The following is a 72089-nucleotide window of genomic DNA, read 5'->3' as shown; positions in this document are numbered from 1 at the left end:
CCTGACCTTGGCACACATCCACAGAAGCAATCAGGCATTCATCTAAATCTTCGTCATATACATCAGATTTGGTTTCTGCTGACATTGGAGCACGTGATAGAAAATCTGCCCTTACATTTTTTCCTCCAGGTATGTATTCAATCTTGAGATCGTACTGTAATAATTTCGCACTCAATCTCGATATTCTTGGTGTATGATCTCTTATAACTGTGCCCGTTAAAATATTGACCAAAGGTTTATGGTCCGTTTGCAAAACAAACCTCCTCCCCCAAATGAAACACTTGAACCTTTCCACGGCCCAACAACATGCTAAAAGTTATTTTTCGATCACAGAATATATTTTTTCATTGTCTCTCAATGATCCTGATGCAAACCCTAATGTGACTTCTTTTCCATGCCTGTTTATCTGAGATAAAGTCGCACCCAAACCTTCATTACTTGCATCTACAGTAATGATACATTGTCTTGAAGAGTCAAACGGTGCTAAAATACTTAGAGAACTGATCTCTCTCTTTAGATTGTCGAAATCCTTTTGGCACTCAGAAGACCACGTGAAAATTTTCTTTTTTTTAAGCAGTTCCCTCAAGTTCGCAGTCTTGGTCGAAAAATTCTCTACAAATTTAGCATAAAACTCACAAACTCCTAAAAATGAAGAAACATGTTCTTTTGTTGTTGGACACGGTGCTTTGACTATTGCGTCGACAAGACCAGGTCTTGGTGAAATTCCTCTCTCCGAAATGACATGACCAAGATACTCTATACCTTCCTTAGTGAACTCACATTTTTTACTATTAGCAACGATCCCCGCTTTCTTGAGTCTTGTTAGAACTTGTTCCATCAACTCATCATGATCTTTTATATCTTTTCCTGCCACCAGAATATCTTCCTGAAACGTCACAACCCCTTTTAGACCTTTCAGAACATTTTCCAACACACGCTGGAAAACAGAAGCGGCAGAAGCTAGCCCAAAAGGCATTCTTTTGAATTGAAAAGTCCCGATGGGAGAGACAAAAGCCGTGAAATGTTAAGATGAATCGTCAAGAACAATTTGATGGTAAGCGGAGGATAGATCTATTTTGCTAAATACCTTTGCTCCGGAGAAAGTAGAAACAATGTCATCAATACGTGGTAGAGGGTGTGAGTCTACCCAAATTACCTTATTTGAACTTCTAAGGTCTAAACAGACCCTAAGTTGGTCATTTTTCTTCCTTGCGATAACCAAAGGAGATAACCAAATAGACGATTCAATTGGTTCTATAACACCATCATCACACATTTTCTTGAGAATTTGTGACAACTCGTCACGTACGCTGAACGGAACATACCTCAGTTTGTGTTTAACTGGAACTGCCCCACTTTGCACTTTGATCATGTGTTTAAAACCAGAAATCCTTCCCAATTTCTCACTGAAAACCTCCTCGTATTTATTTATCCACTCCACATCGCCGGGTGCCTGTACAGAAAGATTAGCACATGGATGTTCCGGAACCAAAGAAACTTGAATCTTCTTTCCTGGCCTTAGAGTCATGCCAAATAACCCTTGGTGGTACCACCCTAGAATGTTCAGCCCTTTCTTTGCCACATATATTTTCCCAAAAATCACTTTTTCCTTAAACTTCAAGTGACCTTCAAAATAGCCTGTAAGTTCTATCTTCCTCCCATCAAATGTGAATGGATTTCTATCAGGAGGCAGTAAGGACTTATTATTCCACGTTTTCTTAAATAATTCTTCAGTGATGATGGTCATTCTAGCACCAGAATCAATTAACAAAGTCAGACTTCTACCATCAACCATAATGTTCTCATACGGATCCACACAATCCATTTCATCACTTTGAACCACGACAACCATTTCTCTCTGAAATTGAACATTCATATCTTCATAGGTGATGTCACTGTCAATCACAGTATTAACCATAATGTTCTCTTTGGGTGTTTGACATACCTTTGCGAAATGACCAGTTTTATTACATAACTTACATTTTACATTCAATGCAGGACAAGGACGCCCGTTAAAACCATGTCTTGTATTCCCACACCTGAAACAAATGTTTTTTTGATTGAAAAAACTTTCCTTTCCCTCTTTTTTTTTTTACAAAACATTTTCCTGTACCTTTCTGTGTTGTCCCCGTGCTTTCCTTATTAATCTCTTTGACAACTGATACACCAGACTCTTCATTTTTTTTTTTAAGCGCCCTTGACGATTTTTGTGATATTTCTATACTCTTCACTATATCTATCGTTTCAGTGAGTGAAGGATTTTTTAATGTCAATAATTTTTCCTGAACCTTCTTGTCCCAACATCTGACCACTATCTGATCCCTAATCAGTTGCGATGTGAAATTTTCAAATTCACATTCTGCCGCTAATGTACGCAAAGCAGCTACATAAGTGGTAATAGTTTCATCCTGTTGCTGCTCCCTTGTAAAAAACTTGTGTCTGTTGACAATCAGACTGGGTGGAATATCGTATTGTTTTTCTAACTTCTTTACCGCTAACTGATATTCATGAATATCGTCTTCATCTTCACCCACCTCATACGGTGGAAGATGTTCGTATACAGACTGACCCTCAAATCCTAAACTGTGTTCCAATAAGAATTTTTTCCTTTCTGGACAGTATCTAGTACCTCCAATAGCACCCAGATATTTTGTGAATGCCCTGTATCAAGATCGCCATGGAATAGGTGGATCCCTAGGAACCTGAAGGAAAGGTGGAGGTGCGTTGATACTTTGCATAGTGATGACACACTAACCAAAAAAAACTGACAATTTAAAAATATCAAATCTTAAATTAATCAAATAATTTTTTTAAACAAAATATTGTGAACGTATGTCTTACAATCTACACTACCCTAAATAAGCCTTTAAGTGTACATTGCACTTCTTAAGGTTACTTTAAATAACATTTTTTCATTGAAACTTGCGTTCTTTTGTCCTAAAACTGATAAACAAACGTAAAACACCCTGTACATGGATAATTTATACTACAATTTCACTTAAACACATTAATGCGCTTCATTTTCAGATCATGTGCGCTTTTATTTCATGTGTGCGCGTCACAGTATAAACGTGCTTTATATCATGTGAGCGTGTCACAGTGGAGACACGCTTTATTTCATGTGAGCATGTCACAGTGTAATCACGCTTTAATCCCACTCTTTAAAATTTCCTTCTCACATGCGTTCCCTTGACACGCTTATTTTACATGCTTTAATTCCATGTGAGCGTGTCACAGTGTGATTTCCCTCGATATGATTTTCCTCTTCTTTTTTTATATGTCTGTACACTTGCCACGCATTTGGTTACACTTGACACGCTTGTGAATGATGTGCGCGTGTCACAGTGCGTTTTGGCTCAATAAATATTTCTCACATCGTAGCCCTGAAAGGGCTCCAATCACTTTTTCTCATTTACGTAAATCATCCTCAGCGTTTAAACAATTTTGTGTTCCCTTAAATGTTATCCAGTTACCAAGGGATACGACCCAAAATGTCTTCCTGAAATGTGCTCACGTACAAATCAACACGTCACTGCAGATTAGTCAGAAGACAGGTTGCTGATATATGCGTGTGACGTTTTTTTCCTATGCCAGCCAATGGACGCGTGGTTGCTAGGTGGAACAACTTGCCTAGTTACCAACGCGCACGAAGCCCCGTTTTCTTTTTTTTATTTAAATCTGTATCATTGTTTTTTCCTCTCAGACACGCTGCGTGACATGCGGGAAGCTGATCTTTAATCTGCTGGTCGTTTGGTGTAAACGAGGGAGAATCCGGAAAAGTAAGTAACGTTTACTTACAGTTATTTCCTTTCCCTCTTCATATGTCCCGTGTTGAACCTCACTTCTTATCCGGCACGCGTAGGTCCTTCTAGGGTTGACTTTTCCCTTAAAATCGTCGCCAAATTGTGGAGGTATATATGACACCAAAGTAGTTGTAGAGGGAGAGAGACGTTTATTCGTCAACCCTTAAACAGCTTCCCCACGGCAGCAGTAACCGTTCAGACACGAACACCCAGAACAGCACATTCGGACGTTCTGGAACACTACTCTCAGAATTCCACCATGAAGGAAGAACAAGACATCACAACAGTAAGCTTATTATTGGATGGCAAGATCTAGCAAAATTAGGCCTTATTCCTGGTTCAAGAGTTCCAGTGGTAGTTACTCCTGAATATGTTGCTACTGTGTGCAAGTCATTAGAAGAGACTGAAGAGATGAAAAGTATTACAAGTGTTTATCCAGATGTGTTTGAGTCTAAAACTGGAATAATTTCTGATTTTGAGCACAAAATCAAATTGAAGGCACATACGGTGCCTGTTTCTCATAAACCCAGGCCTGTACCATTATCAGTAAGGGCGGAGTTACAAGAGTTGTTAAACAAATTAGTTGCAGAAGCGATAATCACCCTTACTGACTCCTCTGAATGAGTCAGTCCCATCATGAAACACGAAAAAAGGATGACAATATCCGTCTATGTGTGGATTTGCGCACACTTAACAGTAACATACTAGTTGATTTCCCCCCCATCCATAGAATTCAGGATTTAGTGGCCAATCTTTCTGAGACAAAGTATTTTTCACTTCTGGACTTACGTTCGGCTTATCACCAGGTACCACTCGCTGTAGATTCGCAATACTTAACCACCTTTGTGACCCCATTTGGAACTTACAAATTCCTTAGGCTTCCATTTGGGTTAGCATCTGCAGTGAGTGTTTTCCCAAAACTCATGTATACAATTTTGGAGGGCATTTTAGGTAATCAAGCATACCAAGACGATGAGTTGATTTTTGGGAAATCTATCAAGGAGCACAATGATACCTTATTTAAGGTTTTGGATGTTTTTAAAAATACGGTATCACTTTGAAGCATGACAAATGTCACTTTCTTGTACAAGAACTTGATTATTTCGGTCATCATGTTTCTGCAGATGGCATCAAACCAAAATTTTCTCTAGTGAAGGCTATTTCAAATGTACCATCCCCCAAGGACAACGAAGAATTAAAATAATTTCTTGGTATGAACGAATACTACTCACGCTTTATCCAACGGTATGCCTTCGTAGTTCATCCTCTCTGTATGCTTTTAAAGAAGGGTGAGAAATGTGTATGGTGCAATTCAGAAATCAAGCTTTTGAGTCCAACAAATGACTGATCATTCAAGCTTTTGCCCTCCTCTCATACAAATCTGGATGCGAGTGTACTTTAATGGTTGATGCTAGTCAAATAGGCCTAAGCGCTGTTCTCTCTCAAATGGTGCAAGATAGTGAACGCACCATTGCATTGGCTTCTCGCCTATTCTTACAATCTGAGAGGGCATACAGTACTATTTAGAGAGAGGCATTGGCTTGTTCATGGGCAATTGAAAAATTCAAGAGTTTTCTCTGGGGTACACATTGATCCACATGTTGATTGGCAATGGCTTGGGTCAAGCTACTTTAAGGCTGGTTTTTTTTATAAACTCTTTTTTATTAGAAATACTTCGACAACAAGGCATAGTTTCACAGTATCACAACAGAGGTAGTGGCGAAAACAAGGATTCATCAGTACACAATATGCTTATGCAGTTGGAATTACGGGGAAGGGGAGACATCTACATCATTCAATTGGGGGGGGTACATATTCCACCTCAGTATAGATTCCAGGGGGTCCATATCTTGGACCATTTACGGGGGCAACCCCTTGCAGTGTATACAGTTTTCTCTCGTTGCATGCACCAATCAAGGTCCTTTTTCCAGTCCACGATTGTGGGTGCGTGTGAGGCCCCCCAATGCTGTGCAATATTCCTTTTGGCTATCATGCAACCGAGTGTGACCCATTGTATGGCGTAGGTGTTGAGATCTGTGGGTTCCCAGATATTAAGGAGGCATCTGGGAGCTTCTGGCCGGATTTCAGCCTCTAGGGTTTCACTCATGATGGAATGTATCTTATGCCAGTTCTCCTGGATTAGTCTACAATGCCATATGATGTGTATGAAAATACCTGGCTGGGAGCATCCCCGTCTGCAAGACCCATCCGTATGACCCCCCATGTGCACCAGTTGAGGCCCTGTTATATATACTCTGTGCAAGATTTTGAGTTGCACCAGGCGGAGCCGCCCTGATATTGCGACTGTTTTAGAGGATGAAATTGCCGTCTGCCACCCTTCGTCGTCCAACTCAATACCGTCCTTCGTCCATTTCTCCCGCAGTAGGGTCAGGGGATCACTCATGTTGTTAATACGTTTTCTGTACGTCAGGGATATAGCCCGCTCTGGCAAGTGCCCGTCAAGAAGTCTATCCTCAAGGGGGGAGCTATCCGGTAAGGAGGCGTCCCCTGGCAGTGCGGTCTGTAGGGCGTGTCAGACCTGAAGATATCTGAATAACTCAGAGTCAGCCAGTGAGTACTGAGTCTTAAGTGCGCTAAACGGGTTTACTCCCTCTGCATCCCAAAGTTCTCCAATAGTGGAAATACCAATCAGGTCCCACCTATCAAACACCTTTGAGTTTCCCAGGTATCCTAGCTTTTGTGAGTCCCATAGCGGGGTGGCAAGTGTTAGCCTGTTGGCCCAGCCTAATGATTGTGTCACAGCGTGCCATATCTTGATCGTGTGCTTGGTGGGCCCTGTTAGTGGGAATTTGCCCGGTTTGGAGTATAGTGCTCGACTGTACGCCCCGTTAGGGAGGATCCAGCGGTCCATACGGAACCCTGGGGCGTCGGGGGGGCCATAGGTGCCGTGATTTATAGCTATGAGATGAGCAGCCCAATAGTATTTTCTGATGTCTGGCAGTCCAATTCCGCCATCGTACCAACTAAGCGTGAGTTTTGGTAAGGCTATGCGTGGCCTCCCACACCAAAGGAGGTCTCTTTGGAGGACTTCTATTTCCCTAAAATAGGAGTTAGGGCTTGCATTTTGCAGTGCATAGAGGAAACGTGGCAAGGACATCATTTTAAATAATGCTGCCTTGCCCAACAGTGAAATAAGGAGCTATTTCCCGTGTATAATGTCGCTTTTAAGGCGTTGCAGGGGTGGGGCCAAGTTACGGGTATATCGGAGTGCTTGATCCAGAGAGATAAATATACCTAGATATTTGAAGCCTTCAGTAGCGATTGATATTGGGCAATTTCGGGGCAATTGCGGGGAGTTACCACTGAGGACATATATGAGTGACTTCTGCCAGTTGACTCGGAATCCAGAGTATCTCCCAAATATGTCTAGGATGTCAAATAGGACAATAAGGGATCCCTTGGGGGAGGCGAGGTAGAGGAGAACATCGTCTGCGTACAGGGAGATACGGTCCTCCCAGCCCGGTGCCCATTGCAGCCCACGAATGGCCACATCGTTGCGGATCCACGCTGCGAGGGGTTCGAGGGCCAGAGCGAACAGCAAGGGAGAGAGGGGGCAGCCCTGGCGGGTGCCACGACTAAGCGCAAAGGGGTTGGATTTTTTATTATTCACGACCACTTGCGCCAGGGGTGCGGCGTATAGAAGTTTCACCCAGCTGATAAAGATCGGGCCAAATCGTAGTTTTATGAGCACTGCGAACAGATAGGGCCATTCAAGGGTGTCGAATGCCATGGTGGCATCTAGGGACGCTATGATTGCGTCCTCACGTATGTTTGGGGCCCTACCCAACACCCCGTGCACTCTGCGCAGGTTCAGGGCAGTATTCCGCCGAGGCATAAAACCTGATTGGTCGGGATGCACTAGGTCCCCTATAACCTTAACCAGTCTGTTAGCAAGTATTTTAGCTAGGATTTTAGGCTCAGCGTTGAGTAGGGAGATGGGCCGATAGGAGGAACAGTCAGTTTTGGGTTTACCTTCTTTATATATGGTAACGATGGTGGCCAGGCGCTGGTCCAGAGGCAGCATCCCCGTCCCCAGGCTGCAAGTGTACATGGATTTTAAATAGTGGCCTAATTTGTCAGGGCGAAGCTTGTACAGCTCGATTGGTGGCTATTCTTGATGATGCCCTCGATCCTCTTCAGGTACCCTTTCAAAGCATCAGTGGATGGAGGCTCAGGCCAAAGATGAAGTACTTTCGGTGGTTAAAGACTTTGTGATCAAGGGTTGGCACAAAGAAAGGTCTTTGCCAGCACCTTTGAAACCTTTTGTACAAGTTCAAGGTGAACTTTCAATAGTGGATGAGGTTCATGTAAGGAATGATTTGTGTGTTTCCCCAACTTCTGTAAGGGAAAGATTTATTGCAGTAGCACACTCTGATCATTTTGGGGTGGGAAGTCCATGAAAAAATATCAAGCAGTTGTTTTGGTGGCCATTTTTAGACATGCAGGTAGCGCATTGGGTTTCAAAATGTACTTCTTGCCTATTGTCTGATATTGGACAACCTGTATGACATCGCTCCATTCAGTAATGCTCCCAGATGACGTTTGGTCTAAAAGAGCTATGGACTTTGCGAGCCATTTATTAGTCTACCTTTGTCCCCAAAATATCTTATCGTTTTGGTGGACCATTTTTCTAAGAGGGTCTATTTTTACTTCTTTACAGCTCCCTCTACAGCTAATGTCATCAACATTTTTATTTTTGCTATAGAAGGGCCACCCAGAGAGATAGTCACAGACAATGCAACCCATTTTTCTTCCAGACAAATGAAATAATTCCTATCATCATGTTAAACACCTTCAAGTTTCACTCTGTTCACCTACATCCAATGGTTTGGTTGAGAGAGTGAATCAGTTTTTCAAGAAAGGTGTTCAAAAGGCAATAGCAAGCAAAATACCTGTGGAAGATTTCTAGAGGGAAAAATTGGGGCATATTCAATTACAGCACACAGCACTGCTGGCTTGGCACCCTTCTGCCTTTAAGGAGAAGGTCACCTAAGAGTAATACTTGTCCTGATTGGGTTGGAGACATGCTACTGAAATAGAAGACAACCTTTTGGGGTGAGAACAATGATATAGTCACGTCAAACGTTTCACAGGCACAAAATAGTCAAAGGAAGTACTATGATGGTAAGCATGGTGTTAAATGTGTTGATTTTTGTATGGGTGATTTTGTGATGATCACAACCCCTCATAAAGTGAAGAAGGGAGAAACAAACGTTTCTGTTCCTCTCATTATAATAAAAGTTGCTAAAGGTTCTCTTCAAATTGATGGAAGAGGGTGGGGGAGCAAAAGAGCAGTAGTGAAACTTACTCAGGAACAAGCCAATACTAAAAGCAAATGTCAGGCGAAGCATGGCTCTAGCCAGAGTATTGATGACGTTTGGTTTTCCAATGTGTCTGAGTATTCATCTGGTTGTCATTCTATTCTAGAGAGTCTGTCACAGAAGAATGATACTAGTCATGTGTCTACTGACAGGGTGACAGAAAATGTTCATGGTGGGTCTTTTTAAAGGGGGTTGACTGATACAATCAATTGTACAGGGGTGTCACATGATTCTGGTTTCCCTGTTACCAACAAATGTGATGTGTCAACTCATGAGTCTAAAGCCACACACAAGGTTTCTTTACCTATTAGATTCCAAGATTATTGTGTGACTTGATGTTAACTCCTCCTTGTAATTTTCTGTTTTGTAAAGAAGGGAGATGATGTAGGGAGAGCATATGTATGTTCCTTTAATTCTGCAGCATGCGTGCTGGCTGTTAACCAGCAAAGCATGCGTGCACTGTGTATATTTGTAGTGTGCCCCAGGTTCTGCGCTCCTTCTCCATGGTTGCCAGCTCTGACTCTCACAGTTGGAGTTGGGAACCTGTGGAGTGAGGGACGGCAGGACCTGGGCTCTTCCATAAGAATAAAGAAGACTTGATGCTTTTGTACTTCTCTGTCTGCATTTATTTGTCGGACAGAGCACATATCAGACACTAAAAACCATAGGTGAAAATTCCAGTAAGAATTTGCTGGCGACATATATGAAAGATACTGCCCTCACAACAGTATTATGAGTTCCTATGCATTAATATTGTAAGCAATGATGCTAACTTTGTACGGCCAATATGCTGTTTTTACACAGCACTTAATAGTCTGATTATAAACTTAACAATATAGAAGTTACGTGCCCGCTCCTAAAAAGAACAAGCGCACAGCTGAGGCAAGCAGGCATCCCTGAATGAGACTGCACGACCCAGTGTGTAGTACTTGTATAGCTATTCAATACCTGGTGGCGCAGCACTCAGCATGGCTAAACACTCATAAGGTCCCAAAGGCAAGAGCTATTGGCATGGCCAATGCTTGTTGGTTTACTATTTCTGGTCTGAGGCTCTCAGATCTGTTAACCAATCATAAGAGCCCGCCTTGCCTATCCTGGATGACCTCCACAGGGGAGGCCGGGGCACCATCAGCAGGATGCAGATTTTATCTGGCCTTGTAACTTTGTTCTCACTTTATTATAGTATTTTAACCGACATTGCCAATATCGAAAACGAGAATATTACGGTTTTTGCAAACTAGATGCTGGAGCAGATGTTTTACTGCATACTGTGTTGTCTTCTCTCCCACCGTGTGCCAGAGGGACTTCAGTGCCAGCACTGACAGCCAAGAATAAAAACAGAACATTTCTTTAGAATTATGTGCCAGACACTATTCATAAATGACATCAACCAATGACTCCAGATGCCCAAATAAAGTGAAAGTGGCCCTTGCTTGCGCCTTCGGAGCTGGCAGAGCAGCGCACACACGGCCCTTCCTGCTGGCACCTCTGCTTGCTGGGATCTTTGCATGACAAGTGCCTGGAGTCTCCTGTGTGCCCGTTTCCCTGATGCGGCCTAGATGTAAGATTTTGGGGTACAGGCAGCAGCGAGGGTCTCATGGATTCACAAGGACTAATAGTTGTGTCTCACAAGTATTGCAACTTCATGATTGGAAAATCTGAAATGTCACCCTATCCACTGTGTAGCTTGCCTTCTGCATAGCATCAGACTGTTCTTTTAAATTGCATAACATGATGCCATGAATAACATGAATAAGCTTTGTGTTGCTTTAGGGGTGTCATTTTAAGGCAGAGCCTGGGGTGTTTCTAGAAATCATTTTTAGGAATACAAATAAAAGAGAAGGTCCCCGCCCGTAAGTGACTACTTACTTCCCCTTGCCGCGAGGAAAGTGCCCTGGCTAGCAAGTGCTATTAGAAGGCGTGAGTCATGCAGCCACTTAAGTAACCGTGACATAAATGAGCTGGATTACATGGTATATATTTATCCCATGAGCTGTCCTACTCGGATTGCATCCTGTGACTCGCATTATAAAGCATACCTCCGCAAGTTAACTCACCGAACTACTTTACTGAGATTTAGCTGTGATTTTCAGATTACAATCAGATCTATCCACCTGGAAAAGGACAACATCCTTCCCATTAGCTGCCGTACGTTTCGTGGGTATCTGTGTGCCCCCCACTTTCGCCCTCCTCCTCTCTGAGGAAAGGAGAATCGACTGGGAGAGGCTGGGCGTTAAGGGTCACAACTCACAAGCCAAAGGCAGGCGCAGGCAGCCATCTTTGAGATACAAACAGAAACAATCAGCAGAGCTCGTATGTGCTTTGTGCTGCGTGGGTTTGCACACACATTCACATTACGTTTTCACCCGTGTCACAGAGGAAGCAAGCACGACACGCGGTCTGCTTTACGCAGTGGTCGGAGTGCATTAAAAAAAAAGTATGCGAACTGTGATTTTTGTTTGTCTGATCTATTTATTGTTTTTTGCATTAACAGATAAACACGCTTAGTTACAGCATACATGCCAGAAAAGAAAATTATATCCTGGGTCGATATATAAGCATAAGAGCATATAGACATGTGTACCAAGGTACAAATAACACCCCCCCACCCCCCTTCTATAACAGGCTGACATTACATCAGGCTGCGTAAAGTGCTGATAGCATTTGAGATTCATTAGATCGCAACATGCTCAGACATTTAAACCAACGAACTTCAGGGCAGCATCCACTACCCCAACCGCCCTTCCCAAACCATATGATGATTATGTCAGACCAACTAGATAACAAGCAGTTCTTGATCTTACATTCTCTCATTCTGAAGCCTGTGCTATATTATATCACTGTGTTAGCTTCTTGATAAAAAAAGAGTTCAGGGTTCAGTGCCAGCCCCCCACGTTATGAATCATCTACTGGTGAGTCGTGTAGAGACATTTGGAGAGCCACGAGATTCGCATTCCCCTTATCTAAAATCAGGGCCGGACTGGTCGTAGCGGGCACCGGGCATTACCCCGGTGGGCCACCAGGGTGGGGGCCGGTTGTGGGTCCCTGGGGGCCTGTTTGTGTTACAGGGCCGTTTTTGCAGCATAGCCGCAAAATAGGACCCAGTCACAAAATCGTCCAAAACCGGCCCTGGCAAAATAGCTCGGCTGTACTCCCAACCCCCTGGGGGGACAGCTGAGCACTTTGCCATGTGGTTCTGGATCCCAGCCCTGTCTAAAATGGGAAATTTACGTAGCCCTATGGTGTCTTCCCTGCGAAGTGACACCCCCTCTGCTTTGGCCCAGTTGAGTACTGAGCAAAGCCAAGCCTTTAAGGGTGGTGGATCATTTGATTTCCAGTGCCTCGTTATTCGTTTGTCTACCATAAGCCCCAGATCTAGAAAGCGACTCGTGGCTCTGTGTTTTTTGTCCCTCTTGAACAGACCCAATATGCAATCCTCCCAAGTGTTCGATGGTTGGCTATTTGTGCAGCAACAGTGTGCGAGCTGTGATGCTGCGCGCAAATGGAAGTTGGGTGAGTGAGAGTGGGGCAGGGTTAAAGCCAAGGCAAGGCATGGCAAAAAAAACTAAGTATTCTGTAACTTTTTTCGGTCTTTCACCTTCAGGTAACTATGCATATATTAGCGTACAGCTTAAATGAAAAATAATTGCAAGTTAAGTTAATCAGTGGGAAATGCACATCAAACATTATGAAACTAGTGCACTGTAGAGATCTGTGTCTGTAACCAGAAAGTCACAGAATTGAACGCTGGTTGGTGCAGTGGAGAACAGTGACTAATGTATGTTTAGTGCTACGAGGTCCACGTCTATAACATATTTTAAACTTGTATTACACACAGGAGAAGCTGGGCTGTTCTAAACTGTGCAAAAAGCTTTAAGATAAAAGAGGGCTTCCAAAATATAGATTTTAAAAATACCCAGACTGTGCATAGTGCAATTATTTTTATAACTGTTCTTTAAAAGCACACACTTCACAGCTCAGCTAGTAACTCCCTTGCAATTCGGCTCAAAAAGAATGCATCTGTGTTACCACGAAACTTCAAGTCATTCCATTAATTAAAGCCAGGGCCACTGGAATTATGCAATTGTGCAGCTGCGGTGAGTTTCGCATAATTGTAGATTTTCTGCATTTGCCCCAAAACCTGTCATCTACTACATAATCTGCAGAATGTAACACATTTTTTTTTCTTGCTCAAATGGTTCAAAAGTTAGTCAAAACGCAGTGAAACCTGTTGCTGCGCAGTGGAAGAACCTTTGCAATGTATGAGTGGCCACCTTTCTGTAAATCATTGCTATATTTTTGTGTTAAACTGGTACTAATGAGGTACAACTAATGGCCAGACAGTGTTAACAAGTTTAAAAATGACTACATAATGAGGCAATACTATCACAAAATGTGCCACATAATTTAGCTTTTCTTGACACATAATTTTCTCAAACCTGCTGCATAATTTGACTCTCTCTTGCCGCATAATTCCAGTGGCCCTGATTAAAGCCAATACTGGCTTCCAAGCACCCTTTCAAATAGCAGATTAAAGTGTTGCGCACATTTACATTTCGTTCAGGCAAGCAGACACCCTGGCAAGATGGTTTGCTTAGTTGTCTGCCCCTCATTCAGTTTGACAGCACAGGAGACTGCGTGCCTTACATTTCAACTGAAGCATTTCAACTCTCACAATTTGCTTTCCCGGGACAGTTGCCTTTTCATAACAAGCATATAGGTCTTGCCTATGTGAGATTTATTGGCTTTGCTAATGTTTTTTGGCAATGTTGCAAATGGTGCGCGTTATAGCGCTTTTTATTTTCAGCTAATCTGCACTGAAGGTAGCGCTGCTGTGTAATATGGCAAAATAAATTGACAAAGTCAATAGATCTTGCACAGGTGAGACCTATTGGCTTTGCCAATGCTTGGTATGGAATGCTGTATGGTAAGTTATAAGTATTTATATAGTATTTACGGAAGCTAAAGTGCTAATGTTATAGAATGGAGAATGCCCTTGCCAAGGTGTTAGTTTGTCCAGATTCCGAAGCATTTTAGGACCATACAAAAGTGTAAAGATGTGCCATATAAATGTGCTGAATGTAACGTAAGTTGTTGGTAGATAGAAAAGTCCAATAGGTTACAGCTTTTATTACAGTGATACTTTCGGCTATGAGTTACTTTGGGTGTAACGGTTACAAAAGAACCAAAAAAGCACTCCTGACTGCTTGTTTAGTAATAAAATATAGCAATAACTGGTGTTCGGTTGGTTTCCTACAGCTTTTGGCCCTAGTGCCGCTGCCCCTGCTGCACCATTCAAATCATGACCCTAGTGCCTGCAGGGTAATTGCACTTGTGGCTGCTTGTTTAGCATTCAAATATAGCAATAATCAGTGTTCAGTGGGATTCCAAGAGATTTTGGCCCTTGTGCCACTGCACCCGCAGCACCATTCAAATCATGGCTCTAGTGCCTGCAAGGTAACTGTACTTGTGACTGCTTCTTAGCAGTAAAATATAGCAATAACCGGTGTTCAGTTGGTTTCCTAGACATATTAGTCCCTGTGCCACTGCACTTGCTGCACCATTTGAAATCATGACCATAGAGCCTGCAAGGTAACTGCACTTGTGATTGCTTGTTTAGTAGTAAAATATAGCAATATTCGGTGTTCAGTGGGTTTCCGAGACCTTTTGGCCCCTGTGCCACTGCACCTGCTGCACCATTCAAATGCTAACCCTAGTGCCTGCAAGGTAATTGCATTTGTGACTGCTTGTTTAGTAGTAAAATATCACAATATTCAGTGGTCAGTGGGTTTCCTAAAACTTTTGGCCCCTGTTCCCCTGCACCTGCTGCACCATTAAAATCATGACCCTAGTGCCTGCAAGCACACATGAGGAAATTGTTTATATTTAGTAATATATGTGTCCCGAAAAAGGCAAAGTTGCAGATGGAATACATAATTATTGTGTAGCTAAACATAAACATAAAAGCTTTGATAGAAAGAGCCTATAAACTTATCCAACTCTCCAAAAGGAGTTGCACAGATGTCATAAATAAAGCATATGCTTTACACATCAAAGTGAAAACCAAGAAAATTGTTAAATTGTGTTACAATGTTGCTGGCTCTTTCCTGTGAAAAGGTCTTATCCTGTGCTTGACAGTGAAAAGACCATAAACAGTGCAAATTGCCCAAGATCACCATATCTTAGGCTGATACTGAGACTGACATGCGGTTTTGTACTTTGTTCCTAAAAAGGCAATTTCATAAATTAAAAGGACTCACCAAAGAAGAGGAATTTTGCAGAAAAAGTGCAAATGTTTTGTGCAGCTGAAGAACGAGATACCTTTAGAGAGGGCTATGTCTAAAATAAAAAAAAAGAGCACAAGCAAGCTCCATGGAGAAAGTACACTGCATTTCTCTTTTCTATATATGCTCTAACTTTGAAGTCACCCAAAAGCAAAATAAATACCAGACTCCCACAAAAACACAGCTTGACATTTAAAAAAAAATATGATTATTAGGTTTTAACAAACTTGAGACTCAGTAGTGCAATGTGACAATATTATAAACACACTGTATACAAAGATTATTACCACAAAGTGTCCATCAGTCAGTGTACAGATTTTGCCAGTGAAATCATATTAGCGTTCCTCACTCCCCAGTCCGCCTACCTGTAGCTCCACCCAGTACAGTCCTGACAGTGTACAAGAATGTAGTGTATCGTCAGTGTGTACCCTTCTCTACACACCAACCTGGAGCAGGTTGTGGTCCGTCTCCTGGGGGGCTCCTCCTGCAGCAACCGTGCCCTCCCCTTTAGTTGCAAGGTAAGTTTTATACAATTCACCCAAAAATTTCGGCCTGCTCCGTGGCGGCAGTAGGTCACTATAGTTTTCCGTTTGAGTGAAACAATATAGCATGACCCAATACCACTGAGTTATTGTGGGAGGCGGACCTCGTGACCAGCTGATCGCAACCCTTCTTTTGGCCGTAACAAACCCATATCAACCAGTCGCCTTACACCTCTAGATATCTGCCTAGAGTAGCCCAGCAGCGCAAGAGCAGGCTCTGGGGCCAGCGTCAGTTCAGCCACCCGTCTCAGTTCTCCAAAAACGAAGTCCCAGAAGTTAGAAATCCCTGGGCAAGACCAGGCTAGGTGAAGGAAATCATCTGTCTGTGCCTTACACCGGTCACAAGTCGGTTCGTCTCGCAATCCGCACCTATGTAAGCGTTCTGGGGTATATTAAACCCTGTTGAGAGATTTAAAGTGGATTAATCTGTGTCTCCCATTCAGGGAGATGCGTTTCGTGCTGGTGCAGCAGTATGACCACATAGCGTCATCTATGTCCCGTTGCAGGTCATGCTGCCAAGCTAATCGCGCCTTAGTGTAGTGATGTTCCCTGTTGTTGGACATAAAGAGCTGGTAGATTTTAGACACTATTCTGAAGGGCGACTTTGCCGTTATAACGTAAGACAAGGCTGGAAGGTCTGGGGGTTCTAGCAGTTCCTCTCCCAATACGTTCAGTAACGCGTGGCGTGTTCTGTGGAATTGGAATTGTGTAAGTGTAGAAGGTGTAACACCGCCGGACTCCATGTCCCCCCAGCTCTTAGCTAGGCCATCTCCAAAGAGATTTCCCATTGGTCTGCGCCCTCAGTGCGCCAAGTGCCTTCTTGACCTGTTTATCCTTACATGGTGGCAGCCAACGACACCAGTCCAGCCACGCAAATGGTGAGTAAAGAATAGCGCCTCACACTGGTTCACCAACACCATCAAATGGCTCTGAAGCTCGAAGATCAGGAAGGGAGGGCCCGTCGCAACAACATTAGAGTGGTTGGAGTCCCGGAAGGAACAGAAGGGCCGAGTAAGACTGTGGAGCCTTGAAACATAGCTTCTCCCGGCACAGCTGCGGAAGGATCTACGGCCAGAGACACTGCACGAAATAGACTCTTTATGCCGGACTATTAAACAGGCCGTACGTGATAAATGTGAACAATTTTCCTCGCAGGACCGGGGGCGGGAGCCATGTTGTGTGGAATGGGTTCCAAATATATCGGAGTCCCAAAGCTGACAAGCATTGAAGAGTAAGGGTTGGGCCTCTGGCGGCCGGAGTTGGCACTAGCTCACTGCCCCTCGTCACTGTTGACTAGTTTCTAGGGCAATAGGCACTATGCTAGTTGGGGATATGGGTAGTTTCGAACCTACGTGGCAGGGTAGCAGGGAGGGGGGCTGGTGTTGGGGGGGTTCGAGGGTTGAATGTGTTTACTATTTTCATTGTTGGAGTTTGGGGGGAGGGCACGGAGGGGAGGCGCTCTGGTCATGCAAAAAACGAAATACTGCGCTCTGGTGGTGTTGCAAATCTCGCAGGTTGTATACAACTGTTGTTGCAGTGATTCTGCTCATGCACAGAACTATGCGCAGGAAACCAGGACCTCAGTGAATTGCAGTGTACCAAAACCTCACCTCCGTACCCAGAACCCCTATCCGACTAGCATCAGTGTCTCATTCATTCTCCGTATCATTTCGAAGCTACCAATGATTAGACAACCCAGAACAAGCGACTTAGAGTACTCTGAGGAATGGGGGGAATTAGAAATACCTGTTTGTTATTATTCTCATATCAGTCCACAACAAGAGTAATCAGAGACACAGTAAAGTTTAAAATGTTTATTTTATAAACTACGTGTCCTAAAATGGAGTACTTTGGCTAACATAAGCAGACAAATGATTAAGAATAAAACCATCAGCATTGTTACAATACATAGAAAATGAAGGGAGAAATCATGTTACAAATGATAGTGGAATACAACCACCCTTCCTTCGCTAGTAAGCTAGTATTATTAAACTTATAGAAGGTCTCTAGGTTTGAATGGGGAACCCCATACCGTAAATATCAGCTTAGGTGAATCACATCACAGGATCAGCTTTGCTCTGTGTCTGGAAAAGGTCTTCTCCAAAGTGTCTATCTCATGCATGCAAACTGCAATATTAAAGGCGCTCGAGTTTCAGATATTTGCAGCCGTGTGCGTGTTATGGCTAGAGTGTGGGCCGATCAACATGAATTCAAAAGCATACATTGTTTGTTGGCCCTGACTGTTGCTGCACACAATGTTCAGACCAAGGTCGCGGTGCACGTCTAGGGATGTGAACAACTGACCGTTCATATGTGAAGAAAAAGCAAGCAAGCAGTTTTCATATAATAACATCTATCTACAGTGTTGTGTGCAAAAGCAGCAAAAGTGACAAGATGGCGTTTTATTTTCTAAGACACTTATGCTAACATAGCAATGTGTGGACCTGTAGTTCCGCCTCCACTACACTGTATATTGTCACAATCAGTACGACGTGGGATAAAAGCTTAAAGCTTTTGAGTTGAAACGTCAACGGGTTGGGAGACAAGATCAAAAGAAGAATTATCCTCCAATACATAAAGTGCCACCTCCCAGATGTCGCTCTACTCCAAGAGACACACTTAATCGGAAACAGCTGCAAGGCACTAAATAGATGGGGATACACAATGGTTGCACACGCCGACTTTACATCTGGGTCCAGGGGGTGGGCATCCTCATCAGACGTACCCTCCCACTAAGTATTAAGCACACTTGGACTGACCCGCTGGGGCGCTTCACAGCGGTCTCGGGACAATGGGAAGGGCTTACACTCACATTGAAAACGGTTTATATACCACCAGGTCTCCAAACACAGTCATACAAAGATCTTGGGACGCTCCTACTCTCCCTTCTGGAGGGGTAACTCATAATTGGGGGGGACTTCAACTCAGTTGTATCGGGTCTGCTAGACCAGCACCTGCCATGAGACATCAGTGCTGGGCAAAACTGGCTCGCTAACTTCATCAAAGCTTTTGGCCTCACAGACCTTTGGAGGCGGCGCTACCCAAACCTCCAGCAGTACACATTTTTCTCGGGATCACACCACACCCTCTCCAGATTAGACTATATTCTCATGCCTCTTCACTTAAACACGATCACGCAGGACATCAAACACCTGGCACGGGGCATTTTCGATCACTCCCCACTGTGGGAAAAGAGGGTAGGCTGTATAGCACCTATAAATCTTTGGCACCTATGCAGTCCGGAGGCCAGAACCACCATTACCCGGGAAATTGAGCACTATTTCCAAGAAAACGAAGGTTCAGTGGCTTCCCCTACCACCCTATGGGAAGTATTTAAAACAGTAGTTAGGGGGCACACCCTTTCAGAAATCGCAGGGCTGCGTAAGGAAAGAGAAAAACAGCTGGTCGCTATCGAAGGTGACCTCCTTCATCTTGAGGGGGTAGCAAAAGATGGCGATGATCAAGCTGCTCTTCACCAAATACAAATAAAGGCGACCGAATACAAAGCAATAGCGACTGAAGCTGCCAAAACCCTCGACCGAGACGGACGCTTGTATGACCTAGGGGACAAAGCGGGTAAACTGATAGCCTGGCTAGACAAACGAGAAAAGGCACAGAGACTAGTATCGGAGCTAAAAAGCAGTTCCGGTGCGGTTCTTACGGAACCCCATGACATAGTTCGTGAGTTCGCTGAGCACTTTGAGCGAGTGTATCGAAGGGGCTAGGAACTACCGGAGGAAGACTCTTCCAACTTACTGGCAGACATCCGTCTGCCCACTCTTTTGGACACCGATCGAGAGGCATTGGAGAGCGCACTCACCAACAATGATTTGGCTACGGCAATTAGGGATCTCTGGCCAGGTAAAGCCTTGGGCCTGAATGGTCTACCTATTGAGCTGTACAAGCTCAAACCCGACAGATTAGCACCTTTTTTGAAGTATATGTTTGAAGACAGCAGAAAGGTGGGAGTGCTGCCACGAGACCAGCGTATCGCTATGCTGGTTGCCATTCCTAAGGCGGGGAAACCTAAAGACGACTGTGCTTCGTACAGACCGATTTCTTTACTGAACGCTGAGCCCAAGATACTCGCAAAGCTTTTAGCAAATAGACTCAGGCCAGTAATAGGTAAACTAGTCCACCCGGACCAATCTGGATTTGTGCCGCACCGCAATACTGCTCTTAACCTACATCGACTTCACGGAGTGCTGGGGCGCTGCTCCACTATCCAGGAAGATGCAACAGAAGTTTCTTTAGACGCAACAATGGCGTTCGACTCACTTGAATGGGCATACCTAATGGCGGTCCTTAAAAAGTTGGGCTTTGGCCCTAATTTCACCGGCTGGGTGCGACTCCTCTATACGGAACCATTGACCCAAGTGATCGTAAACAACAAAACCTCGGAAGTGTTATCGCTCGGTAGAGGAACGAGGCAGGGCTGTCCGCTCTCGCCACTGCTCTTCGCACTGTCCTTGAGCCGCTCGCAGCCTGGATACAGAGAGACTCTTCTATCCGGTGTTTTAAATGAACCGAAGGGTGGGAAGACCGGATCTCCCTATATGCAGACGACATCCTCCTCTATCTCACCTTCCCCCAAAAGTCATTACAGGTAGTTCTAGACATATTCAGTAGCTTTGGGAGAAACTCCGGTTACACCATTAACTGGAGCAAATCACTATTATACGCCCTACATGGAAAATCTCCCTCCATGCCAAAGGACTGCCTGATTCAGACAGTAGCAGAAGGATTCCAATACCTCGGCATTTTCATCTCCACTGATGCAGGACACGCTATGAACGGAACCTCCTCCCCCCCTTGCAGAGATTCAAGCGGGACACCGCTACCTGGAAAACGCTCTCGTTGTCTCTCCTAGGATGCCCTCCAGATCTACCCAGACCTGGTCCCACCAAGGTTTTTTAAAGATATTGAAACTACGCAAAGGGACCTATTGTGGGTCAGGAAACCACGTATCTCGCTCCATAAACTAACACTCGGTTGGTATGATGGGGAATTGCTCTCCCCGATATCAAAAAATATTATTGGGCGGCACAGCTCTCGGCCATTAACCAATGTACATACTGCAGTGGTGATGACCCCGCATATTGCATGGGCAAGTGGATTCTCCGGGGAGGTGATTTCACAAGGGCGTAATACTGCAAGGCCAGCAAATATCCCCTTATGGGGCCTACAAGACACTCAGTTCAACACTGGCACGCGGTAAACCGCAGCTTGGGGTGGGCAAATAAACTTACGCTTGCAACTCCGCTCTGGGATTCCGAGTGCCAGGGAACACTGAGTCGTACCAAGGGCTCTCACGCATAGGAGACCTCTGGAGACCGCCCAGAATGGTGACATTTGCCTCACTACAGCAGACACATGAGATGGCTGACTGAATTTTTTCGATATGCACAAGTTCGGCACTCCCTTCAGGCAAACATCCCAGCAGGTTTAGTACTTCCGGAATCCTCTCCACTTGAAGATAGACTGCTAGACGGACACCTGCCAGAGAAATCCATATCCCTTACATATAAAAAGCTCATACATCACACTCCTGATCCCCTTAGGACACTGAGGGAAAAATGGGTGAGGGACGGCCTAGAAATAGACGACGAGGAATGGCAGGAGGCACTCTCTTCACCTAAGGAAGTTGCCATTTCAGCGAAGCTAAGGCTGATTCAGTTAAAGATCCTCCATCGGGTGAACCTTTCTGGGCACAGACTGGTGTTCATGGGCAGGAGCACAGACGGGGCGTGTAGGAGGCAATGTGGTCTTGAGGGGACTTTCCTGCACATACTCTGGGAGTGTCCTCTAATCCAAAATTACTGGAAAAAATGTCCTTAGATTTATGAGCACGGTATGGGGGACGGAAATTCGAATTGAGCTCAAAAGATGTCTCCTGAATATTTGGGAGCCCACGGACTTAATGCGAAGGGTAAAACCTGGGTAACACTGGGGCAGATGGTGGCTAAGCGAAACATCGCTCGCCTTTGCGGAGCGGCAACGTCACCAACACTCAACGCATGGCAAGAGGAAATGGGTTGGTGTATGATACGGGAGAAAACAGTATATGTAGCTCGAGGCTGTCCCCGAAAATGGATAGTGCTTTGGACTATATGGAATGACTATCGAGGAAATGTGTGTGAACCCCCATTTGTCCCCTCCCTTGACGAACCAACAACGCCATGATCTATGTATGTGAGTAGAATGTGATAACTTTAGTATAATTCCGAGATTATACTGTATGACACTTCTGCCTGACGACGATAATGTAACACAGATATTCACACCGATTTTTGTATGCAATGACCATTTCTTTGATTGTTCAATAAAAATAAATTTTAAAAAAAGGATAGCGCCTGCCTGTGGCTGCAGTAAATAGTGCCAAGCATGTGATGTCGTGTTGATTGAGTCCAGGATCACCGTCCGTCTGTCTGGGGGTGTGAACATCAGAGCCGGCAGCGACAGTGGGGCCGCTACTATAGATTCTATGCGAAGGTGTGGGTTGTATGAGGAACCATGCATCCAGTAGTATGCATGTTCTCCCTGCACGGCCCTGTAATATAAATGAAAGTCTGGCGCACCTAGCCCACTCATAGAATACGGTAGCGTGAGGACCTGCCACTTGACACGCACCTGTTTACCAGCCCAAGCTAATTTTACCATCAGTGATGTAAGGCGGCGGAAGAACACCCGGGGCAGAACTATGGGGATATTTGAGAAGAGGAACAGAAATCGAGGTAGTACCACCATTTTCATAATGGAAACTCTGCCCAACAGAGATAAAGGCAATTTAATCAATTTGGCTACATCATCTTCTAATTGACTAATTGCAACCCCATAATTTTCTCTGAACACAACTTCTGAGTCAGTAATACCTAAATATCTCACCGCCTCAGTGGACCACTGCAACGGGTAATCTGGCTCAAACGCTACCATGGCTAGTGTTAGGGGGAGTATAATAGATTTTGGCCAGTTAACTCGCAGACCAGATACCGTACCGAAATGTATCACCTCACGAAGAACCTGTGAAAAGTTACATTCCGGATTTCTTACATACAATAGTGTGTCATCCGCATAGGTAGAGACTACTAACTCATAGCTTGGGAACCGAATGCCTTTATGTCTATGATATTCTCTAAGCGCACAGGCCAAGGGTTCAGCCATCAGTGCATAAAGAATGGGTGACAGAGGGCAACCCTCTCTTGTGCCTCTGGAGATGGGAATTGGGTCCGTCACCAAGTTGCTAATTTTGGTCCTGGCTGTGGGAGCGTTATATAGCACACTCACTAACTGTAGAAAGACCGGCCCTAGGCCCATCCTGGTGAGTACATGTCTCATAAAGGGCCATTCGACGCAGTCGAATGCTTTTTCCATGTCTAGAAAAACAGCCACTGCCGGTATTTCCGGTCTAGTGTGTTGTAGCGCGCCAAACACCATGCGCAATTTATAAGTCAGGTTTCTGCCCGGCACAAACCCGGACAGCTCCGGCGCCACCAAAGTCGGTACTAGGGTGATCAAACGGTTAACCAGAATCTTTGCAAATATTTTCGTATCGACATTCAGCAGGGAGAGTGGGTGGTATGATGCACATTCTTCCGGAGGCTTACCTGGTTTAAGAATAGCAACTATAATTGCTTCTCTCATGGAGGGCGGCATAGTGCCCGAAACGCACATATCATGAAAAAGCGCAGCTAGCTGCGGCACTAGTACTTCTAGGAATGCCTTATAGAAGGCCAACGTCAGTCCGTCGGCCCCGGGCACCCTCCCTGTTTTTATATTTGAGAGAGCTAAAAGTATTTCCTCCCTCTCAATGAGCCTCATGAGGGACTCACGATGGGTGTTCGTTAGCCATGGCAGTTTTATATGTGTGAGGTAGTCTAGAATGTGCTACTCCGAACTTCCACTACAAGTAGTATATAGGTCGGAATAATATTGTCGGAACCGGCGCTCTACTTCTGCCTCCTCTGTTAGGGCGTTGATTTAATCTCTGTCACAACAGTCTTATCCCGGCGTTTTTTGAGAAGTTGGGCTAATACCGCTCCTGGGCGCTCACTCTCTCCATATGTCTGCACCGTGACATACTTGCCGAGGTGCTTTATTTCGGTATCAGCCGCCTCATGATACTCTTCCAATGTGACTTTGATCTCCTGTGTGACTATCTCATCTGGTTTGATGTGTTGGGTCTTTTCTAGGGTCACTTGCTTCTGTTCAAAATCAAAAAGGCGTTTGCGAATCGTCCGAAGAACACCCAAATGCTTGGAGATAGCCACCCCTCGTATATATATCTTAAACGCTTCCCAAACAACCTGAAAGCTTTAACACAGCTTGACATTTGACTTCTGTCTTTGAATGGCCAGCAAATGTGATGATATAATAACAAGATTTAAAGGCCTGTGTTTATTATAGAAAACGAGGTCGTGGAAGAATACTGTAAACATGGCTTTAGTGTGGGGAGGTATGAACTCAAGCTGCACAGCCTAAAGCAAATAAAATCAGCCAAATAACAGGCAAACCACAAAGCCAATAGCAAGCCACGGGCGGAATGCATTTCCTGGACAACTTTCTGAAAGTACCCAAGATGTCTTTTGCAGAGCCAGACAGCTGTGCTGTCTGGTAGGCGGCAACCTAAAAGTAGGGGAACTGTGTTTCCTAAATTAAAAAAATATATAGGCATGTCATGCCCTCAGCTCCTGCCCAGTTCGACCCATGGATTTAGGAGAGCTAAATTTGCTAGATGATGCTGATGTATGATATTATGCACTTGGGGGGACTGCACAATACTAACGCACACAACATAATCTACACCCACTGATCACATCCTGACAGGGAAGGTTGTAACCTCCAACCCCACTGTGCAGGTATCCACTGTAACAGCCACAATCTTTAGACTATGTTTTTGGGTCCTGTAGCGCATTAGTAAAAATGGTTTAGCACATTATGAGTTTCCCCCGAAAGGTACACGTCCAGATGGTTTAGTCATGAGCTATGTCAGGCAGTTAATGAAAGGTGCCCAAATACCTGCATGCAAGTGTTTGGTGGTAGTTGCTAAGTACCTGTATGCCACAACTAGTTTGTCCTTTGCTGACACAATATTAGTAACAAGGACTGAGACGACCTCACACTCCCTACACTGCAACCTGAAAGTCATTGCAGATCCACTGAGTCAGTATTGTGGTGCTCCTCACTTCTTTGGTACACACTAAGCCATTCCATGGTGCCTACCCACTGTCAACCCAGTCTCAGTAGCCATGGGCCTCGCTAGGTGGTGAGCTGGAATGCGGCCTACAGACCACTCTGGTTTCTCCAGGCCACACAGTCAACAGCTGCGAAGGGCGGATATCAAGCCCACTTATTGTTCCTCCATTGGACCAATTCCTCATTTTGATCTTGAGCGAGAGGAAAAGAATTTGCGCTCCATGTCCCTCTGGGCAGGCATCAACTCGAACACATTGGGAACAGCATGCGCAGTCACAGATGGAAGTGGCTGGCACCAGCCAATGCATCTCTGAACTCTGTGATGCTGCATCTTTTCAGCACAGATGGCACACAACAGGCCAACAGAACTTTCATAAGAAGGGTTGATTCGGCTGTCCAAGAGCCACCACAGGGACACTCTTTCACCGCCTCATCCACTCATTTTTCACCAGATATTGTACTTCAAAACCTAAACAGCCAAAGATGTTCCTTCATCAACCCATTCATATTACCAGGGTGCCCATGATCACAAGCACTCATTTGGAAATTGAGTGTGGAGAGAATAAAAATGTATTTTGCCAGCACAAGTTTTTCAGAAGAAAGGAAGAACTTTTGCTCCTAGATCTAGCGAGGAAGAATATTCCCACAACTTAATTGAAGCTGGTCTACCCGTCTGCCCCACACTTACCACATTTTTTTGTCAATTGGTTTAAGATTTTCAAAAAGATCTACAATACATTGCACAGTCAAGCATAAGCCACAGTACAATAGATAAACAATAAATACAGAATGACATATAGTAATAAACTTAGCATGGTGCATGCCTTGGATAGTTTCAAGAGTCAGTTTGACCAAGGGACAGACAACTGCAATGTAAATAGTAAACAATAACACCTAAGACTACTATAAGGGAAGATGGTGTGGCAACGAAGGAGGCATATCATGATAATTTGCAATGGGTGCGGTGGGAGCAGCGGTACAGGGAGAGAAGCAGGGTTCAAGGATAAGTATGGGTGGAGCAACGACAAGTGTCCCACATGACAAATAATTATGATGAAGAGAAAGTCCTAGGTATCTGAGCAACCGCAGAAGGCACCGCTTACAGCAATAGTAGGGTGCAATGCCTGCTGGTGTTTGCACCTCTTTATGGTAAGCAATGCAAGGAGGCAAGAGCTAGCTGTGGAGTGATGTCAGTAGCTACCATCCTTGAGGGCAATTGCTCAAAAATTGGTGTTTACGGTGGAGCCGTGTCACTGTATTGGGCACGGAAAGTCTCAAGGAGGACATTCTAGCTCATTGACAGTGGGAACTTCCAGAGCCGAGGGTCTCGTTGCGGCAGTATAGGTCGCTTTCAGGTTCTGCCCACAAGACAACTCCCCATTGCCACGCAACAATGATAGTAGGTGTCACTGTCTTCCAGAGGCGTGCCACAGAGCGAAGTGAAAGCATGAACTCTAGAGCGGGGAAACAAGAGAAGGCCCTGTGAGTCTTGGGGTGTGTGAAAAGGTCCAAGGCATAAACTTCACATTTATGTAAGTCAGTCTGTCCAGACACTTCTTGGAGTTGGCTAGTGACCCCAGACCAATAATGTCCAAGATTTGAGCATGATAAGATCATGTGTTGTAGAGAGCGCCTATATGATGGCAGCGTGCAGGAGCAGTCGACTCCTGGAATAAAGGCATCTATTTTCTCAGAGATCAGATAGGCTCTATGAAACACATAAAAGTATATTAGTTTCAGATGGGCATTCCTGGATACCATAAACTGGTGCTCATTCAGCATCACAAAGTGCTCTCCCAAGCTCAGTGGGTAATTCCAGAGCCCAAGGTCTACTTCGCGGCAGATTAGGGTGCTTTCAGGTTCCGCCCACAAGACAGGTGCATCACAGAACGAAGCAAAAGCACAAGCTCTAGGGCAAGGAAACAAGAGCGGGTCCTGTGAGTCTTGGGGCACGTGAAAAGGTCGAAGGCACAAACTCCCTATTTATGTAAACCTTCCATTTATGTCTGGAGTTGGCTAAGGACCCCAGACTAATAATGTCCAAGATGGGCATGACCAGATCTTGTGTTGTAGTCCAGAGCCTATGTGATGGCAGCGGGGGCAGGAGGTGTTGACTCCTGGAAGGAAGGCATTTATTTTCTCCGGTATCAGGTAGGCTCTATGTACCACATAACATTTTATTTGTTTCAGATGGGCATCCCTGGAGGTTTAACATGCGATGAGGACAGGGATCTGTGGGTGCTCCTGAGTGAATGATGGCTGAAGTGCTCTGTGCTGTGAGCTGGTTCCATGCGGTTATCTTGTGGTTGGTGTATGCATCAGGGGGAGACGAGGTGACTGAGGGTGCTTTCGGCGGAGGGTTGGGGTAAGAAGTGTTTGTAGATGGTGGAAATCTTGTCATGGACGAAATCCTCCAGGGTGTCACAGAGGTCTTGTGAAGGGGTGATGATGTTCTCGGTGGCTGAGGGGTTGAAGAGTTCTTTGGTGTGATTGGAGCTGGCATCAAGTCATTCGGCCAAAGCGTTCTTTTTTGTCTTTTTCAGGAGTTGGTGGTAGTAGTTGAGTGCTGTCTTGAGGGTTGCACAGTCAGTTGTCTCCTTGCTGGTGTGCCAGACCCTTTCTAGTCACTTGCAGTAGTGTTTAGTGGTTCCCAGTTCGCTGTATATCACCTGGTATGGTTGGTGGGTCTCCTGAATTTGGTAGGCTTGATGGGGGCAATTTTGTCAGCGCAGCTGGTGATCCAGGTATGGAAGTCTTTGACCGCCTCTTTGAGGTTGGTAGTGCTGTTGGGATGGAAGGTGTTGAGGGCATCAGTTTATTGGCTGTTGGATATTTTGGTCCAGCTTCTGTGTGTTGTGCTGGGTAGCTTGGTGGCAGTGGTAGGTGCTGCTGTGATGGTGAAGTGGATGATTAAGTGGTCCCTCCAGCTGTGCTCAGTGACATGGCTGTACCTGATGCTATTGCTTGCTATTAAAATGGGGTAAATCGTTTGTCCAGCATTGTGAGTGGGGTCAGTGAGTCCGAAGTTGCTCATGCTTTCATGGAGGTTGGCTTTGTTAGCAGTGTTGGGGTCAAGGAGGTGAAAGTGGAGTGAACCGAGGAATATGACGTTTTTGGTGTTGATGGCCAGTGGGGCGATTAAGTTGGTGTTATCCTAGAGGTCTGTAGGCCAGGGAGCCTCTGATGGTTGTTTTTCCATCTGTTTGGAGCTGTAAGTTGAGATGTCGCTTGATGGTGCCATCAGTGGCAGCAGTGCAGTGGTTGGAGTCTTTGTGGATTATGGCTATTCCCCCTCCGTGTCTTTTAACGCGGTCACAGTGAGCTATATTGTAGCCGTTGGGCATGGCTGTGGCGATGTCAGGTGCAGATGTCTGATTGAGCCAGGTCTCGGTGAGGAAGACATCAGGGGTGAGGGAGGTGATAGTGCCCCAGATCTCGGTGGCGTATTTATGGAGGATAGGGCATTGAGCAGGAGGCAGTGGTGTTGTCCTGGTCTGGTCGTGGCGGGCAGTGCCGGCTTTAGGGTGGTGCGACCGGTGCCACTGCTCCGGGTGTCAAGGAGAGGGAGCGCCAAAACCCTGGATCTTTGAGTTCCACAACATTGATCCTCGAGGAAATAAAAGACGGGCACACGTGTTCACGCCATCTTGGATGACATAGCCTTAGTGTCGGCCCACGTGCCACAATTGTTGTGCCCTTACAAAATCACAGAGCACCTGCTTAATTAGAGCTGTGTCCCTTTCCATGATAATATTAGCAGTGGCACGCAAAGGTAGCTATGCTCCCGACACTGTATTAAAGGTCAGTTTGGTCCCATGAATTATCCCTACTCCCATCACAGTGTTTACGTGACATCCAACACCTTCTTGTTTGAATTCCATTTCAATTATTCTCAGATGGAAGTTCAAAAAAGGATTTCTTGAAATATACATTTTAGTTGTCGCATTTTTCAGATGTTATGCAAGCTCTGCATTAAAGCTACAAAACAGTCAAATTGCAATTACATAACTGTACAAAAAAGTTAAAAGTATTTTGTCTTGATGGATGAAGTGTAACAGTGACATCAAGTTTTGGCCTTCTCTGCTTTAAGAAAATATTTAATAAAATGTGACCTCCCCCAGCGCCAATAAAATATGCTTACTGAGGATTATTTTTACTACCCTCAAATAGTAGAATACAAAATTATCCTCATAAAAATTGACAGAAACCACTGATATTACTAATAAATGTAAGATGCTACTATCACACAAAGTTTAAGCCACCAGAATTTGTATTTGCATTTGCTCACTATAAAGTAGCGCAGAGGGTTAATGTGCCTGCTGCAGATCACAGAACTGTATTTTATTTGGATAGCTCAGTGTGTCACTGCATGTGTCAGAGATATTCTTCTGTTACTTGTTGCTCATAAGTTGCAATTCTAGTATAGCTCAGAGACCTATGATCTGTCGTCCAAGAGTTCAGATGCATTCAGACTGCGTGATATAGGTTAGAATATAATTTCTTTCCCTAGTCTCTCATTATACTAATGTAGCTAAAAATGGTTTGTTTGGGTAGAAATGTATTCTTACTACTAAAGCCAACCCCAACTACTGTGGTACATTTTAAATCGTGAATTTGTGCTTTTCCAGACCAAACTCTTAAAATATACTGCCTACTGGTTCCGATGTCATGCGAGTCCTACACAATATAATCCCCATTGTTTTATGTAACATTTCCCATAACGTCGATTCACATTGTTTCTGTAGAATGTGTGTGTGTGTTTGATGAAAAGTGCTCTGACACTCTACATTGGTATGAGTAGCACTAATAATCAAATGAAATGCATGTGAGACAGGAGCTATGGAGAGATGGGGCCCTGCTGGAGTGTGGTAGAGAGGAAATCCTTGTAGAGTGAGGTTATTGGGGGGGGGCGGGGGCGCCAAAAACGCCTGTCGCACGGGGCGCCATCAGCGCTAAACCCGGCCCTGGTGGCGGGCGTGGTGGTGGCGGGTGCGTATGTGGGTGTTCCGGTGTTACAGGAGATGAGACTGTGGCAACAGGAGAATGGTCCTTCCTTTGAGCATGGAGAGGCGTTGCTGCAGTTGTAATTTCGAGGTCCGGGGTTCAGGGCTATCATCTCTGTGCTGGTGTAGATGTGGGTGGCGGGAGAGCGAAGGTTCCTGGTGCTGGGCATGGTCCAGTCATGGATTGGCGCAGACAGGCTTGCCTTAGGCGCACCATTAAGTAGGTAATGGGGCAGGGCGGGCATGGGCGGGTTAGTGACAGACAGGAGAAAGAAGCAGCCTTTGAGGTGGGAAAAATGAGTAGGCAAATGAAGCCGACGATACAGTGTGAAAACAAGTAGTAAGGTAGCTAACACTGAGGAGAAAACGAGTGCTAAGAAGAAAAAACAAGTGTTAAGATGGGAAAAACAGGTGGTTAGATGTAAAAACTGGTGGTTCGAAGGAAAAACAAGTGGCTTAAGGAAAACCAGGTGATTAGAAGGAAACAGCAAGTGGTTAGGAAGGAAAACATGGGGTTAAAGGAAACACCTAGATGGAAAAGGGAGTGGTTAGAAGTAAATCACGAATGGGAAAAAACTGGTGATTAGAAGGAAAACTACGTGATTCGAAGGAAAAAGTGAGTGGTTAGAAGGAAACACAAACAGTCAAAGGAAATATGGGAGATTAGAAGGAAAAAGAGAGTGGTTAGAAGGAAAAAAGAGTCGGGGAAAAAATGGGTGCTTAGACCGAAAAACTGGTGATTAGAAGGAAAAACCGAGTGGTTAGAAAGAAAACACAAGTGGTTAGAAGGAAAAACGGGGGGTTAGAAGGGAAAGAAAACAAGTGGTTAGTAGAAAAAATGGGTGATTAGGGGGAGAAAATGCGTGTTTGAGCAGGAGGAAACATCAAAATACAAGGTTCAGTGCAGCGGAGCTCGGAGCACTACCTGGCCTCAGCAACGGGGAAGCTGGCCCCGGGACATGCTCCTATATACAATTGAAATCATTTCTTTAGTTTACATGCCTGTCCTACAAGTAAATAGTTAACTGCCATATGCGCATGTGTCCTCCTGGCACTAACTGTACATTTCTGATTTGTTTCTGCTTTAATTATCAACATTGTGCCAATAGACTAATATTTCAATGCTAGTGCTAGATTGCTTTGAATATTTCAAGTTTACAGCAATGTTTCTTTAAAACTGGGGAGCTTTTGTTTGAATTGGCTCAAGTGAACATGGAAATACTTATTGACTTCTCGGAGCTGTGTCATTACCTGTATTAACTATTCATTGGATGGTAGCATCTTGAACAATTGCTTTCAATGAGTTTTAATAATTTCGCTCGATTTCACTATTTCTTCAACTTCCTAGCAAGCCTTTTAATAAGTGGAATGCTTGGTTAAGATCTTTTGAGCACTCTTTTTTTTTTTTTTTTTTTTTTTTTTAAAGACCTTTATTGTGCTAAAGAATGGTCACACCGCGTCACGCCAACAACCCGGAGGCAGGCCGCAATATCAACAAGTGTTTACAATTAAGGTGTACCAAATTAGGAGACGTAAACAATGTAATATTCTAACATTCATGGCGATACACACCCTCAACCCTGGTGAGGAGTACCAAGGTGTAACCAGTGCAGAGTGGATTGGTCTTACATTTTTGGGTTCGTGGACTGGAAACGAATCCTAGGCTCACGGTCTCATCCAGACACTCCGGCGAGTACTGGGACCGCAGCACATGAAAGAGATACTGTATAGGTAAATCGTCCACTACCACCTTTACACCCAACCCCCCCGCAACAATCGGAAGGAAACAGCAAACTTCGGTGCAGAGCTATTACAAAAAGAGAAAAAAAAAAAAAAAAAAAAAGAACCAACAGACATATCATCTCGCATACGCAGGGGCTCACGTACAAGGACCCGTCCGTCATTGAGGGACAACTACAAGCAGTATTGGTGGCTGCAGGAGGAACGCAAGGCAGCGGCCATGGGGCGGGGGCGGGGGAGGGGGGGGAGAGAACGCGGCAGGACAAAACAGCAGGGCGCCTGGACGGGAAGGGGGGCAATACGTCCACCCGATAGGATGCAACAGGCATGGGATCCGGCAAGAGCAACACATTCCACAGCCCTCAAACACATCAACAAAGCATGTATCCATCCATCCCAACACAATGCACACAGGGCACAAAGGTTCACCCCATGTCATCCGAAACACCCGTCCCAGGGGAGTCCACAGAGGCATCCGAACCCGCCCGCCCTCTAGTCCACTGCAGGAATGGTTCCCAGATGTCATTGGGCCTAGACGCAGTGGGCATCGTCTCCCAGTAGTTCGTGAGTTGTATCTGACCATACGTAACGTCTCGAACCCATGCGGCGAACGTGGGCAAGGCTCCACGGCCCCAGTGTATCGCCACCTGGCGTTTAGCGTAAAGCAGCAGCATCGCGTGCAGTTTCCTGTCAACGGGTTCGGTGTCTTTAACGTATCCCAGGAGCCCCAAAAGCGGAGTGGGTTCATCTGACCTGTGTAAAATGTGATTGATGGCCTCAAAGATGCTCGACCAGTACCCATCTAGCTTTGGGCAGCTCCACGCCACATGGAGAAAGGACGCGTCAGCTCCACCACACTTCCAGCATGAAGCGTCAGTGCGGATTCCCATGCGGTGTAGCAGCACTGGTGTGCGATAGTACCGGTGCAAGAATTTGAAGTGGACCAGTCGTAGCCTATAGTTCGGTGACCGCGCCGTGAGCTGCTTACAGCAGTATTCCCACACGTCATCTGACAGGGCCCCGTCCAGGTCTGCGGCCCAAGCCAGTTTGGCCACAGGCACAGTGAGCGGGGCCTGCTCCTGCATGCAGTTGTACAGTCTGGATACCAGTTTCGCGGGGGAGGGTCGTGACAGCAAGTTCTGCAGGGCATCCAGTTGTGGAGGTGCCTCAGGGAATTGAGGCCACATCTTCTTGCAGGACTCCCGGAGGGAGTGATACAGAAGCGCGTCCGAGAACGAGGTAGGCTGACCGTCCTCATGGACACCCAACGCTCCAAACGTCCCATCAGGGTAGATGTCTGCGAAAGTGGCCACCCGTTTCCCCTGGAGCGTGATGGTATCTCCCCTAGCGCAAAGGCAGGGCAGCATCGGGTTGCTTCGCAGCGGAATGGCCGGCGCATAGAGCAAGGGAAGGCCCGCCCTCCGGCGCAACTCCTTCCATGACCAGCGGATCATTTCAACGGTGTCCACCTCCTTCGAGGGGCGGGAAACCCTGCCATACAACGCCACCCGAAGTGGCAGCGGGGCAACCGCAGCCAATTCCACCGCTACATGCGGCTGGTAGGGGGTGGGGAATACCCAGAAGTGCAAAAATTGAGCCTGAGCGCACAGCGAGTAGAGCTTGAGGTCAGGCGCCCCGAGGCCCCCCTGCCGCAGCGGGAGTGTGAGCAAAGCCCAAGAGGTCCTTGCCTGCCGCCCAGCCCACACCAGAGATACAAGTAAGGAGCGGACTCGTGCATGGAAGCATGCAGTCATGGGCAACGGAAGATTAACGAACAGATATAGGAATTTCGGGAGAACTACCATTTTCGCCAGTGCAACCCTCGCAACCAGGGACAGGGGAAGTTTGTTCCAGACCTCCACCCTCCGCTCCAGCCAGTCGACCGCTCCGCCGAAGTTAAATGACCATAGTTCCTGCGTGTCCCGACTAATCCAAATACCTAAGTATTTGACCGCGTCGGTCTCCCAACGCAGGGGGTAGTCCGAAGGAGGTTGAGCTGTCTCGCTAGTCAGAGGGAACGCAACGGACTTGGACCAATTTATAGACACGCCCGCCAGACCCTCGAAACGTACAAATTCTCGGAGCAGTGGATTCAAATTCTCTGCGGGGCTGGAGACATACAGAGTGACGTCGTCCGCATAAAGAGAGATCAGCAGACTACGAGAGCTGAAGCTTATCCCTCTCGCCGTGTGGTGTTGGCGTATTCTGGCCGCCAGTGGCTCCATCGCAATAGCAAAGAGTAGGGGCGACAGTGGGCACCCCTGTCTAGTCCCCCTGGAGATGGGAAAGGGCTCGGACACCAGGCCATTTACTCGCACCCGAGCTCGAGGTCTGTCATATAGCAATTGGATGAGCGTAATAAAGTTACGACTGAAGCCCATCCTGCTCAAGACACGAAACAGGTACGGCCACTCCAACGAATCGAAGGCCTTAGTCGCGTCCAAAAACACGACTGCGGCCTGGACAGAGGGGTGGAGATAATGTAGGATGGAGAAAAGTGTTCTGAGGTTGTGCGAGGTGGCACGGCCAGGAATGAAGCCTGACTGGTCCGGGAGAGCGATGATCGGCAACAGCGGCTGCAATTTGTCTGCAATGACCTTGGCGAAAATTTTGGCGTCCACATTTATGAGAGAAAGGGGACGATAGGAGTCCAAGTGTAATTCGTCCTTGTCGGGTTTTAATAGGGTGACAATGAGTGCCTCGCGCATGGAGTCTGGGAGGGCACCCAGCTCTAGCGCCTCCACGAATACAGAGTGCAGTTTCGGGGCCAGTTCTTCAGCGTATGTCTTGTAAAACATTGTGGTTAGGCCATCTGGGCCGGGAGCTTTATTAGCTGGCATGCTCTTGATAACCTGAGCTATGTCTTGGGCCGAGACAGGCAGGTCCATGTATTGTCTATGGTTGTCATTGAACCAGACAAGGGCGATAGAATCAAGAAAACCGTCCAGGGGAGGCGGAGCAGCAGAGTGCCTGGACGTGTAGAGGGAAGCATAAAAATCGGCAAAGGCCTTCAGCACCGCCTCTTGGCCCGTGACCTGTGTCCCCGCACTATTCCTGATAGTGTGTATGTAATGCGCCTGAGCCTGGGGAGCGATCAGTCTAGCTAGTGTCCTGCTCGGTCTATCACCTTCCCCATATCTGCGGGCTTCGGCCTGTTTCCCTAAGAACTTCACCTCCCTCTGTGCCTCTTCGTTGAAGTCCAACAGTTTTGCTTTAATACTACCTGCAATAGCTAACGTCGGGTCTCGGCAGAAGGCCAAGTCCAGGCCCTTGAGTTCTTGCTCTAGCTTAGCCAGTGTCCGACGTATGGTATGTAGCACCCCTGCCTGCCGAGCTATGCACTGGCCCCGTATCACCGCCTTAAAAGCGTCCCTCAGAGGAGGCCGAACCCTCGTTTTCGGCAAAGTACTTGACAATGTCATCTCTGATTTCTTCCATGAACACCTGATCCGTAAGGGCGTGGGGCGGCAGCCGCCATGAAAACGCCCTAGGGGCCACGTTGGGTATCCGCAGCTCCAGCATGCAGGGGGCGTGGTCCGAGAGCGACCTGGCCTGAATGTCCACCTCCCCCACCCATGTAGCCACCTCAGGAGACAGCAGCCAAAAGTCTAGGCGGGACCAAGCGTCGTGATGACACGTAATACAGGTCCCCATTCTCTCCCCAGGGTGACGGAGTCTCCACACATCAGTCAGCCTCCCCTCCTCCATCACATCTAGCAACGCCTGTCTCGCCTTCGCATGCGTAGGTCTACTAGCACCCCTTCTGTCCCAATCATCGTCCAGCACTACATTGAAATCCCCCCCCACCACTATCAAGTTACAATCGAGCAACACAATTTGCGCCCAAACATTGCGAAAAAAATCAGGGTCGTCTACATTTGGACCATATATAGCGGCCAGAACCAGCGGCCTACCCTGCAACGAGCCATGCACCAGTACATATCGACCCTCCTTATCCAGTACACAATGATGCTCTCTCCAATCCAACCCTTTCCGTATGAGGACAGCCACCCCCCTGGCATAGTTAGAGTAGATAGCTGAATATACATGCGACCACCTGTGGTGTTTCAGCCTGGGCGATGGGGTCGAGTTGATGTGAGATTCCTGCAGCAAGCAAATGTCAACATTGTGTCTGGTCAACATGTTATGCATCAATCTGGCTTTTTTATAGTCCCCAAGGCCACGGATGTTCCAAGTCCACAGTTTAACTCCCCCCATGTCTATAGCACATCCAGGGCGACCAGGCCGCCACCCCGCTCCCCCCCCCACACCGACAGGCCCAGGCCGCCGCACCCCCCCGCGCAGCACAGTCATGAGAAGATAAATTGCCACTCGCTCCACCAGCACCGGTAACCAAACATTCAACATCCCCCCCCAACCCCCACCCACGCCAACCCCCCAATCAGGTTGCGCTAGAATCCCATACGTGCTCTGAATCGCACTTGAGTCAACCCAGAACAAAAACAACGGGAGATTCCCCATGGGGCGAGGTGCTCCTTGCTGACACCCCTGAATATACAGGGTGGCTGCACACTGAAGGTTATACGCGACACCCGAGGGGTGCCCAGCAGCATGGAACAAACAGTACTTTAGTTTTTCGCCGTCCAGTACGCCTCGGACCTGTGACACAGTCAACAACCAGGACCCTCCCAACATGAATAGGTCAGCTCCAGCAGTTCCAGTAGTGCCCTCCATTTCACCTCTCGAGGGAACCAAACAAGCCAGCAAATGTCAGCTTTAGTTGAAAGGGGCAACACAGACCCCATTGCCCTCAGTCCCTCAATCATTGTCGCTTGTGCGGGCCGCTTCCTCCTCCAACCTCGGCGATTTGCGTCTGGCGCCAGGGCCACTGATATGTGTAGCAAACTTCAAGGCTGACTTAGCGTCGGTGAAGAAGTGGGCAGTTTGTTCATGGAAGACTTTCAATTTGGCTGGGTATAACAAGGAGTATTGGACTCCGGCCTGCATCAAGAGTTTCTTCGCAGGTATGAACTCCTTTCTGGCAGCCTGGACGAGGGGGGTGAAATCAGGGTAAAATGAGATATGATTCCCTTTATGGATGATCTTGCCTTTTTCACGGGCCATCTGCAGGATGCGGTCCCTGTCCTGAAAATTGAGCAGCTTGGCCAATATAGGGCGTGGGGTGGCGCCTGGTGGCGGTCTCTTGCCCAGTGTCCTGTGCGCCCTCTCCACCGTGAATACCTGGGACAGGTCCGGGTCAAACAGCTCGTGTAGTAGATCAGTCACAAAGACCTCCATCTTTCCGGTGTTGTCCGTCTCCGGAATGCCCGTGATTCTGACGTTGGACCTCCGGGAGCGCGCTTCTAGATCGTCCGCCTTGGCCCTCATGGACTCCAGTTCGCGCTCAATATTGGTGATGTGATTTTTCGCCTGCTGCCGAAACTCGGCACATTCGGTATGCCTGTTTTCAAGGCAGTCTAGCCTCGTTTCGTGTACGTCCACTTTGGACTTGACCGCCTCTAGCTGTGTGGCCATAGCATCCAACTTTGCGTCGATACTCTTCAGGCTAGATCTAACCTCCATCATTAAAGCGCCAAAGTCAATCTCAGCTGCAGGGCTTTTGGGAGGAGACGACGCGGCTCCCGTGTCCGCTGTATGGTGCTTGGCCTTCTGCTTATGGTCAAAAGTCAGTTTGGGCTGCTTTGCATCCTTCGTGCCCCCCATCTCCGACACGCGTGGAGCACGGGGTGCAGGCTGTGGTGGGAAGCACTCCCCGGCGCACCGCGTAGGCTTTTAGGGCCGACAAGCGCAGTGCGAGTCGTCGCAGGAGGGAACCGGGGGTCAGCAGCCCCAATCCACGGTGGGCTGCCCAGTGTCCCTCTGCGACCCCACCAAGTTCCCCCCACGAGCTCCGGCTGGAGGTCAAAGCACGGGAAGGGCTCCGGCAGGATCAGGCTGAGGTTGCTAATACGTTGCTGTGCCCGGGAGCGGAGCTCCTGGTATCAGGGCAAAATCGACACCTGTACACCAAACGGCGATCTGCAGGGGTTCAGGGGCACGCCAAGCAGGGGGCTCTCGCAGTGTGGGCTGCAGCGCGCCACGGGTCCGCAGCCTCTCCTCTATCGACCCGGCCGCACCGCAAAATGGCGGCGTCTCGCTTCAGCCCAAGCCCCGACCTTCCCCCGAGCTGTTACCTCCGTCCACTGGCCGCTCCGCTCCCTGCCTCCGGTCACAATGGTCTCCGCGTAGTGGCCGCCGGCAGCTTCCAGCCCCGCGCTAAGAGCGCCAGAGTGGTCTCCTCCCCGCCGATCTCCGTAGGCCCAGTAATCCCCGAGGCTCGGCCAGGTGTCACAGCCGCCTCGGGCTCCTCAGCAGCAGGCGGGCTTTGGTATGCGGGCCGGCGTCACCCGCGGCCGCCAGATCTCGGCGCGCAGTCACCCGCGAGCGGCAAGGATTCAGTTGATCGTGCCTCCGGACTGCCGCATCAGTTACCCACGGAAGCCGGGCCCCTCGGTAGCGCTGTGTAGGATATTAAAGGATTAATTCATGTGCAGCCGGCGGAGCTCACTCAAAGAGCGGCCATCTCGCTGCTCGGTTAGCCACGCCCCCCTTTTGAGCACTCTTTAATCGCAGTTTGAGCAGATGGCTTTGAACTTAAAAGAAAGGCTACTATTTCGTTTAGTCATTTGTGAAAGAAGGGCAGCAAGTTTTTGATAATTTACCTCCAGCTGCTGCCACATCTGGACAATCCGGAGATTCTAATGAGTATGCAGAAGGGATTGCAAGACTTTGAGTCAAATTCTCAGAATAACCCAACATTTTATTGCAGAGATTACATTTTTCCAAGAAAAAACAAACAACTGATGAAACTGTTCATATTCATATCAGCATTTAGGGCATTAGCTGCTACGTGCAATTTTGGAGCGTCCATTGACATATGCGTTCTAGATCAGTTTGTGTATAGAGCTTTTCAAAAAAGATAAAAGAAAGGATACTCAGTTGCAGATTCCCTCCATTGTCAGAGGTTGTTGATCTGGCCAAAAGAATTCAATGTTAAAAAATCTCCAGTCTCATGATGGCTCAGGAGTCCACTCAGACATCTTTTCCAATTGTTAATGCTGTGGGGGTATTCTGAACATGTTGATGCCATATAAAATAAGGCAAAGTCATTAAGAATGCTGTCCTGTGGTACTGTCAAAAATAGTCCTGAATCTGGAGATTGACTCTTTGCTTTCTAATACAATTTAAGCCACCTTTATGTCAGGTAACTCTAGGTTTCAAAATGACTCTTTACATTATGGTGGCGATTCTGATCCTGGAAAAACCGGGTACGAAACGTCGGTCGGAGCGTTTTTTCCGTCCAACTCGTACCCGGGAAAAAAACATTACAAACATGGAAGTACGATTCGCACGGAAACACCATTTCCGTACGAGTCGTACAAAACACCGACCGACGAAAATATACATACAAATGTGATCCGGGGAAAGCGCCGACGTGACGTCGGGACGCTTTCAGGCAGCGTTTCACGAACCAAGAAGTACGAACCGCACCGACGTCACCCCGCACGGATAAAATTCTCCGGCTGCCAAAAACTGCCGGGAAATCAGGACGACGCGCGCAAGGAGCACCTGTACGTGACGGACAGCCATGGACCCGAACCTACGTGTCATCCCAGCCCTCATAGCAGTCCACCTGCTCTACAGGAACCGCCGCAGACGCCGCAGAAGGTCAGAACAACACCCAGGGGCAAAGGGGGGGAGGGCAGGGGCAGGAAACAAAACCCCCACCCGAGTCACAATGCATACATGCCCTGGACATACCTGACCTTCAGGGCCTGGTCACTTCGAGGGGGTGGGGGCGTGTCCAGCAACGGAAGTGGATGTACACGCGAACCGGCAACACAACAAGTCCGGTACGTACCGTACCCACGCCTTAAGAGCGTGGGTACGAGTCGTACCACGCCCACCCCTACGTCACCCCAATAATGGCGGTACGGCCCGTACCCACGTTCCAAAGGCCTGGGTACGGGCCGTACCCCCACCCGTGTATGAATGGAGCATACCCCCACCCCACCCATGTATGTACGGACCGTACCCCCACCAGTGTATGTACAGGACCGTACCCCCACCCCACCCGTGTATGTACAGACCGTACCCCCACCCCAACAGTGTATGTACGGACCGTACCCCCACCCGTGTATGCATGGAGCGTACCCACACCTGCGTACCCCCACCCCAACAGTGTATGTACGGACCGTACCCCCACCCGTGTATGCATGGAGCGTACCCACACCCGCGTACGTATGGAGCGTACCCCCACCCCAACAGTGTATGTACGGACCGTACCCCCACCCGTGTATGCATGGAGCGTACCCACACCCGCGTACGTATGGAGCGTACCCCCACCCCAACAGTGTATGTACGGACCGTACCCCCACCCGTGTATGCATGGAGCGTACCCACACCCGCATACGTATGGAGCGTACCCCAACAGTGTATGTACGGACCGTACCCCCACCCATGTATGCATGGAGCGTACCCACACCCACGTACGTATGAAGCGTACCCCCACCCCAACAGTGTATGTACGGACCATACCCCCACCCGTGTATGCATGGAGCATACCCACACCCGCATACGTATGGAGCGTACCCCCACCCCAACAGTGTATGTACGGACCGTAACCCACCCGTGTATGCATGGAGCATACCCACACCCGCGTACGTATGGAGCGTACCCCCACCCCAACAGTGTATGTACGGACCGTACCCCCACCCGTGTATGCATGGAGCGTACCCACACCCGCGTACGTATGGAGCGTACCCCCACCCCAACAGTGTATGTACGGACCGTACCCCCACCCATGTATGCATGGAGCGTACCCACACCCGCGTACGTATGGAGCGTACCCCCACCCCAACAGTGTATGTACGGACCGTACCCCCACCCGTGTATGCATGGAGCGTACCCACACCCGAGTACGTATGGAGCGTACCCCCACCCCAACAGTGTATGTACGGACCGTACCCCCACCCGTGTATGCATGGAGCGCACCCCCACCCGTGCATGTACGCCGCGTACCAACACCCCAACAGTGCATGTACGGACCGTACCCCCACCCGTGTATGTATGGAGCGTACATGGCCAGACACAGGAGGGGTGTGTGCAGAGTCCTCCCAGCAGTGCCCAGACACAGGAGGGGTGGGTGCCTATCACTTCCAGCAGTGCCCAGACACATGAGGGGTGGGTGCAGAGTCCTCCCAGCAGTGCCCACACACAGGAGGGGTGGGTGCAGAGTCCTCCCAGCAGTGCCCAGACACAGGAGGGGTGGGTGTAGAGTCCCCCCAGCAGTGTCCAGATGCAGGAGGGGTGGGTGCAGAGTCCTCCTAGCAGTGCCCACACACAGGAGGGGTGGGAGTAGAGTCCCCCCAGCAGTGCCCAGACACAGGAGGGGTGGGTGCCTATCACTTCCAGCAGTGCCCAGACATAGGAGGGGTGGGTGCAGAGTCCTCCCAGCAGTGCCCAGATGCAGGAGGGGTGGGTGCAGAGTCCTCCCAGCAGTGCCCACACACAGGAGGGGTGTGTGCCTATCATTCCCAGCAGTGCCCAGACACAGGAGGGGTGTGTGCAGAGTCCTCCCAGCAGTGCCCAGACACAGGAGGGGTGGGTGCCTATCACTTCCAGCAGTGCCCAGACACATGAGGGGTGGGTGCAGAGTCCTCCCAGCAGTGCCCACACACAGGAGGGGTGGGTGCAGAGTCCTCCCAGCAGTGCCCAGACACAGGAGGGGTGGGTGTAGAGTCCCCCCAGCAGTGTCCAGATGCAGGAGGGGTGGGTGCAGAGTCCTCCTAGCAGTGCCCACACACAGGAGGGGTGGGAGTAGAGTCCCCCCAGCAGTGCCCAGACACAGGAGGGGTGGGTGCCTATCACTTCCAGCAGTGCCCAGACATAGGAGGGGTGGGTGCAGAGTCCTCCCAGCAGTGCCCAGATGCAGGAGGGGTGGGTGCAGAGTCCTCCCAGCAGTGCCCACACACAGGAGGGGTGTGTGCCTATCATTCCCAGCAGTGCCCAGACACAGGAGGGGTGTGTGCAGAGTCCTCCCAGCAGTGCCCAGACACAGGAGGGGTGGGTGCCTATCACTTCCAGCAGTGCCCAGACACAGGAGGGGTGGGTGCAGAGTCCTCCCAGCAGTGCCCAGATGCAGGAGGGGTGGGTGCCTATCACATCCAGCAGTGCCCAGACACAGGAGGGGTGGGTGCAGAGTCCTCCCAGCAGTGCCCAGACGCAGGAGGGGTGGGTGCAGAGTCCTCCCAGCAGTGCCCAGATGCAGAAGGGGTGGGTGCAGAGTCCTCCCAGCAGTGCCCAGACACAGGAGGGGTGGGTGCCTATCACTTCCAGCAGTGCCCAGACACAGGAGGGGTGGGTGCAGAGTCCTCCCAGCAGTGCCCAGACGCAGGAGGGGTGGGTGCAGAGTCCTCCCAGCAGTGCCCAGACACAGGAGGGGTGGGTGCAGAGTCCTCCCAGCAGTGCCCAGACGCAGGAGAGGTGGGTGCAGAGTCCTCCCAGCAGTGCCCAGACACAGGAGGGGTGGGTGTAGAGTCCCCCCAGCAGTGCCCAGACGCAGGAGGGGTGGGTGCAGAGTCCTCCCAGCAGTGCCCAGACACAGGAGGGGTGGGTGCAGAGGCCCCCAGCAGTGCCCATGGAGAAAAAAAAAGGGTGGAGTACCCACAGATCCAATTGCCACAATTGTCAGTCAGGTGCACAAAGACCCTGCAGTACATGTAACACATGTGTGCGAGGCTGGGAGTACACACATGCATACAGCCTAAAAGAGAACATGTCCACATGAAGTCATGTCAACAGACTACATACACAAGTACAGTGATCACCAAGGATGCCACGAATGATGCAGGTGGAGACATCGCTCTGCATGCATGGCCAAAGTTGAAGGGGTCCGTCACACACCCAGCTAATGTAGACACAGCTCAGCGCAACATATTGGGAACACCCTGCAGGGAAGATGGCAGGGTACACAGAGGAAGGAACACACCTTGGGACAATTTCCCCATGCAGTAACTGCTTACATGAACAGAGAAACTTAGCTAACACCTTGTGATGGCACACAGATACCAGGGTACCCCCTATGACCAGCACACTACTACATTTCCCACACACCCAACACATGATCACCACCCAAAATCATGTAGCAGCCCCACCAACAGCAATACCACAAAAGCAGTAGTGTCGTAAGGGGAAAAAAAGGCTTTATTCAGCATTTTCAAATAAAGTGCGTGTGGATAATGTTCAATATTTACAAAGCCCATAGGGCAGTCCATGAGTCACAGCTGGATGGGGGACACAGTGGGACGTGTGTCCCCTAGCTTGCCTGCACGGTTCAGACCACCCTGTCTTCCACAGGGGGGGGGGCATCATGTGGGGGGGAAGGACTAGGCACCGCAGGGACAGGAGGGGCAAGGGCAGGCGTTGTGGGTGCAGGGACAGAGGATTCCACCACAGGGGGTGGGGCAGCGCCAAAGGAGGTGGTGAGGATGGCGCTGCACACGTCAGCAAGGTCCCCCAGCGTATCCCCTGCACCCGAAGGAACCACAGGCCCCAAGGAGGGGGGGGGCGGAGGAATGGGTTGCAGCGCCACTGGGGGAGGGTGTGGACAGGGGGGGGCACTCAACTACCCTGACCGGGGACTCCTTTGCCCGCTTGCTGGGTGATGTCACTGTTGGGCTCAGGGACAGAGCGGCCATGAAGGAATCCTTGCTGGATTCGTGGCCAGGAGAGCTGAGGGGAGTGGATTTGGAGGGAGTGGATTTTGCGGAATGCGGACTCCCACTCTGGCTGCGTGACTTACGTTTGCCCCACCCCCCCAGTGGGTGTGCCTACCTCATTCTATGTGTGCGTGCCAGGAGGTGTGCGCTTGCCCTGCCCTACTGGTGTGGTGCCTGTGTCTGGTGGTGTGCGTGCATGCTGACGTCTGGGTGTACGTGGGACAGGCATGGGAGTGGGAAGTGTGGATAGGGCAGGGGTAGGGGGTGGGACGTAGCGCTGCAGGAGACCCACTGCTGCAGTCAGTGTCGAGTCGATGGACCTCAGCAAGTTGCATTGGTCAGACTGCGCAGCTGAAATGCCCTCCAAGTATGCCTTCATCTGGTTCAGCACTTGGCTGTGGCCATGGAGGACATTAAGCGTCGCAGTCTGACCAACCCGCAACTGCCGCAGGATGTCCACAGACTCGGCATTGGTGGCAGCAGTGGAGACAGGGGCAGGGGGTGCGGTGCCTGGCAAGAAGGAGACACGTGCTGACTGAGCACGGCGGGAAGGGATACGAGCAAGTGGGAGGCCGGTGATCGGAATGGAGGGGGCGGGTAGTGATGGAGTGCTGGTGTCAGCTGTGGGACCAGCCTCCGCCCCCTCGGAGTGCTCAGCCTCGGACCCGTCTGCGTCATAGTCGGTGGTGGATTGACTGGACAGGTCCTCCGTTGCACTCCCGTCGGCCTCCGTGCCACTCGTTGTGCCAGACAACTCTGCACTGATGGCACTGGTGCTCGATCCCTCCTCACGGTCCGTGCCAGTGTCTCCCTTGGTGTCCCCCGACGATGCTGTGAGCAAGGTGAAGAGACAGGAAATAATCAGACACCTGTATACATATGTCACATGAGTCAAATCCACATAGGTCACAGTGCATAGCCTGAAAAGCAACATGAGTAACATCTACAATACAAGACACATATGTAGGCCCTGCAACACACAGTTGGTTGACCCACCATGCCACTGAACAACTATGGAGAGCATGACACAATAGCAAATAACATGATATGGATTTGGACAGGCAGGCACTGGGGACAATCCAGCACAGCATCTGCAGCACTGGCGTAAAAAGGGATGAGCAGGAACCATGTCTATTAACTGTAGGCACATGCTGCAAAGGCAATACTTAAAAACATGCCCAACATTAAAGGGTCACTGCACCTTGAGTGTATGTCCACACAAACATCACACACTGGCCAGACCTAGCAAGGAGACTTCAGGTCTAGACATGTAGGCCTTGCCCGCACCAACCACCCCCTACATGAGACAATTTATTGAGACACAGGAAGCACTTACATCTCTTAGTCTGGAATAAAAACACATGGCCTGCAAGAAATCCTGATTGGACACAAAATACCCCTGGTGCGCCCGTACAGATACATCATCTACAAATGGCCATCATCAGATCATTTTACCATTACACACAGGCACTGGCCCCCGTGAGTATGAACAAGGGACATTTGGTCAGCCTGTAGAGTGGACACATGTAGCCGAGTTTACGTATACACAAATGGTGCCAGGGTACAATGGCACAGAGCACAACCTATGCTGGAGACACAGGGATCGTCGAGATTTTTGGATTACACACATGATACCAAGGAAAAGATGCCCCAGGGGACAGTAGTGGCCACACTACTCCACGTTCCTGAATGGTACTGACTGCAACACAAGCCACCATCCCTGCACTCTGCATATCTCACACTCATGCACATCATGTCACAGGCCACAAAATAGGACATGCATGCTGTAAAGCAATACACTTTAGAGACACACTCCTATGTCTGGACTCAGCATCAGTGACAACTGACATGGACCCCACAAGTACTGAACTGGACAGGGCACAGGCAAGGTCCCAAAACCTGTTACACACCACCCCCACACATGAAGCTGCAAGCATTGGGCACATCGATAAACTGGCAGCCTAGATAACCTTGTGCAAGTGTGACTACACTTAGACCAGGGTACACATGCCAAGGAGGGGAAGGGAGGAAGGACAGCACCGCTACACTTTGGGGACCAGGAACTGCAGTGCACATGTAAATCCTGGCAGTGTATCCATGCAACTGTGCACTTACAAATACTGGTGACACACAACAAACACACATGTACCTACCCCCTTCCTGCTGCTGCTTTTCCCGTAAGCGCCTGTCCATGTCAGGGAAGACGACCGCCAGCACACGCTTGTGGATGTGGGTCACTATGGCTTTGCTCGCGTATGCGTACCCATAGTGATACGCCCCGTACACGCACGTGTACGGCCCGTTTCACTATGGCTTTGCTCGCGTATGCGTACCCAAAGTGATACGCCCCATACACGCGCGTGTACGGGCCGTTTCACTATGGCTTTGCTCGCGTATGCGTACCCATAGTGATACGCCCCGTACACGCGCGTGTACGGCCCGTTTCACTATGGCTTTGCTCGCGTATGCGTACCCATAGTGATACGCCCCGTACACGCGCGTGTACGGCCCGTTTCACTATGGCTTTGCTCGCGTATGCGTACCCATAGTGATACGCCCCGTACATGCGCGTGTACGGGCCGTTTCACTATGGGTAGGCCTACGGCAGCACTCCCATAGTGATGGGGAACGTACACACGCCCTCAGAGCACATGAACGGTGCATTTCACACCTGACAGTGGTGACAGGCAGCACACAGAAAGGAATAGAGCTGACATACATGTCCAAGGCTGGACATCAAGGCATTGTCTGTGCAGTACTACATGTGTCGGGCACAGGTGTCAGGCTGTAATGTGGCACATTACTCCTGAGTTGTGAAGGCAATAGATGTATGATGAGATGTGTACAGGTGTCATGTGGGATGGTGGAGTATGTGCCAGACATCCCCTTCACTCCTTTGACATGTGTGCATGTAGTACAGAACACTTGTGAAAAGCGTCACCGCCATGGCACAGTCAACAACACACGCAACTGTCCCCTGATGCCAGCTACAGGGGTTTTCACACCTGACATGTGACTACCCGCGTTGCACGATGTGACTATGTCATGTATGTGTCGTGTGTTCCCATGGGCTTGCTGTAGGTGTTTGGTCAAATGCATCTGCAGTTGCTGCAACCAACATGTGTCTGTGTGTAGATGGCCATGAAACAGTGTTACGCATACCACGCCACATGTGGAATCCGACGTAAGGTGTGTGTGTCTGCATCGACACGGAGTTTCACAACAAGGACATATCTGCATACTCTCAATGTATGTGGGATCATTCTTGAAATGTAATCCTTAATGGCAAGGTGTGTGGTGTGTCATTTTTCTAGTACATGTGACCTGTGCCTCTAGTGTTCCGCAACCTGTCTGTACAATGAACATCCTTCCTCTGCACATATTTGGTTGTCTGTAACTCCTGTAATTCGTCTGCCTGCTCACTTACACTGGCCCACAGCTAGTTTTATGGCATGGCATTATGAGGTTGAGAATAAACGTTTGGAGCTGTCTCTTGGTAGGAGTGTCACATGGCTGCCATACGTGTCCAGGGCATATTGCACAGACCTGACTCTGTAAGTAGCATATGTGTATTGCCTGTTGACCATGTGCTGAGTACATTGACATTGGTGGTGTACTGTACTCACTCTTCGTTGTCCCTTCTAATTCACTGCAGGGCTCCGCCTCTCCCTCGAGCAATTCCGGACTTGGCTGACATGCGTAAAAATGACTGTATACGCCGCTACCGCTTCCCCCAACGTTTGATTGAGGACTTGACGACACGGCTGGCAGCACACCTCCAACCGCTACACAGGTATCCTGGTGCACTGACACCCAAGGTGAAGGTGATGGCAGCCCTACATTTCTTGGCCACGGGTACGTTTCAACATACCATTGCCCATGTGGGTGGGATGTCCCAAACCATGTTGAGCCGTGCTCTGCATGATTTTTTAGAGGCCATGTTGGAGCACCTTGATGAGTTCATTAAATTCCCAACTCCTGAGCAGTTGACAGCTGTCAAGCGTGAGTTCTATGCCCTGGGAGGGATGCCCCATGTCATTGGGTCCATAGATGGAACACATGTGGCTTTGGTACCACCACAGGCACAGGAGGTAGCCTTCCGTAACCCCAAGCATTACCACTCCATTAATGCCCTTGCGGTGTGTCTTGCCAACATGGTGATTTCACATGTCTGTGCTCGTTTTCCAGGATCAGCACACGATGCGTACATCATGAGGCGTAGCAGGGTGCCTGAAATGATGCTGCAGCTGCGCAACGAACGAGCATGCATTGTTGGTGGGTATACTCTGCCAGTACTGTATTTAACGTCATCTTCCTGTCTTACTGCTTCTCTGACCCACTCTTGTCCATGATGTTTCCATGTAGGGGACGCTGGCTATCCCAACATGCCATGGTTGATCACGCCTCTCCGCAACCCCAGAACGGCTGCCGATCACCGCTACAAGGCCCATGGGCGGACCAGGCGAGTGATAGAGAGGACGTTTGGCCTCCTGAAGAGCCGATTCCGTTGCCTCCACAAGACCGGTGGCGCACTCCCATATGCACCGGTGAAGGTCTGCAAGATATTCCTCGTGTGCTGCATGCTACACAACATGGCAGTGGAGAAAGCTGTGCCACTCATCCTGGATCCAGATGAGCAGGACCATCCACCCGTGGAGGATGAAGGGCTTGGGCACGAGGCAAGTGATGTGGAGGAGGAGGAGGCGGCGGAGGACATGCGGAGTCGGCTCATACGCGACTTCTTTGCTTAGTGGTGAGTTCCAGTGTCTGAGTGTGCACGCATTGGGCTGTGTGTGGCATGTGTTGCAATGTGTGTGTCCATCTGCATGTCTTCCAAATGAGTCTGAGGTGTTTGGATGTGTCACTCGAGTGATGGTGCAATAGAAGAATGTCTTTCCTGAGTCATCATTGTCACCTAGCATGTTGACAACCTAATACGTGTCGAGTACATGCACATGCATGCGGATGTACTTCTTTTGGCTGACTTCTGGTGTGTCTCCCATCCACAGGTACATGCGCATGCTGTCTGCTGGTGGCATTGTTGTGCTCCTGCTATTCCTCATGATCACAGCAACATGTGCTGAATCAGCGTTACATGCACGGACAAGTTAGAAAATCTCCTTCGGGTAAGGGATGCAGCACAGCTTTTTGGGAGTGGTATTTGTATTGAATGTGTGTGCACTGCTCCTGTTCATGTTTGGTTACTTGGCATACATGTAGAATCACCATGGGGCACATGACCTGGAGCAGAATTCAGCTGAATTGATGGTCAGACTTGGTGACAGTCATCTGTAATGGGATTGTGATGGAGCCATCAATGTGTGTGACACTGGCCTCGGAAACATACGGGTTGCACCGGGTTGACATGGTGTGTGAATGCCCCATTAGGGGCTCAATGGTGTATAGCAGGCTCTCCGTGAGCAGCAGGGGGTGTTTAGCTGTCACCCGTCACTTGTGTGCCAGTGCCATGGATTTCCAGCATCTGTGGTGCTAAGGGGGGTGCCGGTGTTGGTCCCACGTCTTCATCCACATGACCTGTGTATGTGTAGACAGAGTTGCATTGGCATTCCGACACACATGACTAATAAAGGTGTCCCTCTGCCTCCAAGGTGCCTCATCTCTGTCAATGGTGGTCTGTTGCCAATGTGCATGCGGCATGTCTGGCATTGTTCTCAGAGATGGTGCATATGAGTCTGTGTGTAGAGTAGCAAGATGCAAGCTGTTTGTCAGGGATTAGATTCTGTATTGTGCATGATGTCCATGGCTGTGTAGGTTTTGTGGCCTGTCAGTCTCCACGACGGCCACTGTGCCGCATGTGAATCCATTGTGTGTGTGTGTGCCATGTTGAACCAGACATTCCTTCCTTGACATGCACCTTTTGCATGGTTCCTTCCTGAGATCCTTGTCTTTGTGTGCTACTTGTGGCATTGTTTCCTTGACATGGCGCATGCTGCTGCAGGCCCTGCTGCGAGGGCACCCAGTGTCCACGCAAACGAGCTGGTGTCCATCATGGATTGCTTGCTGACATGTGCTATGCTGATCAGCAGCATCTGTGCCTCATGCGACAGCACACTCTGCATCATGCACAAGATCCCCAGTTCCATCCACCTCAAGGCAAGAGGGAGACCATCCCCCAGGTCAACTATGACATCCGTGTCTACTCCTACCCTTCACTCTACGGACATGTGCGTTAGAAATCCCATGATACTTGTCCACATCCAGGGTGCATCTGCACAGCTCTGCTACTACATCCGGCGACCAGGCCACATCAACGTCCAACAGAGATGGGGGGAGTGGATCACTGCCAGCTGCAGGATGACCTTCTCAATCCACGAACACCCTCAAGATGCAGCCCACACCCACAACACAACCATGTGGCACTGTGATCCAACACCCTATTGTGCCATCTCCATGCATCCAACCTTGGCTGGCCCACCATTCGCCACATCCACCTGACTCAAGCATGGAGGACATGGTTCTGCCACATGTCTACACATACCTGGGACTCCCAGCACAGGACACTCCACATGATCCCTGACCTCTGCGCATGACTGTTGCTCTTCTAAATAGGTCTGTGGGCACAGTTGTGCGGGCACCCCCTCAGCTGGTTGGGCCCATCACGGGTGAGTATGGTGCTCCATGTCTGTCTTGGATGGTACGTTGTGACTCATGTGTGTCCTGTGCCAGACTCAGACCCCAGGGTATGGTGGTTCGGAGTTAATTCAGGAATCAGGCATTGTTTGACTTTACAACACACACATGTAGTGGAATAATGCAAAATAAAGGCATCATCTTGTGATTGTGATGAATTTTATTAGTGCTGGGGTACGTGTTTGGGGGGGTGACAAGAGGTGCTTGGCGGGAATGTTGAATCCAAAGATCACAGGGGGAGTTGGTGTCCTTGCCATTGACAGTCATCAGAGTCTGTGCCACAGTCTTTGTCAACATTGGTCAGACAGTGACCAGCAAGGCCATGTGGCATAGAATGTCCTTTGCTGCTGTGCTGCTGTTGGGCCATAGGGCCAGGTGCCAGGCCAGGTGACCTGGGAGATGGTGATGTTCCGCTGACTCTCACGTTTTCTTGCGTGGACGACCCACCTTCCTGCGGGGACCCTCAGACGCCTGGCTTGACGGTGCAAGGGACGCTCCGTCAGATGATTCCTCCTCCTCCTCCCTCCCTGGGGCTGGTGCTGCTCTACGCCTGCTGGCACAGGGAGGGTTTGCCAGGCTTTGGGCGATCTGACGGAGGGATTGGCTCAGGTCCCTCTGCACCGCCAAGTGCTCTGCATGTCTTGCCTCCATCCTGGCATGATGCTCAACCTGCAGGGCCTTCATCTCATTGAGGGTCTCCATTACCTGGGCGATGCCTCTGGAGTCACGCCGGTATGCGTCCAGGATGGTTCTGACGTGTGCCATAGCCGGGTCCTGAGCCAACTGGTCAGGTTCGGGCCTCTGCCGTCCTCCACTCCCACCACCCCTGCCCACTTGCGCCTGGCCTGCCGTTGTGGGCACATCGAGTCTCCGGGACCCCTGAGGGATGGCATTTGCGGTGTCGCCTGCCTCCTCCTGGGTGCCCGAAGAACCTTGTCCCTCCTGGACAGACTGGCTGCGTTTTTGTGTGCGGGCAGGGCTCATGGGTGTCTCCTGGGATGTGGCAGGAATGGGGGTGGTGGTTGGCACAGTTGTACCTGACGCAGGTGCTGCAGGTGGTTGGACACCAGAGGGGCCAGGTTGGTCTGGGTCATCCACGGAGTGGTGAGAGTCGTCGCTGGCGTTGGGGTCCTCTTCACGCAGAGCCTGGTCCTGTGAGTCTTCCCCCCAGTGTTGGGGGGAGATCGACGACGTTGACCTGTGTGTGAGAGAGACAGTGTTAATTGTGTTACATGCGACATCCATGTTTCATTCTTTGTTGATTTGGCACAGTTCCTCTGGGTGGTTGGATTTGGCTAGCATTCCTCACACAGTGCACTTGTGCATGGGTATGTCCCTTGGCCACAGCTTTCGACACTTGACCTATGTGTGACACAATCTTAGTTGATGCATATTTTGGGAACGCATTCAGCAGTGTAGTGAGCGGGCGTAGCAAGCCATGCAGAGCCGCCTTACGTGTTGCACTGTACGTGGCCAAATGGTGTTTTTTCAATGCTATTTGAGAATGCAGGTAGGTAACTTAACAATTTGTGACAGGGTTCTGACGAACACAGTGGGTAGGTATACTGGGTGTGCGGTTCTGTTTGTGCCTGCAGCACGGATGTACTCGTGCACAGATTGACACATGGCCTAGTGTTTATCAAAGGTTGAAGGGGGGGTTAAGGCACTGCCAAACCTTGTCTACATGCACACAGTCCACCTGCTGACGAGCGGACAAGGCCACACCACCCAAGGGTGATTTGGTCTCCCTCTGTCTCCCTTACTCCCTCCCTCTGTCAGCCTCCTCCCACTGTCTGTCTCCCTCTATCTCCCTTTCTCCCTCCCTCTATCAGCCTCCTCCCTCTGTCCATCTCCCTTTACTCCCTCCCTCTGTCAGCCTCCTCCCTCTGTCCCTCTCCCTTTCTCCCTCCCTCTCTCAGCCTCCTCCCTCTGTCCGTCTCCCTTTCTCCCTCCCTCTGTCAGCCTCCTCCCTCCCTCTGTCTGTCTCCCTGTGTCCACCTCTGTCTCTGTCCCTCTCTCTGCCCCTCTCCCTCCCTCTGTGTGTCACCCTCTGTCACCTCAGCCCAGCTTCCTGGGCACACAGAGTTTGCAGGTCTTGCAAAGGCCATTGGCTTGTTCAGGTGGGTTTGTTTCTTCTCTGCGGGCACCCATTGGGCGGAGTGTGTGAGTCTGCACTGCTGCTGTGGCGGTGTGTGCTGACACTCTTTCAGTGTGCTGCGTCTTCATTGGCTGCTGTTATGTGCAAATTGTGCCTTCATACCCATGTCATCCTGCAACGCGGCCACCATTAGCAGGCAAAACAGTACTGTGTGGGGACACACTGTTGGTATGGCTGTGCCCTAAGCCATATGGGCTGAGGGCATTGTTGTGTGCTTCAGAGTTGCTCTATGTTAGTTTTGAGGCCCACCCTCCCGGCATCGGGGACATCCTGTCTTGTGTTTGTGTTTTGTGTGGCCTGTGACTTGGCCTGGCCTTGCTTGGGGCATGGTGAATGGAGGTGCTAGTGGCATGTGTGTGTTTTTGGAGTGTGGTTGTGTCCGGTGCTGGCTTTGTGGGGGTTGCGTGCATGATTGGTATTTGGGTTGTATATGGCGTTCCCCCCATGTGAGGTGAGTTGTTTGTGTACTCACCAGGCTCTCGTACTCCTTCTAGTCCGTCACATGCCAACGGCTCCAGCGTGGTCATCACCTTCTCCTCCCAGGGATGGTAGTGTACCGGTCTGCGGGAGGGCCCTCCTCCAGTGATGTTGGCCTGGTTGTGCTCGTCCGTCATTTTGCGGCGGACCGTCCTCCGCAGATCATACCACCTGGCTTGGCACTCATGCCTGGTCCTTCTGGTGGACCCAACAGCATTCATGGAATTGACTATCCTCTCCCACATGGCAGTTTTTTCTGATATGCTGGTCCGTCTGATCAATGTTCCGAAGAGCTGTGGCTCGACTCTGATGATTTCGTCGACAAGGGACTCCAGCTCGTCCTTTGTGAACTTTGGATTCTTGTTGGTGGGCATGGTGTGGGGTGTGGGTGTGGATGGGTGTGGGGGTGGGGGTGTGGATGGGTGTGGGGGTGGATGGTTGTGGGTGTGCAGGTGTGTGTGTGTGAATGTGATGAGGGTGTGTTTGTGATGGTGGTTGTGTGAAGGAGTGCAAGTGTAAGGTGTATTGATGGTTGAAGTATGGTGCAGTGCGTTGTCTCTGGGGTCTGGCAGCAGTGGATCTGTTGCAAAGGATCATGGTTTGTGTGTGTTGGGCCTTTTTATTGGTCCATTTGTGGGTGTGGCTGTGTTTGAACTTTGGGTGGGTGTGTTATAAGGAGTGGTAGTGGTTTGGGCCTCTGTTTATCTGTTTGTCAGTTGCAGGTAGTGTATAGGATGTATTTGGCCTTGTTGGATATGTTTTGTGGTGTTGTGTGCCTCGGATTGACTGTCCTTGTGTTTTTTTGGTTAGTTATGGTTCAGTAGGAGTGTTTTGGGCGTCTGTACGGTGCGTACATGGGCCATGTTGTTGTACAGTGCTGTCCTTTGCTATGGCTTAGTATGACTCGTACATGCCCGATGTTGGGTGAGGGTGCTGGTGTGTGGGCCTGGGGTAGGGTGCGTACGAACACGGGTGGGGTGGGGGTTCGGTCCGTACATACACTGGTGGGGTGGGGGTACGGTCCGTACATACACGGGTGGGGTGGGGGTATGGTCCGTATATACACTGGTGGGGGTCCGGGCCGTACATGCACGGGGGGGTACGGTCCGTACATACACGGGTGGGGGGTACGGTCCGTACATGCACGGGTGGGGGGTACGGTCCGTACATACACGGGTGGGGGGTACGGTCCGTACATACACCGGTGGGATGGGGGTACGGTCCGTACATACACTGGTGGGGTGGGGGTACGGTCTGTACATACACTGGTGGGGTGGGGGTACGGTATGTACATACACGGGGGGTACGGTCCGTACATACACTGGTGGGGGTATGGGCCGTACATGCACCGGTGGGGGTACGGTCCGTGCATACACGGGTGGGGGGTACGGTCTGTACATACACGGGGGGGATGGTCCGTACATACACGGGTGGGGTGGGGGTACGGTCCGTACATACACTGGTGAGGTGGGGGTACGGTCCGTACATACACGGGGGGTACGGTCCGTACATACACTGGTGGGGTGGGGGTATGGTCCGTACATACACTGGTGGGGTGGGGGTACAGTCCGTACATACACGGGGGGGGACTGTCCGTACATACACGGGTGGGGTGGGGGTACGGTCTGTACATACACGGGTGGGGTGGGGGTACGGTCCGTACATACACTGGTGGGGTGGGGGTACGGTCCGTACATACACGGGGGGGTACGGTCCGTACATACACTGGTGGGGTGGGGGTACGCTCCGTACATACACGGGGGGGTACGGTCCATACATACACTGGTGGGGTGGGGGTACGCGCCGTACATATACGGGGGGGATTGTCCGTACATACACGGGTGGGGTGGGGGTACGGTCCGTACATACACTGGTGGGGTGGGGGTACGGTCCGTACATCCACGGGGGATACGGTCCGTACATACACGGGTGGGGGTACGGCCCGTACATACACGGGGGGGTACGGTCCGTACATACACGGGAGGGGTACGGTCCGTACATACAGGGGTGGGGGGTACGGTCTGTACATACACGGGCGGGTGGGGTGGGGGTACGGTCCGTACATATACTGGTGGGGTGGGGGTACGGTCCGTACATACATGGGGGGTACGGTCCGTACATACACTGGTGGGGTGGGGGTACGCGCCGTACATACACGGGGGGGACGGTCCATACATACACTGGTGGGGTGGGGGTACGGTCCGTACATACACGGGGGGGTACAGTCTGTACATACACGGGGGGGTACGGTCCGTACATACACGGGAGGGGTACGGTCCATACATACACGGGGGGGGGTACGGTCCGTACATACACTGGTGGGGTGGGGGTACGGTCCGTACATACACGGGGGGTACGGTCCGTACATACACTGGTGGGGTGGGGGTACGCGCCGTACATACACGGGGGGGACGGTCCGTACATACACTGGTGGGGTGGGGGTACGGTCCGTACATACACGGGGGGGTACGGTCCGTACATACACTGGTGGGGTGGGGGTACGGTCCGTACATACACTGGTGGGGTGGGGGGTACGGTCCGTACATACACGGGGGGTACGGTCTGTACATACACTGGTGGGGTGGGGGTACGGTCCGTACATACACGGGGGGGGGGTACGGTCCGTACATACACTGGTGGGGTGGGGGTACGCGCCATAAATACACGGGGGGACAGTCCGTACATACACGGGTGGAGGTACGGTCCGTACATACACTGGTGGGGTGGGGGTACGGTCCGTACACACACGGGGGGTACGGTCCGTACATACACTGGTGGGGTGGGGGTACGGTCCGTACATACACGGGGGGGACGGTCCGTACATACACGGGTGGGGTTAGGGTACGGTCCGTACATACACTGGTGGGGTGGGGGTACGGTCCGTACATACACGGGGGGTATGGTCCGTACATACACTGGTGGGGTGGGGGTACGGTCCGTACATACACGGGGGTGGGGGTATGGGCCGTACATGCACAGGTGGGGGTACGGTCTGTACATACACGGGTGGGGGGTACGGTCCGTACATACACGGGGGGGTATGGTCCGTACATACACGGGTGGGGGGTACGGTCCGTACATACACGGGTGGGGTGGGGGTATGGTCCGTACATACACGGGTGGGGTGGGGGTACGGTCCGTACATACGCGGGGGGGTACGGTCCATACATACACTGGTGGGGTGGGGGTACGCGCTGTACATACACAGGGGGAGGATGGTCCGTACATACACTGGTGGGGTGGGGGTACGGTCCGTACATACACTGGTGGGGTGGGGTACGGTTCGTACATACACGGGGGGGTACGGTCCGTACATACACCGGTGGGGTGGGGGTACGGTCCGTACATACACTGGTGGGGTGGGGGTACGGTCCGTACATACACGGGGGGTACGGTCCTTACATACACTGGTGGGGGTACGGGCCGTACATGCACGGGTGGGGGTACGGTCCGTACATACACGGGTGGGGGTACGGTCCGTACATACACTGGTGGGGTGGGGGTACGGTCCGTACATACACGGGTGGGGTGAGGGTACGGTCCGTACATACACGGGTGGGGGGTACGGTCCGTACATACACGGGTGGGGGGTACGGTCCGTACATACACTGGTGGGGTGGGGGTATGGTGGGGTGGGGGTACGGTCCGTACATACACTGGTGGGGTGGGGGTACGGTCCGTACATACACGGGGGGTACGGTCCGTACATACACCGATGGGGTGGGGGTACGGTCCGTACATACACTGGTGGGGTGGGGTTACGGTCCGTACATACATGGGGGGGTACGGTCTGTACATACACTGGTGGGGGTACGGGCCGTACATGCACGGGTGGGGGGTACAGTCCGTACATACACGGGTGGGGGTACGGTCTGTACATACACTGGTGGGTGGGGGTACGGTCCGTACATACACGGGTGGGGTGGGGGTACGGTCCGTACATACACGGGTGGGGTGTTGATACGCTCCATTCATACACGGGTGGGGGTACAGTCCGTACATACACGGGGGGTACGGTCCGTACATACACTGGTGGGGTGGGGGTACGGTCCGTACATACACGGGTGGGGGGTACAGTCCGTACATACACGGGTGGGGGGTACGGTCCGTACATACACTGGTGGGGTGGGGGTACGGTCCGTACATACACAGGTGGGGGTACGGACCGTACATACACGGGTGGGGTGGGGGTACGGTCCGTACATACACGGGGGGGTACGGTCCGTACATACACTGGTGGGGTGGGGGTACGTGCCGTACATACACGGGGGGGCGGTCCGTACATACACGGGTGGGGTGGGGGTACGGTCCGTACATACACTGGTGGGGTGGGGGTACAGTCCATACATACACTGGTGGGGTGGGGGTACGGTCCGTACATACACTGGTGGGGTGGGGGTACGGTCCGTACATACACTGGTGGGGTGGGGGTACGCGCCGTACATACACAGGGGGAGGATGGTCCGTACATACACTGGTGGGGTGGGGGTACGGTCCGTACATACACTGGTGGGGTGGGGTACGGTTCGTACATACACGGGGGGGTACGGTCCGTACATACACCGGTGGGGTGGGGGTACGGTCCGTACATACACTGGTGGGGTGGGGGTACGGTCTGTACATACACGGGGGGTACGGTCCTTACATACACTGGTGGGGGTACGGGCCGTACATGCACGGGTGGGGGTACGGTCCGTACATACACGGGTGGGGGTACGGTCCGTACATACACTGGTGGGGTGGGGGTACGGTCCGTACATACACGGGTGGGGGGTACGGTCTGTACATACACTGGTGGGGTGGGGGTACGGTCAGTACATACACTGGTGGGGTGGGGGTACGGTCCGTACATACACGGGGGGGTACGGTCCGTACATACACCGGTGGGGTGGGGGTACGGTCCGTACATACACTGGTGGGGTGGGGTTACGGTCCGTACATACATGGGGGGGTACGGTCTGTACATACACTGGTGGGGGTACGGGCTGTACATGCACGGGTGGGGGGTAGGGTCCGTACATACACGGGTGGGGGTACGGTCTGTACATACACTGGTGGGTGGGGGTACGGTCCGTACATACACGGTGGGGTGGGGGTACGGTCCGTACATACACGGGTGGGGTGTTGATACGCTCCATTAATACACAGGTGGGGGTACAGTCCGTACATACACGGGGGGGTACGGTCCGTACATACACTGGTGGGGTGGGGGTACGGTCCGTACATACACGGGTGGGGGGTACGGTCCGTACATACACGGGTGGGGGGTACGGTCCGTACATACACGGGTGGGGGTATGGTCCGTACATACACTGGTGGGGTGGGGCTACGGTCCGTACATACACTGGTGGGGTGGGGGTACGGTCCGTACATACACGGGTGGGGGTACGGACCGTACATACACGGGTTGGGTGGGGGTACGGTCCGTACATACATGGGGGGGTACGGTCCGTACATACACTGGTGGGGTGGGGGTACGTGCCGTACATACACGGGGGGTGGTCCGTACATACACGGGTGGGGTGGGGGTACGGTCCGTACATACACTGGTGGGATGGGGGTACGGTCCATACATACACTGGTGGGGTGGGGGTACGGTCCGTACATACACTGGTGGGGTGGGGGTACGGTCCGTACATACACTGGTGGGGTGGGGGTACGCGCCGTACATACACGGGGGGGACGGTCCGTACATACACGGGTGGGGTGGGGGTACGGTCCGTACATACACTGGTGGGGTGGGGGTACGGTCCGTACATACACGGGGGGTACGGTCCGTACATACACTGGTGGGGTGGGGGTACGGTCTGTACATACACTGGTGGGGTGGGGGTACGGTCCGTACATACACGGGGGGTACGGTCCATACATACACTGGTGGGGTGGGGGTATGGGCCGTACATGCACGGGTGGGTGGTACGGTCCGTACATGCACGGGTGGGGGGGTATGGTCCGTACATACACGGGGGGTACGGTCTGTACATACACTGGTGGGGTGGGGGTACGGTCCGTACATACACGGGGGGGTACGGTCCTTACATACACTGGTGGGGTGGGGGTACGGTCCGTACATACACTGGTGGGGTGGGGGTACGGTCCGTACATACACTGGTGGGGTGGGGGTATGGTCCGTACATACACTGGTGGGGTGGGGGTACGGATCGTACATACACGGGGGGGTACAGTCCGTACATACACGGGTGGGGGGTACGGTCCGTACATACACGGGGGGTATGGTCCGTACATACACGGGTGGGGGGTACGGTCCGTACATACACTGGTGGGGTAGGGGTACGGTCCGTACATACGCGGGGGGGTATGGTCCATACATACACTGGTGGGGTGGGGGTACGGTCTGTACATACACTGGTGGGGTGGGGGTACGGTCCGTACATACACTGGTGGGGTGGGGGTACGGATCGTACATACACGGGGGGGTACGGTCCGTACATACACCGGTGGGGTGGGGGTACGGTCCGTACATACCATGGTGGGGTGGGGGTACGGTCCGTACATACACTGGTGGGGGTACGGGCCGTACATGCACTGGTGGGGGGTACGGTCCATACATACACGGGTGGGGGTACGGTCCGTACATACACTGATGGGGTGGGGGTACGGTCCGTACATACACGGGTGGGGTGAGGGTACGGTCTGTACATACACGGGTGGGGGGTACGGTCCGTACATACACGGGTGGGGGGTACGGTCCGTACATACACTGGTGGGGTGGGGGTACGGTCCGTACATACACTGGTGGGGTGGGGGTACGGGGGTACGGTCCGTACATACACTGGTGGGGTGGGGGTACGGTCCGTACATACACTGGTGGGGTGGGGGTACAGTCCGTACATACACGGGGGGGTACGGTCCGTACATCATACACCGGTGGGGTGGGGGTACGGTCCGTACATACACTGGTGGGGTGGGGTTACGGTCCGTACATACATGGGAGGGTACGGTCCGTACATACACTGGTGGGGGTACGGGCCGTACATGCACGGGTGGGGGTACGGTCCGTACATACACGGGTGGGGGTACGGTCCGTACATACACTGGTGGGGTGGGGGTACGGTCCGTACATACACGGGTGGGGTGGGGGTACGGTCCGTACATACATGGGTGGGGTGTTGATACGCTCCATTCATACACGGGTGGGGGTACGGTCCGTACATACACGGGTGGGGGGTACGGTCCGTACATACAAGGCCTTGAAAACCTGGCTTTTTAATCAGTAATTCTGTTATGTTTCTGTTGTCTTTTCTCCTTTCTCAGTAATGGGTCAGAAAGCGCCGGGACACTCCTTGGAGTAGCCGTGCGCTAAAAAAAAAAAAAAAAAGAAATACACGGGTGGGGGTACGGTCCGTACATACACGGGTGGGGGTACGGTCCGTACATACACTGGTGGGGTGGGGGTACGGTCCGTACATACACTGGTGGGGTGGGGGTACGTGCCGTACATACACAGGGGGGGCGGTCCGTACATACACTGGTGGGGTGGGGGTACGGTCCGTACATACACTGGTGGGGTGGGGGTACGGTCCATACATACACGGGGGGGGGTACGGTCCATACATACGCGGGGGGGGTACGGTTCGTACATACACTGGTGGGGTGGGGGTACACGCCGTACATACACGGGGGGATGGTCTGTACATACACTGGTGGGGTGGGGGTACGGTCCGTACATACACTGGTGGGGTGGGGGTATGGTTCGTACATACACGGGGGGGTACGGTCCGTACATACACCGGTGGGGTGGGGGTACAGTCCGTACATACACTGGTGGGGTGGGGGTACGGTCGTACATACACTGGTGGGGGTACGGGCTGTACATGCACGGGTGGGGGGTACGGTCCGTACATACACGGGTGGGGGTACGGTCCGTACATACACTGATGGGGTGGGGGTACGGTCCGTACATACACGGGTGGGGTGAGGGTACGGTCCGTACATACACGGGTGGGGGGTACGGTCCGTACATACACGGGTGGGGGGTACGGTCCGTACATACACTGGTGGGGTGGGGGTACGGTCTGTACATACACTGGTGGGGTGGGGGTACGGTCCGTACATACACTGGGGGGGGTACGGTCCGTACATACACCGGTGGGGTGGGGGTACGGTCCGTACATACACTGGTGGGGTGGGGTTACGGTCCGTACATACATGGGGGTACAGTCCGTACATACACTGGTGGGGGTACGGGCCGTACATGCACGGGTGGGGGGTACGGTCCGTACATACACTGGTGGGGTGGGGGTACGGTCCGTACATACACGGGTGGGGTGGGGGTACGGTCCGTACATACACGGGTGGGGTGTTGATACGCTCCATTCATACACGGGTGGGGGTACGGTCCGTACATACACGGGGGTACGGTCCGTACATACACTGGTGGGGTGGGGGTACGGTCCGTACATACACTGGTGGGGTGGGGGTACGGTCCGTACACACACGGGTGGGGGTACGGACCGTACATACATGGGTGGGGTGGGGGTATGGTCCGTACATACACGGGGGGTACGGTCCGTACATACACTGGTGGGGTGGGGGTATGTGCCGTACATACACAGGGGGGGCGGTCCGTACATACACGGGTGGGGTGGGGGTACGGTCCGTACATACACTGGTGGGGTGGGGGTACGGTCCGTACATACACGGGGGGGGTACGGTCCGTACATACACTGGTGGGGTGGGGGTACGGTCCGTACATACACTGGTGGGGTGGGGGTACGGTCCGTACATACACGGGGGGTACGGTCCGTATATACACTGGTGGGGTGGGGGTACGGTCCGTACATACACTGGTGGGGTGGGGGTACGGTCCGTACATACACGGGTGGGGTGTTGATACGCTCCATTCATACACGGGTGGGGGTACGGTCCGTACATACACGGGGGTACGGTCCGTACATACACTGGTGGGGTGGGGGTACGGTCCGTACACACACGGGTGGGGGTACGGACCGTACATACATGGGTGGGGTGGGGGTATGGTCCGTACATACACGGGGGGTACGGTCCGTACATACACTGGTGGGGTGGGGGTATGTGCCGTACATACACAGGGGGGGGGCGGTCCGTACATACACGGGTGGGGTGGGGGTACGGTCCGTACATACACTGGTGGGGTGGGGGTACGGTCCGTACATACACGGGGGGGGTACGGTCCGTACATACACTGGTGGGGTGGGGGTACGGTCCGTACATACACTGGTGGGGTGGGGGTATGGTCCGTACATGCACGGGGGGTACGGTCCGTATATACACTGGTGGGGTGGGGGTACGTGCCGTACATACACGGGGGGACAGTCCGTACATACACGGGTGGGGTGGGGGCACGGTCCGTACATACACTAGTGGGGTGTGGGTACGGTCCGTACATACACTGGTGGGGTGGGGGTACGGTCTGTACATACACTGGTGGGGTGGGGGTACGGTCCGTACATACGCGGGGGGTATGGTCCGTACATACACTGGTGGGGTGGGGGTACACGCCGTACATACACGGGGGGATGGTCCGTACATACACTGGTGGGGTGGGGGTACGGTCCGTACATACACTGGTGGGGTGGGGGTACGGTTCGTACATACACGGGGAGGTACGGTCCGTACATACACTGGTGGGGTGGGGGTACGGTCCGTACATACACTGGTGGGGGTACGGGCCATACATGCACGGGGGGGTACGGTCCGTACATACACGGGTGGGGGTACGGTCCGTACATACACTGATGGGGTGGGGGTACGGTCCGTACATACACGGGTGGGGTGAGGGTACGGTCCGTACATAGACGGGTGGGGGGTACGGTCCGTACATACACTGGTGGGGTGGGGGTACGGTCCGTACATACACTGGTTGGGTGGGGGTACGGGGGTACGGTCCGTACATACACTGGTGGGGTGGGGGTACGGTCCGTACATACACTGGTGGGGTGGGGGTACGGTCCGTACATACACGGGGGGGTACGGTCTGTACATACACTGGTGGGGTGGGGGTACGGTCCGTACATACACTGGTGGGGTGGGGTTACGGTCCGTACATACATGGGGGGGTACGGTCCGTACATACACTGGTGGGGGTATGGGCCGTACATGCACGGGTGGGGGTACGGTCCGTACATACACGGGTGGGGGTACGGTCCGTACATACACTGGTGGGGTGGGGGTACGGTCCGTACATACACGGGTGGGGTGGGGGTACGGTCCGTACATACACGGGTGGGGTGTTGATACGCTCCATTCATACACGGGTGGGGGTACGGTCCGTACATACACGGGTGAACGGTCCGTACATACACTGGTGGGGTGGGGGTACGGTCCGTACATACACGGGTGGGGGTACGGTCCGTACATACACGGGTGGGGGTACGGTCCGTACATACACTGGTGGGGTGGGGGTACGGTCCGTACATACACTGGTGGGGTGGGGGTATGGTCCGTACATACACTGGTGGGGTGGGGGTACGGATCGTACATACACGGGGGGGTACAGTCCGTACATACACGGGTGGGGGGTACGGTCCGTACATACACGGGGGGTATGGTCCGTACATACACGGGTGGGGGGTACGGTCCGTACATACACTGGTGGGGTAGGGGTACGGTCCGTACATACGCGGGGGGGTACGGTCCGTACATACACGGGAGGGGTACGGTCCGTACATACAGGGGTGGGGGGTACGGTCTGTACATACACGGGCGGGTGGGGTGGGGGTACGGTCCGTACATATACTGGTGGGGTGGGGGTACGGTCCGTACATACATGGGGGGTACGGTCCGTACATACACTGGTGGGGTGGGGGTACGCGCCGTACATACACGGGGGGGACGGTCCATACATACACTGGTGGGGTGGGGGTACGGTCCGTACATACACGGGGGGGTACAGTCTGTACATACACGGGGGGGGTACGGTCCGTACATACACGGGAGGGGTACGGTCCATACATACACGGGGGGGGGTACGGTCCGTACATACACTGGTGGGGTGGGGGTACGGTCCGTACATACACGGGGGGTACGGTCCGTACATACACTGGTGGGGTGGGGGTACGCGCCGTACATACACGGGGGGGACGGTCCGTACATACACTGGTGGGGTGGGGGTACGGTCCGTACATACACGGGGGGTACGGTCCGTACATACACTGGTGGGGTGGGGGTACGGTCCGTACATACACGGGTGGGGGGTACGGTCCGTACATACACGGGGGGAACGGTCTGTACATACACTGGTGGGGTGGGGGTACGGTCCGTACATACACGGGGGGGGGGTACGGTCCGTACATACACTGGTGGGGTGGGGGTACGCGCCATAAATACACGGGGGGACAGTCCGTACATACACGGGTGGAGGTACGGTCCGTACATACACTGGTGGGGTGGGGGTACGGTCCGTACACACACGGGGGGTACGGTCCGTACATACACTGGTGGGGTGGGGGTACGGTCCGTACATACACGGGGGGGACGGTCCGTACATACACGGGTGGGGTTAGGGTACGGTCCGTACATACACTGGTGGGGTGGGGGTACGGTCCGTACATACACGGGGGGTACGGTCCGTACATACACTGGTGGGGTGGGGGTACGGTCCGTACATACACGGGGGTGGGGGTATGGGCCGTACATGCACAGGTGGGGGTACGGTCTGTACATACACGGGTGGGGGGTACGGTCCGTACATACACGGGGGGGTATGGTCCGTACATACACGGGTGGGGGGTACGGTCCGTACATACACGGGTGGGGTGGGGGTATGGTCCGTACATACACGGGTGGGGTGGGGGTACGGTCCGTACATACGCGGGGGGGTACGGTCCATACATACACTGGTGGGGTGGGGGTACGCGCTGTACATACACAGGGGGAGGATGGTCCGTACATACACTGGTGGGGTGGGGGTACGGTCCGTACATACACTGGTGGGGTGGGGTACGGTTCGTACATACACGGGGGGGTACGGTCCGTACATACACCGGTGGGGTGGGGGTACGGTCCGTACATACACTGGTGGGGTGGGGGTACGGTCCGTACATACACGGGGGGTACGGTCCTTACATACACTGGTGGGGGTACGGGCCGTACATGCACGGGTGGGGGTACGGTCCGTACATACACGGGTGGGGGTACGGTCCGTACATACACTGGTGGGGTGGGGGTACGGTCCGTACATACACGGGTGGGGTGAGGGTACGGTCCGTACATACACGGGTGGGGGGTACGGTCCGTACATACACGGGTGGGGGGTACGGTCCGTACATACACTGGTGGGGTGGGGGTATGGTGGGGTGGGGGTACGGTCCGTACATACACTGGTGGGGTGGGGGTACGGTCCGTACATACACGGGGGGTACGGTCCGTACATACACCGATGGGGTGGGGGTACGGTCCGTACATACACTGGTGGGGTGGGGTTACGGTCCGTACATACATGGGGGGGTACGGTCTGTACATACACTGGTGGGGGTACGGGCCGTACATGCACGGGTGGGGGGTACAGTCCGTACATACACGGGTGGGGGTACGGTCTGTACATACACTGGTGGGTGGGGGTACGGTCCGTACATACACGGGTGGGGTGGGGGTACGGTCCGTACATACACGGGTGGGGTGTTGATACGCTCCATTCATACACGGGTGGGGGTACAGTCCGTACATACACGGGGGGTACGGTCCGTACATACACTGGTGGGGTGGGGGTACGGTCCGTACATACACGGGTGGGGGGTACAGTCCGTACATACACGGGTGGGGGGTACGGTCCGTACATACACTGGTGGGGTGGGGGTACGGTCCGTACATACACAGGTGGGGGTACGGACCGTACATACACGGGTGGGGTGGGGGTACGGTCCGTACATACACGGGGGGGTACGGTCCGTACATACACTGGTGGGGTGGGGGTACGTGCCGTACATACACGGGGGGCGGTCCGTACATACACGGGTGGGGTGGGGGTACGGTCCGTACATACACTGGTGGGGTGGGGGTACAGTCCATACATACACTGGTGGGGTGGGGGTACGGTCCGTACATACACTGGTGGGGTGGGGGTACGGTCCGTACATACACTGGTGGGGTGGGGGTACGCGCCGTACATACACAGGGGGAGGATGGTCCGTACATACACTGGTGGGGTGGGGGTACGGTCCGTACATACACTGGTGGGGTGGGGTACGGTTCGTACATACACGGGGGGGTACGGTCCGTACATACACCGGTGGGGTGGGGGTACGGTCCGTACATACACTGGTGGGGTGGGGGTACGGTCTGTACATACACGGGGGGTACGGTCCTTACATACACTGGTGGGGGTACGGGCCGTACATGCACGGGTGGGGGTACGGTCCGTACATACACGGGTGGGGGTACGGTCCGTACATACACTGGTGGGGTGGGGGTACGGTCCGTACATACACGGGTGGGGTGAGGGTACGGTCCGTACATACACGGGTGGGGGGTACGGTCCGTACATACACGGGTGGGGGGTACGGTCTGTACATACACTGGTGGGGTGGGGGTACGGTCCGTACATACACGGGGGGGTACGGTCCGTACATACACCGGTGGGGTGGGGGTACGGTCCGTACATACACTGGTGGGGTGGGGTTACGGTCCGTACATACATGGGGGGGTACGGTCTGTACATACACTGGTGGGGGTACGGGCTGTACATGCACGGGTGGGGGGTAGGGTCCGTACATACACGGGTGGGGGTACGGTCTGTACATACACTGGTGGGTGGGGGTACGGTCCGTACATACACGGTGGGGTGGGGGTACGGTCCGTACATACACGGGTGGGGTGTTGATACGCTCCATTAATACACAGGTGGGGGTACAGTCCGTACATACACGGGGGGGTACGGTCCGTACATACACTGGTGGGGTGGGGGTACGGTCCGTACATACACGGGTGGGGGGTACGGTCCGTACATACACGGGTGGGGGGTACGGTCCGTACATACACGGGTGGGGGGTATGGTCCGTACATACACTGGTGGGGTGGAGCTACGGTCCGTACATACACTGGTGGGGTGGGGGTACGGTCCGTACATACACGGGTGGGGGTACGGACCGTACATACACGGGTTGGGTGGGGGTACGGTCCGTACATACACGGGGGGGTACGGTCCGTACATACACTGGTGGGGTGGGGGTACGTGCCGTACATACACGGGGGGCGGCCCGTACATACACGGGTGGGGTGGGGGTACGGTCCGTACATACACTGGTGGGATGGGGGTACGGTCCATACATACACTGGTGGGGTGGGGGTACGGTCCGTACATACACTGGTGGGGTGGGGGTACGGTCCGTACATACACTGGTGGGGTGGGGGTACGCGCCGTACATACACGGGGGGGACGGTCCGTACATACACGGGTGGGGTGGGGGTACGGTCCGTACATACACTGGTGGGGTGGGGGTACGGTCCGTACATACACGGGGGGTACGGTCCGTACATACACTGGTGGGGTGGGGGTACGGTCTGTACATACACTGGTGGGGTGGGGGTACGGTCCGTACATACACGGGGGGTACGGTCCATACATACACTGGTGGGGTGGGGGTATGGGCCGTACATGCACGGGTGGGTGGTACGGTCCGTACATGCACGGGTGGGGGGGTATGGTCCGTACATACACGGGGGGTACGGTCTGTACATACACTGGTGGGGTGGGGGTACGGTCCGTACATACACGGGGGGGTACGGTCCTTACATACACTGGTGGGGTGGGGGTACGGTCCGTACATACACTGGTGGGGTGGGGGTACGGTCCGTACATACACTGGTGGGGTGGGGGTATGGTCCGTACATACACTGGTGGGGTGGGGGTACGGATCGTACATACACGGGGGGGTACAGTCCGTACATACACGGGTGGGGGGTACGGTCCGTACATACACGGGGGGTATGGTCCGTACATACACGGGTGGGGGGTACGGTCCGTACATACACTGGTGGGGTAGGGGTACGGTCCGTACATACGCGGGGGGGTATGGTCCATACATACACTGGTGGGGTGGGGGTACGGTCTGTACATACACTGGTGGGGTGGGGGTACGGTCCGTACATACACTGGTGGGGTGGGGGTACGGATCGTACATACACGGGGGGGTACGGTCCGTACATACACCGGTGGGGTGGGGGTACGGCCCGTACATACCATGGTGGGGTGGGGGTACGGTCCGTACATACACTGGTGGGGGTACGGGCCGTACATGCACTGGTGGGGGGTACGGTCCATACATACACGGGTGGGGGTACGGTCCGTACATACACTGATGGGGTGGGGGTACGGTCCGTACATACACGGGTGGGGTGAGGGTACGGTCTGTACATACACGGGTGGGGGGTACGGTCCGTACATACACGGGTGGGGGGTACGGTCCGTACATACACTGGTGGGGTGGGGGTACGGTCCGTACATACACTGGTGGGGTGGGGGTACGGGGGTACGGTCCGTACATACACTGGTGGGGTGGGGGTACGGTCCGTACATACACTGGTGGGGTGGGGGTACAGTCCGTACATACACGGGGGGGTACGGTCCGTACATCATACACCGGTGGGGTGGGGGTACGGTCCGTACATACACTGGTGGGGTGGGGTTACGGTCCGTACATACATGGGAGGGTACGGTCCGTACATACACTGGTGGGGGTACGGGCCGTACATGCACGGGTGGGGGTACGGTCCGTACATACACGGGTGGGGGTACGGTCCGTACATACACTGGTGGGGTGGGGGTACGGTCCGTACATACACGGGTGGGGTGGGGGTACGGTCCGTACATACATGGGTGGGGTGTTGATACGCTCCATTCATACACGGGTGGGGGTACGGTCCGTACATACACGGGTGGGGGGTACGGTCCGTACATACAAGGCCTTGAAAACCTGGCTTTTTAATCAGTAATTCTGTTATGTTTCTGTTGTCTTTTCTCCTTTCTCAGTAATGGGTCAGAAAGCGCCGGGACACTCCTTGGAGTAGCCGTGCGCTAAAAAAAAAAAAAAAAAGAAATACACGGGTGGGGGTACGGTCCGTACATACACAGGTGGGGGTACGGTCCGTACATACACTGGTGGGGTGGGGGTACGGTCCGTACATACACTGGTGGGGTGGGGGTACGTGCCGTACATACACAGGGGGGGCGGTCCGTACATACACTGGTGGGGTGGGGGTATGGTCCGTACATACACTGGTGGGGTGGGGGTACGGTCCATACATACACGGGGGGGGTACGGTCCATACATACGCGGGGGGGGTACGGTTCGTACATACACTGGTGGGGTGGGGGTACACGCCGTACATACACGGGGGGATGGTCTGTACATACACTGGTGGGGTGGGGGTACGGTCCGTACAAACACTGGTGGGGTGGGGGTATGGTTCGTACATACACGGGGGGGGTACGGTCCGTACATACACCGGTGGGGTGGGGGTACAGTCCGTACATACACTGGTGGGGTGGGGGTACGGTCGTACATACACTGGTGGGGGTACGGGCTGTACATGCACGGGTGGGGGGTACGGTCCGTACATACACGGGTGGGGGTACGGTCCGTACATACACTGATGGGGTGGGGGTACGGTCCGTACATACACGGGTGGGGTGAGGGTACGGTCCGTACATACACGGGTGGGGGGTACGGTCCGTACATACACGGGTGGAGGGTACGGTCCGTACATACACTGGTGGGGTGGGGGTACGGTCTGTACATACACTGGTGGGGTGGGGGTACGGTCCGTACATACACTGGGGGGGGTACGGTCTGTACATACACCGGTGGGGTGGGGGTACGGTCCGTACATACACTGGTGGGGTGGGGTTACGGTCCGTACATACATGGGGGTACAGTCCGTACATACACTGGTGGGGGTACGGGCCGTACATGCACGGGTGGGGGGTACGGTCCGTACATACACTGGTGGGGTGGGGGTACGGTCCGTACATACACGGGTGGGGTGGGGGTACGGTCCGTACATACACGGGTGGGGTGTTGATACGCTCCATTCATACACGGGTGGGGGTACGGTCCGTACATACACGGGGGTACGGTCCGTACATACACTGGTGGGGTGGGGGTACGGTCTGTACATACACTGGTGGGGTGGGGGTACGGTCCGTACACACACGGGTGGGGGTACGGACCGTACATACATGGGTGGGGTGGGGGTATGGTCCGTACATACACGGGGGGTACGGTCCATACATACACTGGTGGGGTGGGGGTATGTGCCGTACATACACAGGGGGGGCGGTCCGTACATACACGGGTGGGGTGGGGGTACGGTCCGTACATACACTGGTGGGGTGGGGGTACGGTCCGTACATACACGGGGGGGGTACGGTCCGTACATACACTGGTGGGGTGGGGGTACGGTCCGTACATACACTGGTGGGGTGGGGGTACGGTCCGTACATACACGGGGGGTACGGTCCGTATATACACTGGTGGGGTGGGGGTACGGTCCGTACATACACTGGTGGGGTGGGGGTACGGTCCGTACATACACGGGTGGGGTGTTGATACGCTCCATTCATACACGGGTGGGGGTACGGTCCGTACATACACGGGGGTACGGTCCGTACATACACTGGTGGGGTGGGGGTACGGTCCGTACACACACGGGTGGGGGTACGGACCGTACATACATGGGTGGGGTGGGGGTATGGTCCGTACATACACGGGGGTACGGTCCGTACATACACTGGTGGGGTGGGGGTATGTGCCGTACATACACAGGGGGGGGGGCGGTCCGTACATACACGGGTGGGGTGGGGGTACGGTCCGTACATACACTGGTGGGGTGGGGGTACGGTCCGTACATACACGGGGGGGGTACGGTCCGTACATACACTGGTGGGGTGGGGGTACGGTCCGTACATACACTGGTGGGGTGGGGGTATGGTCCGTACATGCACGGGGGTACGGTCCGTATATACACTGGTGGGGTGGGGGTACGTGCCGTACATACACGGGGGGACAGTCCGTACATACACGGGTGGGGTGGGGGCACGGTCCGTACATACACTAGTGGGGTGTGGGTACGGTCCGTACATACACTGGTGGGGTGGGGGTACGGTCCGTACATACACGGGGAGGTACGGCCCGTACATACACTGGTGGGGTGGGGGTACGGTCTGTACATACACTGGTGGGGTGGGGGTACGGTCCGTACATACGCGGGGGGTATGGTCCATACATACACTGGTGGGGTGGGGGTACACGCCGTACATACACGGGGGGATGGTCCGTACATACACTGGTGGGGTGGGGGTACGGTCCGTACATACACTGGTGGGGTGGGGGTACGGTTCGTACATACACGGGGAGGTACGGTCCGTACATACACTGGTGGGGTGGGGGTACGGTCCGTACATACACTGGTGGGGGTACGGGCCATACATGCACGGGGGGGGTACGGTCCGTACATACACGGGTGGGGGTACGGTCCGTACATACACTGATGGGGTGGGGGTACGGTCCGTACATACACGGGTGGGGTGAGGGTACGGTCCGTACATAGACGGGTGGGGGGTACGGTCCGTACATACACTGGTGGGGTGGGGGTACGGTCCGTACATACACTGGTTGGGTGGGGGTACGGGGGTACGGTCCGTACATACACTGGTGGGGTGGGGGTACGGTCCGTACATACACTGGTGGGGTGGGGGTACGGTCCGTACATACATGGGGGGGTACGGTCTGTACATACACTGGTGGGGTGGGGGTACGGTCCGTACATACACTGGTGGGGTGGGGTTACGGTCCGTACATACATGGGGGGGTACGGTCCGTACATACACTGGTGGGGGTATGGGCCGTACATGCACGGGTGGGGGTACGGTCCGTACATACACGGGTGGGGGTACGGTCCGTACATACACTGGTGGGGTGGGGGTACGGTCCGTACATACACGGGTGGGGTGGGGGTACGGTCCGTACATACACGGGTGGGGTGTTGATACGCTCCATTCATACACGGGTGGGGGTACGGTCCGTACATACACGGGTGAACGGTCCGTACATACACTGGTGGGGTGGGGGTACGGTCCGTACATACACGGGTGGGGGTACGGTCCGTACATACACGGGTGGGGGTACGGTCCGTACATACACTGGTGGGGTGGGAGTAC

Source organism: Triturus cristatus, chromosome 3_1 (assembly GCF_964204655.1).
Source record: "Triturus cristatus chromosome 3_1, aTriCri1.1, whole genome shotgun sequence".
Taxonomy (NCBI): Eukaryota; Metazoa; Chordata; class Amphibia; order Caudata; family Salamandridae; genus Triturus; species Triturus cristatus.
The sequence above is the reverse complement of the archived record's forward strand: the minus strand, read 5'-3'. Positions refer to the sequence as shown.